Consider the following 71,277-nt stretch of genomic DNA (forward strand, 5'->3'; position numbering starts at 1 on the left):
AGTTGACGCCGAAGTGGGAAGGCCCTTACCGGGTGAAACGAGTCACTAGGCCTGGCGCTGTCCGCCTTGAGACCGAAGATAGCATTCCGGTGAGCAATTCCTGGAACATTGAGCATCTTCGTAAGTTTTACCCGTAAGGCGCGGTTGCCGGAACCTGTTCCGGCAACCACCTTTTGTACAAGTCTTGCCGCTGTTGCATGTAATCCTTTGTACAAAGCCGGGCGCAGACCCCGTGCATAAGTAAAGCTCATATGCTCCGCACATCTTGTCAATTTCATGCTTTCTATTTTTTGCATATGTGATCTGACACTTTGTGCAGCACCTACTCCCCGGTAAGCAATAACGAGCCGTAAGGCTCCATATCTTTATTTTCTCCTCTTCTCAAGGAAAGGAAGGTTCCCTCGCCCACAAGTTTGCCGGGGGGAAAGGAGAACATAATGGTATGGACCAGGCGTCGTTAAAGAAAGTTTCGCCTTACCGGGAAGCAAACAACAGAAAAGCTAAGTTGCTAAAGTTTGAGCAATTAGATTTTTTAAATTTTTAAGTTATCTCCCTTGAACGACCGCACTTTGTATGGAAAACCTGTGCGCGGAGGAACCAACTCGTAGCTAGTTGCGCCCTTACTTTGTTTCGAGTCCGCTCAACAACTTAAGTGAGCTGCGACTAGTTGCGATAAGGTTTCTTGTCGGTAGCGGCACCGCCAGCAGGCTGCTGACGTCCCGCACTCAGCGCTCGCGGCTAAGGTGCCTGCACCGGCAAGTTCCCTAAAAGCGTAGGGCAAAAACATACAAAGGGAGGAATCAAGTAAAGGGAATAACATTGCAATCATTACCCGAAATAGAGTTATATTACAAGGTAGCTTGTCGCAGCTCTAACAGATTGTTCTCATAACATGACCAGCAGCGACAAGAAAAGAAGAAAACGGGCGGCCTAGTCTACGCGATCGCCCTCAATCCTCTTGATCCCGCTCACCTTGTCCACAATGGGTGCGACAAGGGTCTTGAGCGCCTCCAGATCAGCATCCGGCGGCAGGGTCTTGAGGACGTTGGTGAGGTTGAGGCCCGGGTTGCGGAAGGCCACCTTCACCAACACCTTTTGAAGAGCTCCGCGCAGATCTTGCGTGACTCGTCGGCCAGCTGCTTTGGGATCTTCTCCCGGAGCCGCTGGAGGGCCGTCGCCACGCCTTTGAAGAACAAGGTGAGCTTGGCGCTGGGTTGGAGGTTCTCATCAGAGGGATACCCAAGATCCTCCACCCCCAGCTGCGCCAGCTCCCTGTCGATATCTGCGGCAGCTTTCACGAGACCTTCCGTCCAGTGCTCCACATTCTCCCTAAAAGCATTCTGGGCGGCGGCAGCACTCGCCAGCAGCGCCTTGTCGGCCTTGATCTCCTCCTTCAAGGCCACCTCCTGCTCCCTGGCGCCGTCCAGCGTCTTGGTCAAAGTGGTCAGCTTCAACTCAAGATCTGCGTTGGAGTCCTTGGCGGCGCTAAGCTCTTTGCCCTTCTCGGCGAGACGAACCTGCAGCTCTGAGTTGCTGTGGACGTCCTTCTCCCGCTCACGCTTGAGCGCGGCAAGCTCTTCACCACTCGCCTTGAGATCGGCCTCCAGCTGCGCCACCTTCGTCTCCAGCTCCTTCTTGGCGGCCTCGGCAACTGTGGCAGCATCGTCTGCTTGCTTAAGGGCTCCGCCGAATTTTTGCTCACGCGCGGCAAGCTCCTCCTCGTGGCTGTCGAGGTTAACTTTCCGCTGCACCAGCTCGCCCTCCTGCGCAGACAGCTTCTCAGCGGCAAGCCGGTGTTGCTCTTCAACTTTGGCCTTCTCGAGGAAGAAGGCCTTCTGCTCTTCGGCGAGTTGCTCCCGCTCCTCTGCCAAGGCCCAGAGAGCTTCCTGGTTGAGACCCCGGAGCTCCTCCGCGCGCTTCTCGATGTCCGCTCCCGCCTTCGTGACAAGCGCCTCGCGGGATTCCAGCTTGGCTTGCCGCGCGCGGTAGAGCGACAACAGCTTCCGCAGCAGCCGCTCCTCCTCAGGCTCGCCGCTGCTGCTGCTCGGTGCATCAACTAGCGTCAGCCCAGCGGAGGCGAGCACCTCTCCATCAAAGCTCTCTCCCTCGTCCGGCGCCCTGGAGCTTGACGCCCATGGGAGGTTGATGAAGACGCCATCGCCGGCCTTCAAGTAGACGCCTGGCTGGGGCTCTTCGGAGCCTGGCGCAGCGGCAGCGGCGGATGGGTCGGCGGTCGACGTAGCGCCTAGCGCTCCTGCGGCCTCAGGGCGGTCAGTACGATCGCCAGACCCCTCGCCAGCTGCTGCGGCGGCAGCTTTGGCGGCCTCGTCGCCGGCGGGATCATCAGCGCCGGCTGCTTCTTCAGTGGCAGCGGCATCGTCGGCAGCAACCTCGGTCTCCATCGGCTCCGCAGCAGATGGGTCTGATGGCCGGAAAAGTGAGAAAAGTCAAGCAAATACCCAAAAAGAAGAAGAACCCAAGGGAAGCTTTGAAGAGAAGATTACCTGTACTGGGTTCGGCAGTCGTAGTCTCCGCTGCCGGGGGGACGCTGGTGCTCTCCCTTGCCGGAGGACTCTCCCTTGGCATTTCGGGGGCGGCCTCCGGGCGCTCCTGGTGGGGCTGCTTTGCTCCTACACAAACCAACAGTCAGATGTCAGCAAAGAAAGAGTATTCATGCGCGCCTAACAGCGGAAAGCGAACCATATACTTATGCTGGGGGCTGCTCTGGAGAACAGTTGCCAGGTCCGGCAAGGTTGTCTCGGACGCACCCCCTGCTGTCGCGGTGGGTTCGTCCTCGATGACAATCACCGGAACCTTGGCTCTCTTCGCTGCTCTTTGGGCCAGAGTCCTAAAAAGGAATAAGTTCAGAGTAAAGCAAGTGAGATACAAGACAGAACAGCAAGAATTGAAGAACTACAAGTACAACAAGAGAATCTTACTCTTCTTCTTCCTCGTCGGAGCTGAACGCGGAGAAGTCGAAGTCCGGCTCACGTCCGGCGCAAGGAGGCGGAGGAGTAGTTTCCCTTGGCCGCTTGGCGGGAACAGTGGCGGTGGTCTGGGGCGACCCCGCTCCGGCTGCCGCCGCGGCGTGAGAAGCGGCAGGAGCAGAAGCGGTGGTCCGGGTGGACCCCGCTCCAGTTGCCGCAGCAGCGTGAGGTGCTCTCGCGGCAATAGTGCTTGCCGCGGTGGAGCGTGTCGCGCGGCGTGGCGACTGTTGACTCGCCCGCCGCCCTGCTATGTCCCCGGCCTTGCGGAGACGCCTTCTTGGTGGGGATGGAGGCTCTGCTTGCGGCGAGCTGCCTGAAGATGAGGAGGAAGAGGAGTTGATCTCCAGCGAGCCGCTCGTATCCTCGGCGGGCTCGCTCGACTCGATGTTATGCCCGGCAAGCTCTTTCTCGCCGACGAGCTCCTCTCGCTCAGCACGGCTTGCCGCCTCTGCTGCCTCTGCCTCCTCCACGGTGAATCCAAATTCGCCCGCGGCTGCGGCTGCCGCCGCCTCCTCCAGCCTAGTGGCGATGCGTTTCATCTCCGCATCGGTGGTGTCGCGGGTGAGGCTATTCTTTTCGTCGAAGCGGACCGGCACTTCTACCAAGCCGTCAAAGAACTCCTGCACGACGTCGTCTGCAGGCTCTTGCCAAGTTGGGACAATTCCATGCGAATCGCACAGCGGCATCATTGCACGGATGCGGTCGAGCGCGGAGTTGTTGCACAGCGGAACGACACCCCTCGGCAACCTGAACACTTCGGGATGTTGAGGGTCGTACTTGAACAGCTCCTGGAGCATCGCGTTAAGCTCCAGAACAGTGAAGTTGAAGTTGAGGCCCGGACGCAGCCTCATGATATCCGCCGCATTCTTGAATTCCCAGGCGGGTCTCCCCCGTTCCTGCAGGAGGGCGATGCGGCGGCGAAGAAAATCTGCACCAACAGCGCCTACAGTGAGCCCGGCAAGCCTGAGGCGTTGGATCCGGGTGACGGCAATCTTCAGCCTATCGTCTTCCGGGGCCATGTCACTCCAATCACTGCCGCGTGCTACTGGGGCTTGGCGTCGGCCGGTAAACGGCTGCGGGTTCTCCTCGACAATCCAGCACCAGTCTGCTCTCCATTCCTCCCACTTGCCGCGGAACTCTCCCTCCAGATAAGTGTCCTTCTTGCCGGCCCTCGAGATCCAGGCGATTCCGCCGGATAAAGGCTCTCCTCTCTCTAGTCGGGGCATAAAGAAGTGGCGAAAAAGGGCTACATTGGGATAGACTCCGACAAAGTTTCACAGAGATGTGCGAAAACTGCCATGGTCAGAACAGCATTGGGGGTGAAGTCAAGGAGGTGGAACCCGTAGGTGTTCATAATATCGCAGAAAAACTCATAGAAGGGCGGGCAGAGCCCGCAGTAGAAGAACAAGGCGAAGAAAGGATATCCGTTTGGGGCCATTTTCCAAGCGGCGGCTGGAAGTACCTCCGTGCGCGGATGCGCTCGCGTCTCCGTCGACCAGAAGAGGTAGTAATTCTCCCTCAACTCCCTCGCGGCGAGCTTGGGGGGAAGATTGCCCGCTCCTTTCGCAGCGCCGCAAGCCGCTGCGCCTCGGTCGACTTCATAACCTTCCCTTTGTCGGCTCTCGGAGCCATGGCAGAAGTGGTGGAGGAGGTCGACGGCGTTGGTGGTGCTGGTGGCGATGGGGGGCGGGGCGCTGCTCTCTTTCAGCTTTGGGAAGACGAGGGAGCGGCGGAGGTTTCCGAGATTGGAGTAGCAACCGGCGAATGGGCGAACAACCCCTGTTCCCCATGCTTATAAAGAGGGAGGGGCGGACGTTCCGCCTTTCCGAATAAAGAAACCACCCACGATCTCTCCCACGACGCCGCATTCAATGCGTGCCGTTCGGGGAGGGCGCGGTGGATACGGGGAGAGATACGGCGTAACCCAGGCCGCGCGTGCCCGTGCCCTGTTTTGGGCCTGGCCCAACAGCGCTCGGCACCGTGTATGGCCCAGGCCCGGGGGCTCCTGTCGGTGTACTAGAGTAGGGGTACCCTAGTATCCCGAACTTGTGCACGGGCAGTCGCAGCATCCCGCGGCAAGGCTTGCCGGGTGACCGCCAAGGTCCTCCGTGGTCCCTTTGGAGCCATTCAAGGACAAATTATCCAAGCCAAGGAGACAAGACCCCGGCAAGAGGAGCTTGCCAGGAAGGCCAACCAAGGCATCCCGGCAAGGCCCGATGAGCGACAAGCTCCCGGACGCAACAAGACAACGACCGCGGCAAGGCGCTTGCCGCGGCAAGCCACCACTCTGTGCCCGCGCTCCAGCACATCCACCAACGTGTCGCTCTAGGACCCTTCCAGGCGTACGTGGCGGGAGGCTGTGCAGCCAGCGGCGCGCGGTGGCAAGCGGCGCTGACAAGATTGCCATCGTGGCGAGCGGTGGCGTCCCTGACGGTCCCTTTTGCACTATTTAGGCGACGCAGACGGGCATTTAATGCTCTTGTCCTCTGCCGTCAGGGTTAGGTATGATACACTGTAGCAGGTAGCTGTACCAACCGCAACACCTTTCCATTTTTACCCTTGTCTACGTTGCCACCTGTCGGTGACCCCTTGAGCATATAAAAGGAGGCCCATGCGCAACGTAGGAAGGGAGGAGGAAGAGAACACTCACGCTCGGTCTCGTTAGCTGCTGGGGTGTACTGTAGCACTCCGCGCTCCCGAGCAAGAACTCAATACAAACCACAAAGCAGGAGTAGGGTTTTACGCATCCGTGCGGCCCGAACCTAGGTAAACTGCTCGTGTGCTTCGCCTTGATCTGCTCTTCGTGCGACCCTCGCCCCCGCCGAACCGAAAGGGACTCGGTCCGCCGGTCCCATAGGTGCTCGTGGATTAGTCCCCCGACAGGCTGTTAACGGGCTCGAACTGGCGATGGGCTGCACTGGTGTCAAATCGTTAACGGACCGTTGACGGGCCGAATTGGCACATCTCGTATGGACCGTGGACTTAAATGGACCTGACACAAGTAGGCCTTATATGGGCCGGCCTGCTAATTCTTACTGGGCAGGCCTTTTTCACCGGAATGGGCCACTATTGGGCCGTGCCACGTGTCGACCTATCATAGGCGCCTCCTGTCCAATGAGTGGATGACATCTGTCCCAACGGTGAGCCAACACGTGGTTCCTCCGGCCAATGAGAATTTTACACATGGAAAATCCCCATTGGTCCGGGCTATTAACGGGTTATCGGATCCAACGAACCCGATTGTTGGGGAACGTAGTAATTTCAAAAAAAATTCCTACGCACACGCAAGATCATGGTGATGCACAGCAACGAGAGGGGAGAGTGTTGTCTACGTACCCTCGTAGACCGGAAGCGGAAGCGTTATAACAACGCGGTTGATGTAGTCGTACGTCTTCACGGCCCGACCGATCAAGCACCGAAACTACGGCACCTCCGAGTTTTTGCACATGTTCAGCTCGATGACGATCCCCGGACTCTGATCCAGCAAAGTGTCGGGGATGAGTTCCGTCAGCACGACGGCGTGGTGACGATCTTGATGTTCTACCGTCGCAGGGCTTCGCCTAAGCACCGCTACAATATTATCGAGGATTATGGTGGAGGGGGGCACCGCACACGGCTAAGAGATCAATGATCAATTGTTGTGTCTTTGGGGTGCCCCCTACCCCCGTATATAAAGGAGAGGAGGAGGGGGCCGGCCAAGGAGGGTGGCGCGCCCAAGGGGGGGAGTCCAACTCCCACCGGGAGTAGGACTCCCCTTTTTCCTATTAGGAGTAGGAGAGGGAAGGAAGAGGAGGGAGGGAGGAAGGAAAGGGGGTGCCGGCCCCCCTCCCAATTCAGATTGGGCTTGGGGTGGCGCGCCCCCTCCCTTGCTCCTTTCCCCTCCTTTCCACTAAGGCCCAATAAGGCCCATATACCTCCCGGGGGGTTCCGATAACCTCCCGGTGATCCGGTATTGTCCCAATCTTACCCGGAACCTTTCCGGTGTCCAAATATAGTCGTCCAATATATCGATCTTTATGTCTCGACCATTTCGAGACTCCTCGTCAAGTCCGTGATCACATTCGGGACTCCGAACAACCTTCGGTACATCAAAATATATAAACTCATAATGAAACTGTCGTCGTAACGTTAAGCGTGCGGACCCTACGGGTTCGAGAACAATGTAGACATGACCGAGACACGTCTCCGGTCAATAACCAATAGCGGAACCTGGATGTTCATATTGGTTCCTACATATTCTACGAAGATCTTTATCGGTCAGATCGCATAACAACATACGTTGTTCCCTTTGTCATCGGTATGTTACTTGCCCGAGATTCGATCATCAGTATCTCAATACCTAGTTCAATCTCGTTACCGGCAAGTCTCTTTACTCGTTCCGTAATACATCATCTTGCAACTAACTTATTAGTTGCATTGCTTGCAAGGCTTAAGTGATGTGTATTACCGAGAGGGCCCAGAGATACCTCTCCGACAACCGGAGCGACAAATCCTAATCTCGAAATACGCCAACCCAACATGTACCTTTGGAGACACCTGTAGAGCACCTTTATAATCACCCAGTTACGTTGTGACGTTTGGTAGCACACAAAGTGTTCCTCTGATAAACGGGAGTTGCATAATCTCATAGTCATAGGAACATGTATAAGTCATGAAGAAAGCAATAGCAACATACTAAACGATCGGGTGCTAAGCTAATGGAATGGGTCATGTCAATCACATCATTCTCCTAATGATGTGATCCCGTTAATCAAATGACAACTCATGTCTATGGTTAGGAAACATAACCATCTTCGATTAACGAGCTAGTCAAGTAGAGGCATACTAGTGACACTTTGTCTATGTATTCACACAAGTATTACGTTTCCGGTTAATACAATTCTAGCATGAATAATAAACATTTATCATGATATAAGGAAATAAATAATAACTTTATTATTGCCTCTAGGGCATATTTCCTTCAGTCTCCCACTTGCACTAGAGTCAATAATCTAGATTACACAGTAATGATTCTAACACCCATGGAGCCTTGGTGCTGATCATGTTTTGCTCATGGAAGAGGCTTAGTCAATGGGTCTGCTACATTCAGATCCGTATGTATCTTGCAAATCTCTATGTCTCCCACCTGGACTAGATCCCGGATGGAATTGAAGCGTCTCTTGATGTGCTTGGTTCTCTTGTGAAATCTGGATTCCTTTGCCAAGGCAATTGCACCATTATTGTCACAAAAGATTTTCATTGGACTCGATGCACTAGGTATGACACCTAGATCGGATATGAACTCCTTCATCCAGACTCTTCGTTTGCTGCTTCCGAAGCAGCTATGTACTCCGCTTCACACGTAGATCCCGCCACAACGCTTTGTTTAGAACTGCACCAACTGACAGCTCCACCATTTAATGTAAATACGTATCCGGTTTGTGATTTAGAATCGTCCTGATCAGTGTCAAAGCTTGCATCAACGTAACCATTTACGATGAGCTCTTTGTCACCTCCATATACGAGAAACATGTCCTTAGTCCTTTTCAGGTATTTCAGGATGTTCTTGACCATTGTCCAGTGATCCACTCCTGGATTACTTTGGTACCTCCCTGCTAGACTTATAGCAAGGCACACATCAGGTCTGGCACATAGCATTGCATACATGATAGAGCCTATGGCTGAAGCATAGGGAACATCTTTCATTTTCTCTCTATCTTCTGTAGTGGTTGGGCATTGGGTCTTACTCAACTTCACACCTTGTAACACAGGCAAGAATCCTTTCTTTGCTTGATCCATTTTGAACTTCTTCAAAACTTTGTCAAGGTATGTGCTTTGTGAAAGTCCAATTAAGCGTCTTGATCTATCTCTATAGATCTTAATGCCCAATATGTAAGCAGCTTCACCGAGGTCTTTCATTGAAAAACTCTTATTCAAGTATCCCTTTATGCTATCCAGAAATTCTATATCATTTCCGATTAGCAATATGTCATCCACATATAATATCAGAAATGCTACAGAGCTCCCACTCACTTTCTTGTAAATACAGGCTTCTCCAAAAGTCTGTACAAAACCAAATGCTTTGATCACACTATCAAAGCGTTTATTCCAACTCCAAGATGCTTGCACCAGTCCATAAATGGATCGCTGGAGCTTGCACACTTTGTTAGCTCCTTTTGGATCGACAAAACCTTCCGGCTGCATCATATACAACTCTTCTTCCAAAAATCCATTCAGGAATGCAGTTTTGACATCCATCTGCCAAATTTCATAATCATAAAATGCGGCAATTGCTAACATGATTCGGACAGACTTAAGCATCGCTACGGGTGAGAATGTCTCATCGTAGTCAATTCCTTAAACTTGTCGAAAACCTTTTGCGACAAGTCGAGCTTTGTAGACAGTAACATTACCGTCAGCGTCAGTCTTCTTCTTGAAGATCAATTTATTTTCAATTGCTTGCCGATCATTGGGCAAGTCAACCAAAGTCCACACTTTGTTCTTATACATGGATCCCATCTCAGATTTCATGGCTTCATGCCATTTTGTGGAATCTGGGCTCACCATTGCTTCTTCATAGTTCGTAGGTTCATCATGATCTAGTAGCATGACTTCCAGAACAGGATTACCGTACCACTCTGGTGCAGATCTTACTCTGGTTGATCTACGAGGTTCAGTAGTAACTTGTTCTGAAGTTTCATGATCATCATCATTAGCTTCCTCACTAATTGGTGTAGGTGTCACAGAAACCGGTTTCTGTGATGTACTACTTTCTAATAAGGGAGCAGGTACAGTTACCTCATCAAGTTCTACTTTCCTCCCACTCACTTCTTTCGAGAGAAACTCCTTCTCTAGAAAGGATCCATTCTTAGCAACAAATGTCTTGCCTTCGGATCTGTGATAGAAGGTGTACCCAATAGTCTCCTTCGGGTATCCTATGAAGACACATTTCTCCGATTTGGGTTCGAGCTTATCAGGTTGAAGCTTTTTCACATAAGCATCGCAGCCCCAAACTTTCAGAAACGACAACTTTGGTTTCTTGCCAAACCATAGTTCATAAGGCGTCATCTCAACGGATTTTGATGGTGCCCTATATAACGTGAATGCGGCCGTCTCTAAAGCATAACCCCAAAACGATAGCGGTAAATCTATAAGAGACATCATAGATCGCACCATATCAAGTAAAGTACGATTACGATGTTCGGACACACCATTACGCTGTGGTGTTCCGGGTGGCGTGAGTTGTGAAACTATTCCGCATTGTTTCAAATGTAAACCAAACTCGTAACTCAAATATTCTCCTCCACGATCAGATCGTAGAAACTTTATTTTCTTGTTACGATGATTTTCAACTTCACTCTGAAATTCTTTGAACTTTTTCAAATGTTTCAGACTTATGTTTCATTAAGTAGATATACCCATATCTACTTAAATCATCTGTGAAGGTGAGAAAATAACGATATCCGCCACGAGCTTCGACATTCATTGGACCACATACATCTGTATGTATGATTTCCAACAAATCTGTTGCTCTCTCCATAGTACCGGAGAACGGCGTTTTAGTCATCTTGCCCATGAGGCACGGTTCGCAAGTACCAAGTGATTCATAATCAAGTGGTTCCAAAAGTCCATCAGTATGGAGTTTCTTCATGCGCTTTACACCGATATGACCTAAACGGCAGTGCCACAAATAAGTTGCACTATCATTATCAACTCTGCATCTTTTGGCTTCAATATTATGAATATGCGTATCACTACTATCGAGATTCATCAAAAATAGACCACTCTTCAAGGGTGCATGACCATAAAAGATATTACTCATATAAATAGAACAACCATTATTCTCTGATTTAAATGAATAACCGTCTCGCATCAAACAAGATCCAGATATAATGTTCATGCTCAACGCTGGCACCAAATAACAATTATTTAGGTCTAATACTAATCCCGATGGTAGATGTAGAGGTAGCGTGCCAACCGCGTTCACATCGACTTTGCAACCATTTCCCTCGCGCATCGTCACCTCGTCCTTCGCCAGTGTTCGCTTAATCCGTAGTCCCTGTTTCGAGTTGCAAATATTAGCAACAGAACCAGTATCAAATACCCAGGTGCTACTGCGAGCTCTAGTAAGGTACACATCAATAACATGTATATCACATATACCTTTGTTCACCTTGCCATCCTTCTTATCCGCCAAATACTTGGGGCAGTTCCGCTTCCAGTGATCAGTCTGCTTGCAGTAGAAGCACTCAGTTTCAGGCTTAGGTCCAGACTTGGGTTTCTTCTCCTAAGCAGCAACTTGCTTGCTGTTCTTATTGAAGTTCCCCTTCTTCTTTCCCTTGCCCTTTTTCTTGAAACTAGTGGTCTTGTTGACCATCAACACTTGATGCTCCTTCTTGATTTCTACCTCCGCAGCTTTTAGCATTGCGAAGAGCTCGGGAATTGTCTTATCCATCCCTTGCATATTATAGTTCATCACGAAGCTCTTGTAGCTAGGTGGAAGTGATTGGAGAATTCTATCAATGACGTAATCATCCGGAAGATTAACTTCCAGTTGAATCAAGTGATTATTATACCCAGACATTTTGAGTATATGCTCACTGACAGAACTGTTCTCCTCCATCTTGCAGCTATAGAACTTATTAGAGACTTCATATCTCTCAATCCGGGCATTTGCTTGAAATATTAGCTTCAACTCCTGGAACATCTCATATGCTCTATGACGTTCAAAACGTCGTTGAAGACCCGGTTCTAAGCCGTAAAGCATGGCACATTGAACTATCGAGTAGTCATCAGCTTTGCTCTGCCAGACATTCTTAACGTCGTCAGTTGCATCAGCAGCAGGCCTGGCACCCAGCGGTGCTTCCAGGACGTAATTCTTCTATGCAGCAATGAGGATAATCCTCAAGTTACGGACCCAGTCCGTATAATTGCTACCATCATCTTTCAACTTTGCTTTCTCAAGGAACGCATTAAAATTCAACGGAACAACAGCACGGGCCATCTATCTACAATCAAACATAAACAAGCAAGATACTATCAGGTACTAAGTTCATGATAAATTTAAGTTCAATTAATCATATTACTTAAAAACTCCCACTTAGAAAGACATCTCTCTAATCTTCTATGTGATCACGTGATCCAAATCAACTAAACCATAACCGATCATCACGTGAAATGGAGTAGTTTTCAATGGTGAACATCACTATGTTGATCATATCTACTATATGATTCACGCTCGACCTTTCGATCTCAGTGTTCCGAGGCCATATCTGCATATGCTAGGCTCGTCAAGTTTAACCTGAGTGTTCTGCGTGTGCAAAACTGGCTTGCACCCATTGTAGATGGATGTAGAGCTTATCACACCCGATCATCACGTGGTGTCTAAGCACGACGAACTTTGGCAACGGTGCATACTCAGGGAGAACACTTTTATCTTGAAATTTAGTGAGAGATCATCTTATAATGCTACCGTCAATCAAAGCAAGATAAGATGCATAAAAGATAAACATCACATGCAATCAATATAAGTTATATGGTATGGCCATCATCATCTTGTGCTTGTGATCTCCATCTCCGAAGCATCGTCATGATCACCATCGCGCCGGCGCGACACCTTGATCTCCATCGTAGCATCGTTGTCGTCTCGCCAATCTTATGCTTCTACGACTATCGCTACCACTTAGTGATAAAGTAAAGCATTACAGGGCGATTGCATTGCATACAATAAAGCGACAACCATATGGCTCCTGCCAGTTGCCGATAACTTGGTTACAAAACATGATCATCTCATACAATAAAATTTAGCATCATACCTTGACCATATCACATCACAACATGCCCTGCAAAAACAAGTTAGACGTCCTCTACTTTGTTTATTGTAAGTTTTTACGTGGCTGCTACGGGCTTAGCAAGAACCAATCTTACCTACGCATCAAAACCATAACGATATTTTGTCAAGTTGGTGCTGTTTTAACCTTCGCAAGGACCGGGCGTAGCCACACTCGGTTCAACTAAAGTTGGAGAAACTGACACCCGCCAGCCACCTGTGTGCAAAGCACGTCGGTAGAACCAGTCTCGCGTAAACGTACGCGTAATGTCGGTCCGGGCCGCTTCATCCAACAATACCGCCGAACCAAAGTATGACATGCTGGTAAGCAGTATGACTTATATCGCCCACAACTCACTTGTGTTCTACTCGTGCATACAACATCAACACATAAAACCTAGGCTCGGATGCCACTGTTGGGGAACGTAGTAATTTCAAAAAAAAATCCTACGCACACGCAAGATCATGGTGATGCACAGCAACGAGAGGGGAGAGTGTTGTCTACGTACCCTCGTAGACCGGAAGCGGAAGCGTTATAACAACGCGGTTGATGTAGTCGTACGTCTTCACGGCCCGACCGATCAAGCACCGAAACTACGGCACCTCCGAGTTTTTGCACACGTTCAGCTCGATGACGATCCCCGGACTCCGATCCAGCAAAGTGTCGGGGATGAGTTCCGTCAGCACGACGGCGTGGTGACGATCTTGATGTTCTACCGTCGCAGGGCTTCGCCTAAGCACCGCTACAATATTATCGAGGATTATGGTGGAGGGGGCACCGCACACGGCTAAGAGATCAATGATCAATTGTTGTGTCTCTGGGGTGCCCCCTGCCCCCATATATAAAGGAGTGGAGGAGGGGGGCGACCAAGGAGGGTGGCGCGCCCAAGGGGGGGGAGTCCAACTCCTACCGGGAGTAGGACTCCCCTTTTTCCTATTAGGAGTAGGAGAGGGAAGGAAGAGGAAGGAGGGAGGAAGGAAAGGGGGGGCGGCCCCCCTCCCAATTCGGATTGGGCTTGGGGGGGCGCGCCCCCTCCCTTGCTCCTTTCCCCTCCTTTCCACTAAGGCCCAATAAGGCCCATATACCTCCCGGGGGGTTCCGATAACCTCCCGGTGATCCGGTATTGTCCCAATCTTACCCGGAACCTTTCCGGTGTCCAAATATAGTCATCCAATATATCGATCTTTATGTCTCGACCATTTCGAGACTCCTCGTCAAGTCCGTGATCACATCCGGGACTCCGAACAACCTTCGGTACATCAAAATATATAAACTCATAATGAAACTGTCATCGTAACGTTAAGCGTGCGGACCCTACGGGTTCGAGAACAATGTAGACATGACCGAGACACGTCTTTGGTCAATAACCAATAGCGGAACCTGGATGTTCATATTGGTTCCTACATATTCTACGAAGATCTTTATCGGTCAGATCGCATAACAACATACGTTGTTCCCTTTGTCATCGGTATGTTACTTGCCCGAGATTCGATCGTCGGTATCTCAATACCTAGTTCAATCTCGTTACCGGCAAGTCTCTTTACTCGTTCCATAATACATCATCTTGCAACTAACTTATTAGCTGCATTGCTTGCAAGGCTTAAGTGATGTGTATTACCGAGAGGGCCTAGAGATACCTCTCCGACAATCGGAGCGACAAATCCTAATCTCGAAATACGCCAACCCAACATGTACCTTTGGAGACACCTGTAGAGCACCTTTATAATCACCCAGTTACGTTGTGACGTTTGGTAGCACACAAAGTGTTCCTCCGATAAACGGGAGTTGCATAATCTCATAGTCATAGGAACATGTATAAGTCATGAAGAAAGCAATAGCAACATACTAAACGATCGGGTGCTAAGCTAATGGAATGGGTCATGTCAATCACATCATTCTCCTAATGATGTGATCCCGTTAATCAAATGACAACTCATGTCTATGGTTAAGAAACATAACCATCTTCGATTAACGAGCTAGTCAAGTAGAGGCATACTAGTGACACTTTGTTTGTCTATGTATTCACACAAGTATTACATTTCTGGTTAATACAATTCTAGCATGAATAATAAACATTTATCATGATATAAGGAAATAAATAATAAATTTATTATTGTCTCTAGGGCATATTTGCTTCACTGATAGCTTAAGGCGACCCGTTACGGTGGATGTCACGTGTTGGTCACCCTTGACGAAAGCACTTCTATGACGTGCGATTTATCGTCATGGAAGTGGACACTTCCGTGATGATAATTTTAGTAATGTCATGGAACACTTCTACGACAGCACAGGGATGACTATCTTGATTCTGTCATAAAATCATCATGGATGTACATGCATGACAGAAAACGTGACCTACTGTGACAAACACGTATCATCACGGAAGTGTATTTTTTTGTAGTGACCGCTGCTGCCCGCGGTACTACCGCTTGCAGCTCTCCACCACTTCTCCAGCACGATAGATGGACAACTCCAAAGAGGCGGAAAGAGGCGATGTGTGCAATATGAGTGTGTACGTAATGGTTCCACCCAACCTTTCTGAAGCGGACCCCCTCTTGATAGTACAGTTATCCCTACGACTCAAGTCCACCGAAAAAGAAGCACAGGAAAGAAAACCATCTTCACTCGGAAACTCCGAGGGGCATGAATCGTCTTGTGCCATATACTTGATAGTCTGAAATGCTAAACGCACACGATTAGTCCGCGAACATATTGTCGTCAATCACCAAAACCACTTAGGAAGAAATATGCGCTAACACATGGAACAATAAAAAATTATAGATACGTTGGAGACGTATGAGAGACAATCGAAGACATTATTTTGCATCCAAAAGCGTTGGCAAAAAGTGTCGGCGAATAGGGCATCTGGGGCAAAGTAGTCGTCCATCAGCATCAAATGTATGCGCGCCTGGTTGCGGTTGAGCACTCGATGACCCTTGATCCATCCCTTGAAATTGAGAACATGTTTCTTCGCATGCTCCGTGTCTGCAATGACCGCCTGCGTCATCGTTGTCTCATCCGTGTAGTCCTCCTCGTCGGACGACTAAATCCTCTGACTAAACATAGTGCTCGTATATGTACTTCAAATCTGAATCCATTGCTTGAAAGAAGGGACAAAAAATGATCACGGGCATTTCACCGAACAATTGTCGGGCATGATGAGTGTCGTAGGGGCGGATGGTACCTGTGCGGCGGACGGAGGAGAGATGTGGAACGGTGGTGGTGGACAAGTGGGGTTGAGCCTGGGATGCAACGTTGGAGACAGATTCGTTGAGTTCTGGCAAGGGTGTGGCAGGGCAGTCGGGATGATGGAGCGGCGGCAGAGGCAAGAAAGAAAACGAATACAGAGATGGAAGGACGATGGAGGCCCCCAGATTATTTCAACTTTGCGGAAAATGTGTGTCCGGACCGATTGGTGGACCAATAAAGACCGCGTTGGATGATTAAAGACGCCCGGACCGCACAGTTCTTAATTAGTGAGTTGATGCCTTTCGGGATGATAATACGTACTAGGAACGATGGCGATCGACTTAATTAGAGCTTCTTTGGATTGATGAATCCATAACCGAAAAAAGCAACGGAATCCTAACCGACATACCGGATCGGTACTTGGATGGTACTAGTATAAATATACGACCAGTAGACAGCCGTGAAAGCAAGGCCACCAGCTGATCGCTTCCATTCCACCTCTCGCTCGCGTCTTGGGAATTCGCGTGCGTGCAACCGCAACTGCAACTGCAAAGATCTTGCCAAATCTTGGCCGCCGCCGGCCAGCCAGGATGCGGCGCCACCGGGTCGGCGGGGTCGGCGACGACCAGCTGCCAGGGGAGGCGGAGGCGGAGACGGCGACGCAGCTGGTGGATCTTCCCGTGGAGCGGGACGCGAGCCAGGTCGCCGTCGAGACCGTCGGCGGCCGCCGCGTCGCTCGCATCTCCGGCATCAGCGACATCAACTCCGTGTACCTGCTCGAGGACGAGGATCGCTTCGCCTCGGTCTCCCACTTCGCCGTGGTAGGCGTCCGCGTCAGAGACGCCCGCCGCGTGGTGACCCGCCTCCGCCAAATCAAGACGGCGGCGCCGATGTGGATTGGCAACTTGCCAGCGCTGCTCCAGGCGAGGGCTCTTCGGTCTCGTCTCGCCCGGGTCTGCAACGAGCTGCTGTACCTGCTCGAGGGGCTGCGACGGGACTCCGTCGTCTGGGAGCTCATCTTGGCGATCCGGGACATGCTGATGCAGCCCTTGAAGCACCATCTTCTGCCCGGGCCCCTCGGCATCGGCATCGACACGTTCTTGGCCGGCATTGGTGCCACCCTCGACGCGTTCCCACCCGAGCCGGCCGGCCGCCACGCCGGCCCACGACGGTGGTGTCCTCTCCTCTGGCCGACGCCGACGCCGCGCGGCTGCGGCAGCAAGTGGGAGACCGCCTGGACGAGATCGACGATCTGCTCGACATGGCCCTCCACTTCCCCGACGTGCCCGCACTTGAGTCGTTCGAGATCCGGGTGGTGGAGCGGTTGAAGGAGGAAGAAGACGAGAAGCTGCACGACTACGTCCGGGGCTTGGATCATCTACAGCTGCTACTGGCCATGAGCCCAAGGGGACCCCTTACGGAGCTGTGTGTGGCCCAGATGCACCTGGGTGATGCCGATGGCATGGTGGCCGCCCTACGAGACTGCTCCAGCCAGCACAAGTACGTCTTCGTCAACTCGGATCGAGTGGAGCGTGCTCCTCAGCTCAGGAACTCCGTCATCACCCTATCAGAGACCCTGCGTTCCATCGCCGATGGCCTGCGACAGGGCGTCATCAACTGGCCTCTCCTTGCCAAGGTGGAGCAAGTGGAGAGCAGCTTCACCGGCGAGGTTCTCGGGCAGAGTCGGAGCGGGGCGTTCCGGGAGGCCGCCCTTGACATCAACAGCCGCCTTCTTGGGCTCGTCGACCACCCCGATCTGCCTTCGCCTGGTGATGATTCTAGCCCTGATCCTGTCATACTCGCACGACTAATCTCTGTGGTGGACAACCTGGTGCACAAGGTGGATGCGCTCTGGGCCATTAGCATTGACTATCCTATCATCCACACCAAGTAGAGGAGCTGTCTGTTCTATTGGCATGCTGCAGCAGGTTATACTTGACGTACGTACGATGGAGTCTGTGCTTGTTTTTTGTGCTCAGCTTCCTTCTGTTCCAATATGTACTCGAATGATTGCTTAACTGTTTCATCATTTACTATTGTCTAGTGTAATGCAATGTGGGTTCAACACTTGTGTAGTATAGTAATATGCAATGCAATGTGGTTCTCTGTGAAAGTAATGCAATGCGGGTTGAACACTTGCCTGGTGTAATGCAATGGTTGTGGACTAGTGTACGTAGCTGACATGAGGGCTACGTTTGCTAGCCTTGGTTTGTTACTCTTCTGTATGTATATATGTCTCTGTTTCTCGCACAGATCAGAGAGGTTTTAGAGTTTCTTGTCAATGTTGAGTGTCGCTTGTTCCGGATCCCGATTCGCGACATCATTGTGTAGCCTTTCTTTCTAGTCACACACACACATTGACATGCAATATACTTACTCCATATATTCTGCTTCGCACAAGGACCTTCTATTTTTGTGATAGCCAACTTCTGCCGAAACAATCACCCACCCACCCCCTAATATACACGACGTGGTCACATTAAAGCTCGCATCTTCACAAACTTCTCTCGATATCGAAATTTTGTCACCCGCCCCTTTGACCAACCTTCCCTCCCTAGTGGATGCTTCCATGAAGCAACTCGACACACAAGTAGTCACACGTAGCAATAGCAATAGAATGCAAATTAAGCAGCCCATTTATATATAGAATAATAGAATGCAGCACAACATAATAATTATAATAAGAAGAAAAAGTAACATGCCATACGCAATTCATTCATTATACTACAAGCCAGCCAGCCAGCCAAGAATAATAAGTAGTAAAAAACAGAGTTTCAGTTTCAGGTGACAACTTCAACTTGATAAATACTAATAGCCTTCCTTCCTTCCGTTGAAGTTGCACGCATCTGTTTGGTGCCGTGCCGCCGCCTTGCCCGACAGCCCGAACCGCCCGATGGCCGCCCGCATCCGCTCCTCCTCGTTGCCCGGGTACTCGTTCAGCATGTACTGCAGCGCAGACAGGTCCAGGTCCAGCTTCTCCGCCAGGTGCTGGTGGAACTGCGCGATACGTAGGTGGTTGTGCCGCCGCACCATCCCGTCCAGCGGCACCAGCTCCCCCGTCATCAGCTTCAGCAGCGTGCTCTTACCCGCCCCGTTGGGACCCACCAGCGCCACCCGCGAGTCAAGGTCCACGCCAAAGTCCAGCTTCTTGTAGATCAGGTTGTCCGGCGTGTACCCGAACGTCACCTCCACAAACTGCAGCACCGGCGGCGGGAGCTTGCCCACATTCGCGAAGCGGAACGTCAGGATCCTGTCCCTCGCCACCTTCTCCGTCAGCCCGCCGCGCTCCATCTTGGCCAGCGTCTTCTCCTTGCTCTGCGCCTGCCGTGCCAGCTTGGCGGACCCGTGCCCGAAGCGCGCGATGTACTCCTTCATCGACGCGATCTGGTCCTGCTCCCACCTCTACTGCTTCATCTGGTTCTCCTCCAGCTCAGATCGGGTCTGGACATACTGGTCGAAATTCCCAGTGTACAGCTTCAGCTTCCTGTTCTGCATGTGGATGATGTTGGTACATACTCCATTCAGGAAGTCACAACAAGTGTACGGTCAAATTTCTTCAGCGTTTCTTCCAGCCACACGCATGCCTCAAGATCTGCAAATGTTGCCACAGAATCGCCAGCAATATTATTACTATTAATCCACAAAAGCTTATTTATTTATTTGGCTTCGGAAATATATAATTTTGTACTTGGTACTATATTATCTCAGTCAACCTCAACTCAAACAGCTAAGCAGTAGTCATGCTATTTTTACAAACATGATAAAACTGATTGTGTCAATGGAAGATGAGAAATGTAGGCCTGGAGTTATCAAAACAATCTACCAACACCATCTCACAATCAGCACAAGTAAATCTTGGGCAAAATAGGTCCACTAGAGAACTATAAGTGTAGCTTTTTAAGTTTCATCCTACCACCACCCAACAGAGTAAAGTCCAACAAAGTCAGGAATTAAAACCCAAATGTGCCGAGACATGTATAATCAAAACCTGTAACAACCTATATTCATGGTGATTTTGTGGTCAGCGGACCAACAGGTTCTCCAGTATGGCTGTTCCAACAGCCAGGCATTCCTACAGCAAGGCGCACATCATTGTTCATCGTAACAAAGGAAGCCATGGTAGAACCTTTTAACTTGGCAAAATTGAAAGGCATTTTTTAAAAACAATAAAAACGATTGACTCATTGACAACTATGAGCTCATCATTGTTCATTTTTCCTAGTTTCATTGATAATGGATCACCCTTCAAACAGGGATATTGTCTAGCATTTCGGCCTAAGCCAAACAAAATCTCAGCAGCACGCTTTTCAGCGGTGGATGCATCAATTGCTTCTAACCGCTCATATACGCGCTCCAAAGCTGCACCACCGCCATCATCCTAAATATGCCAGCACAGGTAGGTATTCGTCAGAACATCTTGAGAGATGAGTCGGTATCAGTAGTACAACAACAGAGCAGGAGCAGGCATTGCAAAAGGAAAGGTACAAGCTTGAAGAACAAGATGATGATGATAGCAGAAAAATTGATTGATGAGAAGAGAAACATACTTGAGCAGCCAAAACTTCAGCTTCCTTTTCGAGCTTGACCCTTTCTTCATCACAGCTAATGACGGCTCCAAGTGCAGACATGTCTGAAGCCTCGATCTCATGGCTGAGGTGGTATATATCCATGTGGTCAGGGATAGGAAGCTCCCTGCACCCTATTGCTTTGAGAAGGCAGGACTTGCCGCAGCCATTCAGACCAAGCAAACCATAGCGCCTGAGATGGAATAACAAACCCATTAAACATCCAAGATCACAAAGGCAAGAAGAGGTTGGGAAGAGCGTGATGGTCATCATGATGGCATATAATGTACGTACTAACCTGCCGTAGTTGAGCTCCAGGTCTGTGTCTACAAGTAGATCGTGGCCGTGGAATCTTAAAGTGAGAGACTCTATCTGCAAGTGACATTCATCAAGACAGACAGAAAACAGAGTTAGACCATTCATCATTATATCTTGTACTCCCTCTGTAAACAAATATAAGAGCGTTTAGATCACTAAAATAGTGATGTATATGCTCTTATATTTCTTTATTACAGAGGGAATATGTACCTTCCTTTAGTGGAAGAAAGGTAGCGTTGCAGTTGCAGAGAATGAAGGTAGTGCGCAATGTTATAAACCTACCAAACATGAAAGGTGTGTGTGTATGCATACTATTTCACCATCTAATCTAATCTAATCTAATCCATGATGTTTATATGATAGGAATTGCATATGGACCAGGAGTGAGTATGTAGTAGTGTATGATAAACAATTTAATTTGTACTGTAGTAGAATATTAGTATGCCTCCCCTCCAGTGATGTGATGTGATCTGATCTAGCATAGCAGTAGAGTAGAGAAGCATCTAGGCAATAGAAAAATTTCCATATTGTAATCTTGTGATATATTCCCTTTGTAAAGAAATATAAGAGCATTTAAATCACTACTTTAGTGATCTAAACGCACTTATATTTCTTTAATAATAATCAGAAGAGAGTGGGCAGGCGAGGTGCACACAAGTCATAATAATTATTATTATTATTAAATAATGAATCCAACCCATCCAGCAAGACAAAAAAAGTTGTGCTTGTTTTGTACTACTTATTTACTACTCCCTCCGTTTCAAAATAGATGACTCAACTTTATACTAACTTTAGTACAAAGTTAATACGAAGTTGGATCATCTATTTTAGAACTGAGGGAGTAGAAGACTTTTTTGTTGGGGATTAGATTAGATTAAATTAAATTAGATTAGGTGCTGATGTGCATCTGCAGCGCAGCGCAGCGCAGGCAATATATTTATTTGAAAGAAAGACGAACCATACATACATACATACATATATACATACATACATATAATCCCCTCCTCTCCTCTGCATAGATATAGAATAAAATAGATAGAAAGAGAGGAAGAGGAAGAGGGGTCTGATCTGCTCTGACAGAGGAGAGGAGAGGAGACGTACGTGGATGTCCCGGGAGAGCTGGTGGGAGGTGAGGACGGCGGTGCAGGTGCGGTCCGAGAGCTGGACGGCGGCGAGGGCGTCGGCAGCGGCCTTGGCCCCCGTCTTGTTGTTGGAGGCGGAAGACGATGCGGAGGAGGCGGGGACCTTGGCGCCCCTCTTGGCGGCTGCGGCGGCCTTCTTCTGCACCGCCTTCTTCTTGCTGGCGTCCGACACCATATCGTCTCCTCTCCGAGCTAGGTGTGGTCTGGTGTGGTGATGGCAGACGACGCCGGCCGGCGTGGATTTCGTAGGCAGGAGCAAAGCGGCACCTTTTGGCAGCAAGTGCATGAATAGTTTCACGCACGAAAGCATATTGCGCCCAACGACATGTACATCATTCAAGAACACAATGTGAGGTTCGTCAGCTGGAGGCAAGGTGGACACTGCACGTGACAGAGGAGGAGATCATAAGTTTTGCTTCTTCTTGATCAACTTGTTTAAATCATTCATTTACTCAATGTTGGTCTATAAATTATGTAGCTTGCATGTGCTGCCCTGGTCTATCACAGGACAGAGGGACGACCATTTACGTACATATATTATTGGATGAAGCTGAAGGAGGAGTGTGTGGGACGATATAATCCGTCAATGAAATCTTTTTTGGACATCCGGTTAATCTAGTCAAATTTAAGACATTGTTGTACTAGATTAATATTTTTTATCTAAACTTTGATGATATCAGCCGGTTTGCATGAATTTCATCCGGTCATTACAATTGCGAGTTGAAATGTATGCGGACAGCGGTAGATGGCAGCCTCCCGCATCCATGTCCGTGGATTGGTCCTCCCCTGCCCTTGGAACGAATGGGGGAGGAAATTTACCGTTGGAGATGCCCTTATACCTGAATATGACCACGTTCACGCAAAGCTATGAGAAAATTCGGTTAAAAGATGCCAAAAAGGAAGCGTTAGCCAGCAGGATTGTAGCATAACCGCTCCACGCTTTCCAAAATTAGTGTAAGAGGATTTGCATCTTTTAAGAAGAGAAAAAAGGAAGCGTACATTTAGGATTTGCAAAGAAAAGCTCCCATGAAGGCAGAACTCACCACTATTGAATCACAGCTTTTTAGGTTTCCTAGTTCGCACCAAATCAGTTTGACGAGCTAAATAAAAAATCCTAGCATTCAGATATTTATAGCATAAGCATGTGATTTATAATCTCTGTACCACACAAAAGACATTTGACAAATATTATTATACTACACACAATGCACTAAAAACATAAAGAAGCAACTTTAGAATAGAGTTCAACATCAGACGACAGAGCATAACTTAGAAGTTACTGTACATAGTTGGACGACATTTACAGTGGGTGCACAAATTGTTGACAGATTACATAACATACTCCAATAACCCACATACAAATCAGATCACATTTACAGTGGGTGCACAAATTGTTGACAGATTACATAACATACTCCAATAACCCACATACAAATCAGATCACATTTACAGTGGGTGCACAAATTGTTGACAGATTACATAACATACTCCAATAACCCCCATACGAATCAGATCATGGGATTGGTTGGTGTTCCTCGCCCAAATCTCTTAGGTCAATATTCAGACAAACCTCGTTCTAACACCAGCTCCCGCTTGATCGTAGCAACAAGGGACCAAGCAACAGTAATCACTACCTCGACATCATCAAGAAAACATTTATCCTGGCTTATACCGCAATATTTGGGCAAGAAACGGACATGACCTTGTGCAGTAGTGGTATCACCAGATCTGGAGTAGGCTTCCAGGGCAAGGTCCAACACTCCTTCAGCTTCTACAGAAACAACTTGCCTCGACAGAACTATGTAACCATGAAAACCTTTCGGCAGTGCTTTACCTTTTGACTCAAGCAGGACAATTTGGCTAGATGCTAAATTAATAATAGGAGTGACTCCACTATCAGTGCACACCATTTCCCCTTCTGATGGTGGGGAGCAAGTAACTCGGCCGCCATATTCAAAAGGCCATGAGCCATATTTGACTACCTGAACACCCAAGATAGTAGCCTGGACCGTTCGTCTAATTCGCTGCAAGCATAACTCCAGTGTGCAGAAGAATTTCTCAATGCATAAGGTAGATACACCAGGACTACATCCTCCATTATAATTGCACACATAACTGATCAATGCTTTATCTTCAGACTTTGTTGTACCTTTTACTTTTAGTTGGATTTCAAAGTCAACCATGTCCGTAAATACAATTGCACGAGACGGTCCAATCAAGTGCAAAAAGGGATCCTGCAGGCATCAACAATCACCTCATTAATTAACAAGAGAGGACGCAGGTAGTCGTGCAATCATGATCTCCAAAAGAAAATCAAGCATACGTACATCCTGTCTCAGTTCTTGGGCCTGGCTCATCCACGATGTCACGGGCGGCAACCACACCATACACAGACAATGGCCACGCAAGACCACCACCTATCTTTGCGAGTTTGACGGAAAAGATCTGCAAGGTTTCCGGGGTGGAGCCGACACGGTGGTATGACATGTTTCCGGGTGTGTAATGTGTAAACTGCATGGAACTCAGCGCCGCTGCATGAAGGACCCGAGGAAATGAAGCGCTCATCAGAAATGTTCTAATTAAAATGCACGAACTGCCACTAGATAATCAGCAAATTAAGTAAATCAATCCCTACACGAAGTTCCAATGAAAAAGATAACAGCTACCCTTTTATTTGTACACAGGCTATCTGACATGAAACACTAGTTAAACATGGGCTATTTGATAGTTGCTTACTGGTGTCTGTGAAGAAATTGCAGGTTTTGCTCCATGCAGATTCCCAGCAACGAATCTCTGAAGCAAATCTATATGCTTCGTGAGCCGCCGCCTCGGCGGCTTTGGCCTCCATGGATAACAGTGTGCCTGGTTTGCCCCTGTCCATCTCATCATGATCAGGATCCTGGACCGAGTACTGTTCTAATCTGGTGGGAATGAGATCTGCAGGATCTAATATCAACTTGTCTGATTTGACAATGGGCATCCCCTCATTGGTATCTGAACCCATCACTGACTCTGACTCTGCATCCGTCTCCGACTGGAATTCGTCAAACAATTTGGCGATGTCCATCTCATCCTTTTTGTCATCACCACCACAATCGAATATGTCAGGACAGGGACCTGCACGTCCAAGCATCGGCTTGCCTGATTCAACCACGGACTCACCACCACAAACCACTATGGCAGGACTGGGAGGTGCAGGTTCGACCATCGGCTTGTCTGATTCGACCACGGACTCGCCACCACAAACCACTATGGCAGGAGTGGGAGGTGCATGTTCGACCATCTGCTTGTCTGATACGACCATGGACTTGCCACTGGGAAATGCAGGTCCCAGTACAAGCTTGCCCGCTTCAACCTTCGCATCACCATCTGATTTTCCCCTGCCAAGCTCATCCTTTTTCTCATGACCACCACCATCAGCACCATCTGATTCCAATCTGTCGAATTTGCTGGCGCGATTGAGTTTCTCCTCAAGCCTGGGTTTGAGATCATTCAGGAACGTCAACCCCTCCATATAGGCATCAGGACCCTCCGGCAGCGCCTTGGGCTTTATGATCCCTTTCTTAACTAAATTGGGGTACCAGCCACTGATCATGTTCAACGAATCCATTGCAGGTGAAAAAACTTGCTTCCCCAATCTCGGAACGGCTTCTGAGCGGACAGTCTGCTTGCCGGAACTGCTGCCGGAGTTGGACATGTGATCCTCGGGCGTGTCCTTCGACTCATCCGGTGCTATATCCATCATCATGCCTTCCAATACTAAAAGCGCCTTGTGTATATTTACCAGCGTATCTGCACGCGTATGATTCTTCCTGCCACGGGACTCCATAGTCGTTTGGCCGGGAGGTAAAACGATAGACTGCAGCCCCGCGAGCTTCCCGGATGCCCCCTCCATCTCCGCCTCCGCCTTCAAAGCTTCCTCACTCGTCTTTTCCCCCGCCGCCACTATCCTCTTTTCTGTCGAGATCATTCTAACTGGGCGCCGCCGCCGACTGGTGCTTAGATTAGGGTTTCTCTTCTACCAGAGAGGCGACCGAGCGAGGTAGGACGGTTGGGCTGGGCTGGGCCGGCCAGAGAACAGACTTGGATCGCGGTGGTTTCAGGCCCACCGTATCTGGTTTTCCTAGATAGGTCCGGTGGGGCTCCTTTTATTTTATATTAGGAAAAAAAAGGGTGGTGAGGAATTGGACAATTAAAGGGTACCTGCATTCTTTTTGTCTTTGGCTAGAAAGCACACCCTTTTTTTTTGAGATACCTAATAACAAAGGTAAAATAGGAATTGCACAAAACAATCTACCATCAGCAGAGGACGAAGCTATATGAATTTTTGGGTTGCTAACCACATGTCCCGTGCGGTAGCAGAGGACGAAGCTCGCGAGGCACTTCCGCAATCCAAGTCTGGTCTTTCCTGTTGTCTAGCTCTAGCCCCTAGCTCGTGAGCCAAAGTGTTTCCTTTTCTGTCGATTCCTTTTTTTTTAAATGGGGACAAAAGGCTTGCCTAGTATATTAATCAAGGGAGAAGAATAGTTTGGTTTGGTTATGTTACAACTAAACACCCCTTATCTCTACTATTAAAGGAATTACTCTCCCGACATGATGGTCCTTAGTTTCTTTGCTCCCGCGGCCACCCAAAGCAAGGCCTCCTTCTTGATGTTTTCTAGTAAGATCGACGGTGGCACTCCATTGTTGTGGAAAACAAGTGTGTTTATCTCATTTCCATGTAAACCATGAGATGAGCATGGTTGAGGATGCCATGGCCTTGCTATTTGGTAGGGGGGCTTCGGAAAGACCGATCCACCATTTTTTTAGGGCACGTCTCAACTGTCAAGTGGAAGTATCCAAGTGGTGAAGTTTTAGCCAATACTTGATAATTTACCAAATCCCAAGGGCGTATCGACACTTGAAAAGGTGGTCTGTTGATTCTCATCCTTTTTGCAAAGCGGACAATTACCACTACTGGGCCACCCTTGCTTGGCGGTCCGTTTTCTGCCGCTAGTGGAGATGTTGTATGAAGCAAAGGTTGACAACGCATATTTTATATCACCGGTGAGAGGAAACATCGCAGAGTGGTTTGACGTGCCATGTTTCAGCTCATCTATAGTATTAAAGTATAGTTGGCACGTCGTCATTTCACACGCAGACATTAATGCAAAAATAATTTGAGAACCAAACACTGGGTTAGTTTGGAAATCAAGTCATTAATGCATTTAATTAACTAGACAATTAATTACGCGTGCAATTAATTAGATTTGTTTGCAAACTAAGGCTGGTCATAATGGGCAGGAACATAAGCTAGTAACCTACACACTTCCCTAGACTATGTTACTACCTCCATAGTGGGTAGGAACATGTATGTAGTGTCATGCAACGATGTATTTATTAGGTCATAGACTCATTGTTTCTTGGAGTATGTGATGTTCCGGTAATTTAGCTAGTTACCACAAGAAGCTCTCTCTTCATTAAATATGTGCCACATAAGCAAAATTGCATTGGAGTGTGTGATGTTACTCCTAAGTTCCTGCCCATTGTGACCAGCCTAAGGCATAGCCTAGTGGTGGGAAGGGGTTGATGCCTTCTCACCCACCCAGGTTCAAAGCATGATACTTGTAATTTGAGTTTGTTGCACCAATTATGCTGTAGGGGGTCCCTTACAGTCTTTCTGTCAAAAAAAAAGGTTTCTTTAAATAGGGATTTTTTTGCACCAAATCGATTTAAGAACTGAGCCATTAATACATTTAATTAACTAGTCAAGCAGAATTAGTACAAGCAGGGTTTATTTCCAAACTTATTTACCCTAATAGTAGAGATTTTTTTTCTGAAACATTCTTAATCTACCGCTTCGGATGCACCCAAAATAATTAGGACCGACTTCGTCACAACACAGTCAACGCCACCGCATCCAAGAAGAATATGTTAGATCACGCAATGCATTAGAGTCATCACAAAGAAGAATTGCAGTTAAAGCTATGATCAACTCAACGAACCAATTATTTCCCTGGTCGTCACTATCCACAGTCGATCTAAGTTTTCATGTGCCACAACTAACATAATCCATGAGAGGGAGAGGGAGAGGATTGATGGCGAAATAGTGGAGAAAATCAACTTATCATCGGTGCCTAAAATCCTGACTAAAATGAGGCAAAAGAAAAAAAAACTTTCAGAACAATTTCCTCTTTGTACTCCCTCCATATCCTTAGACTTCGCACATTAGGTTTACCTGAAGTCAAGTATTTTTTAAGTTGGCCAAGTTTTATAGGTAAACAAAAGCATTCCCAACACCAAATCAATATCATTAGATCCATCATGAAATACATTTGTGTATTGTAGATATTGATAATTTTTAATGTAGATTTGGTCAAACTTTATAAAATTACGCAGTGATCTAAGCGCTCTTATATTTCTTTACGGAGGGAGTAATTCGAATACCGAAGAGAAATAAAAAAAAGACAGGAAGTGTGCACTGTCAAAAAAACAAAAACAGGGAGTGTGCGCTGTCGGAAGAAAAAACACGAAGTGTGGCCTCCTGGGCTGGGCCCGTCGGGCCCGGCCTTTTGCTTCCATTTACCCACCTACAGTACGTGTTTCTTTCCTTTCCCTAAAATAATTGTGTTTCTTTCTTACTGCAACGAGGAAATCAAGTCTGCGCTTTTCCAAATGGGCCCGACGAAAGCTCCAGGACCGGACGGGTTTCCGGCTCTCTTCTATCAGACCCACTGGAGTTTTCTTGAGGAGGATATCTGTCAGGCTGTTCGTGGTTACCTTGAGAGCAGGCCGATCCCGGAGGGTTTTTGTGACTCAGTTATTGTTCTTATCCCCAAGACTACGAGACCGAAGCATCTTAAGAATTTCAGGCCCATCAGTCTCTGTAACGTGCTTTACAAAATTGCTTCGAAGGTGCTAGCCAACCGTCTGAAGGTGCTACTACCTGTTGTGGTCTCTGAATGCCAGAGTGCTTTTGTTCCAGGCCGATTAATCACGGGCAACACACTCATTGCCTATGAATGCATGCATACCATTCGAAAGCAGAGAGTGAAAGAACCCTTCTTTGCCCTTAAGATCGACATGATGAAGGCCTACGATCGTGTTGAATGGAGCTACCTTCATGCTTGCGTGACTAAGATGGGTTTCGCACCGGCTTGGATTGATTCTGTGATGACGTGTGTTACTACGGTTCGTTATGCTGTCAGGGTCAATGGTGAGCTTACTCAGCCTGTGGTTCCTTCCCGGGGCATCCGGCAAGGGGATCCAATTAGCCCCTACATGTTTCTTCTGTGCACTGAAGGTTTGTCTAGTCTGCTCTTCCAGAAGGAGTGTTGTGGCGAGCTACATGGAATCAAAAACGGCCGTCAAGGCCCTCCTATCTCACACCTCCTATTCGCGGACGATAGCATCTTCTTTGCTAAGAGTGACCAGCGTAGTGTGGACTCTTTGGACTCAGCGCTACAGATGTATTGTGGTGGGTCTGGCCAGGCCATAAATAAGGAGAAATCATCTATCTATTTTGGTCGGAATTGTTCGGACAACATTAAGAACAGGGTGAAGTCCAGACTCGGTGTTTATAATGAAACCTTTCATGACTTCTATCTTGGCATGCCTACCGAGGTTGGTAATTCTCCCACTAGTACGTTCAAATTCTTGACTGACAGAGCCTGGCAGAACATCTTCGGGTGGAGTGACCGGCCATTGTCTAGGGCGGGGAATGAGGCTCTGCTGAAGTCTATCACTCAGGCCATTCCTACTTCCGTCTCCAGCTGTTTTCGCCTTCCGGTTGCCACTTGTGAAAAGTTCAGAAAAATTGTGGCCGATCAGTGGTGGGGAAAGGAGGATGGTAGGAAGAAGCTTCATTGGAGGTCTTGGGCCTGGCTTTCGACACCCAAGTCTCTCGGTGGCATGGGTTTTCGGGATATGACCCTCTTCAACCAAGCAATGCTGGGTAAGCAAGGGTGGAGACTTCTAACTGAACCTGATTCATTATGTGCTAGAGTTTTGAAGGGTGGATACTACCCCAATTGCAGCTTCTGGAATGCCTCGGTGCCACGGACGGCTTCGGCCACGTGGCGTGGTATTATTCATGGACGAGATCTTCTCAAGCGGGGTGTGTAGTGGGGGATCGGAGACGGGCGACAGATAAATATCCTTGCTGATCATTGGATCCCGTCTACTCCACCAAGTGTGCTGCAGCCCACCTCGCCCATTCCTGCTACTGCCACAGTTCACTGCCTTATTGATGCTGACAGGAAGGCTTGGGACGAGGAGACTGTCCGGACTTTCTTTTCTCCTGGTGTGGCCGGGGAAATTCTTCAAGTCCTAGTTGATAGGAATGGTGGAACAGATTTTGTGCGATGGCCTTTCACAAGGTTTGGTGACTATTCCGTCAAGTCTGCGTACAACTTTGCAAGAACAAGTCGGTTTCTCCAAGACCGAAGCAACAATGGTTTGGGCCAAAGTTCAGGTTGTCCAGCGGAGGAGAAGCTTTGGAAGGCCCTTTGGCGGGTCAAGGTTCCTAATAAGATGAAGATTGTACTCTGGCACCTTGCTCATGATTGCTTACCTTCAGGTGACCAGCTCAGTCTTCGCCAAGTCCCTACCAGGACGGACTGCCCTTTTTGCGGTAGAATGGAGCGAGTGGAGCATGCACTGCTCTTCTGCCCTCATGCTTGCGCTGTGTGGGATGACACCAAAGGCTTCTTCCACATCAAGCTCCGGCGCGCACATTTTTCCTCCCCCAAGCAATGGCTCTTCGACTTCTTGTCCAGGTGCTCGGACCGAGAGGCAACTGTTCTTACGGTTGCCATTTGGCATATCTGGGAAGCACGGAATTTGGCGAGGAATGAATCTGCGGCGCCCCAGCCGAAACATACCGCTGCCAGGGCAAAGGCCTACATCGACCTGATCTTTCGACATTTATATGACCACGCTCCTGCTCCTAGGCGTGAGACCTCCCTTTCTGCTCGTCTTTGGTCTCCGCCGCCGCAGGGTTCGGTGGTGGCTTTCTCTGATGCTGCGGTGTCGCAAGAGCTGGGCAAGTCTGCATTGGGTGTGGTGGTGCTCGATCATGCGGGGCACTGTGTAGCAGCCTGTTCTGAACCTCTTCTGGGCGCTCGGGCCCCTGAGTTGGCTGAGGCCATGGCGCTCCGGCGTGCTGTCGCCTTGGCCCAAGAGGAGGGTTTCTCCGAAGTTATTTTCAACACTGATTGCATCTCGGTGGTGCAGCGCCTCTCATCTCCCTCGAGGGATCGCTCGGAGGTGGGTTCTATTCTTTCAGAGATTAAACTCTTGGCGGGCGGCCTCTCTTCAACTTGTTTTCAGCATGTTCGTCGGCATTGTAATGTTCTAGCTCATATGCTAGCTAGATCTAGTTTGAACTCTTCTAGTCTTTGTATTTTTTATTCCGTTCCGGATTGCATCCGGGAGACTTTGTGTAAGTTTGTTGCTTACTTAATAAAGGCAGACGTTCTCTCTCTCAAAAAAAAAAAGCCCCAGGAAGAAGAAGAGCCAGACACGCGCACGGCCACCGCGCGGCCGCCGTCGACACATAAAATCCGCCCGCCCACGGCGCGCAGACGAAAGACGGCAGCGGCGCTCCTCGGTTCCGTCCGTCCAGGCAAGTAACGTCTCCTCCCTTCGATCCCCGCATACATCTATCTCTGTTTAGTCGCCGCGGTTGGGCGTACTTGTGGTGTGGGCTCTGCAAAGAGCAGCGTGAATCGACGGCTGATCCGATGCTGTTGTGCGCGTTTAGGATTAAATTAGTCTGTTTTCGTGGTTATCCTTGCTCATTCGAGCAGTGGAGCAAGATTTTCTCCATGATTTGGGCCTTCAGGAAAAGAAATTCAGGTAGCCGACTGCTCTGTCATAGATTTCTCATAGTTGTCATCAAGATCTGACTTTTAATCTTGCCGGTGCACAATTGAACCTTGGCTTACATGAGATCAGGCTATCTCATATCCCTGTTTCATCTCGCGCAATTCCTATTGCTGCACCGAAATGATCAAAAAAATTTTTGCGGGAAAACCTATCTGTTTTTGTTCGTCAGTAAGTTCAGAGAACACTGCGGTGTTCCAATATCCGCTTGTCCTGTTATCCACTACTACTCGAGTAGATTGTAATCAAAGAACGACATAATTTTTGGTTATTCCCGTTGAATGTGCAGATATATCATGATCAACGGAGACTGAAGTGAATTTCTCTTTTCCCCGCCCCCCGTTTTGCAGATCATACCCGAGTTGCTGCTGCTGAAATGGGCAGCACGGAATCCCCAACGCCCGTGCATGCTCCTGTGTGCTCGATTGTGCCCAGCAGCTCCTGCCACTGACCCGAAGCCGAAGAAGAAGATATGCTGCGCTTGCCCTGACACCAAGAGGCTCAGAGATGAGTGCATCGTCGAGTACGGGGAGTCTGCGTGCACCAAATGGATCGAAGCTCACAGGCAATGCCTCCGTGCCGAGGGGTTCAAGGTCTGATTCTTCTCTACTCCCCTCAGGATGTTGCATTTGCTTTCATGGATTTTGCAGATCATGCTATTTTAGATTCAGTTAGAGTAGTCGCCTTGTTTTGCAATGTTGTTCCTGTACGGTTAGCGAGCTCGATATGGATTTCCATGGGAGATAAATTACTGATAGTGCGACTTTATGGGTCATTTGAGAAATGTTCTTGGTGTTTATTTTGTTGTCCCTCTCTGCTTTGTTTGGCATGGTAGATGCAACATACTCCTATTTGATATGGAAATTTCATAGTGAAAACTGATAGTAAGACAACATCAAGAATAGAGCCTTCAAGTTTATTTGCTCGTTCCTGCAAATGCCCATGGTTTCCATGGCACAATCACCCTTATTCTCTTCTCATCCTTTTCCCCAGACCAAATCAATCACTCGTCACCTATGAACTACGTACTAGTTATTTTCTACTACTTGCAAGCACTCTACATCACTCTCTCCATCCATCTCACACAGTTTCAGACCACCTTTCGCTAGGCATCACGCTGCACATCATCGGTTCATGTTCATGGCAGGCATGAGCCTTCAGGATTTGGGCAATGGCTTCCCAGCCAGGAATGACACGAACATCCTGAATGCCCTCCTTGGCTGGAACAGTGGCACCTCGTGCCCCGCGCCTCTCACCGACGCAAATGTCAGCCCTTCATACACCTCAGACCACCCTCCTACCTGCAAATGCAAAGTGGTTACAGTGCCGCTTTGTTGTATATACTGCAAGTGAAGAGCAGCAATGGCATCATGAGTACCTGACCGGCTGAGTACCATGGGTACCAGCGGATCTTAGTCTTGAGACCAAGGTGGCTGAGTGAAAACCTCGTCGCTGTCACCGGGACAACCGAGTCCGTGTCGCCGCTGCATTCACCATTCAAAATAGGTTACATCCACTGAAACAATTTGTACTGCAGTGAAGGAAAACTTTGCCTGTTTCAGACTCTTGAGCTTACCTGAACACCCATATCCTAATCCCAGCCTTGATCAGCATCCTGTACGTGGGCAGCATCGACAACTCGGAGTCGTTCCATGTCTTGATGAGCACATCACTGTCAATGTCAAAGCACCCCCTGCTTGTTAATCTTCAATTCCATGACCCAGCCATAACAAGAACAGAGAAGAAAGTTTGTCTGAAGCTGAACCTGCAGGCGGTCCATCTGTAGGGGATCCTTGTAATGTTTGCGTGCATGGCCCTCTGCACGTCGAGCCGGTTGTAGTACTTCTCGGCGTAGGTTTCCGTGCAGGGGTCGTAGCTGTTGGACCTCCGGCGGATGAGGGTGTCCTTGAACCTGAGCACTGCACGGCGGTGCCTGCGCGGTGCAGTGGAGTTGCCGGATGCCGCCGACGAATCGGAGGTGGCGTGGCAGGAGGGCGTGTAGATGCTGTACTGGTCGATGTCCCCGAACTCGTGGTTCATGGCGTAGCTCATGGCGCGGTTGCAGGCATTCGAGACGTTGGCGCTGCTGAAGTTGCAGAGCTTGAGGATGGCCCTGTAGGTGCCGTCGGAGATCATGGCGTGCGTCCACCAGTAGGTCACCGTGCCGATGTTGTCGTAGTAGTTGTCGGTCACCGCGTTCCCCACCTGGGTACATCATCACGATCAACAAAAAAATGGAAGATTCAGTGCGATCGATCCACCACTGGTGGAATGCTGTAGGTACTTTTGAGTGAGTGTGGTGCTCACAAGGATTCCCTTTAGGTTGATGAAGGGGTTGGGCGAAGCCTTGTTGTACTCGACGATCTTCCTCGCCAACTGGGGCACGTAGTGGCCTGGAGATAAAAGGAATTGATCCCAAGAGTGAGTGTAAGTACTTTTCAGGTGGGTCATTATTCCTATCATAGTGCTAGTGTGGCAGTTATCATAGAATTTTCCTCCCGGTGCTCTGAAAGCCAGAGAACTACGGAAAGAAGGCTACCCCACTGAGATCACAAGTAACTTACCGGCGTAGCTTTCTCCGGCGATGTAGAAATCCCGGTGCCGGTACTGCGGGAACCGCGACATCCAGCTGATCAAGAACTGCAGCGAGTCTTGAGCTGCATCACATCCACAGGAACATCAAAATCACTAGTAGGTTTGAACAGTGGAAATTCTACCTGACCCAAACTTGTTATACGATGGAGGATTACCGGTCCTCTCGTCGCCGGAGGTCTTGAGATCGGAGGAGGTGTTGGAGTAGGAGAAGCCGACGCCGGCCGGCGACTCGAGGAAGAGAAGGTTCGCCTCTGCATGCAGCAACAAAGTTCAGTTAGTTCAGTCAACAAAATTCAGTCAGTTCAGCGAGTAGCCTGTGCCGAACACATCTGCAGGCATAACAACAGGAGTGGTACCAGTGACTCACCTCTGTTCCACGAGTACTTGTTGAGGTAGAGCCCCGTCCCGTTGGGCTTGATCCGGAACGGGCCGATCTCCTCGGACGCGCCGTAAGCCACGGAGGAGCACCCAGGGCCTGAGAAGCGAAATTATTCAGAGAAAGAGAACCCCACTGGCGGAAGTGCAAAAAACAATAATAATACAGTACAAGGTTTGCACTCCCATTTGAAGATTCATCTTGCGTTGCCATGGAAGTAAGTAAAGGAGGTTCTCATGATGATGCAGCAAGTGAAATGTGCGCGTCAAGTAGGGCCACGCACACTGTGGTTGACAGAGCATGAAGGCAAAAGCTAGGGCCAGACAGACAGACGGCATGGCAGAGATTCAGAGCAGCCCACAATCATGATCGATCGGCGCCGACGGGCGACGGGTGAACGAGCCAAAGTGACACTGGCAGTTCAACACCAGTAATGGTCTAGTGCAGTAGTGCTTACGGTGAACACTTGTCATTTAAAAACTGCATCTACCACGGATAAGATATGCTTCTTCTTCTTCAGACAAGCAAAGCGTATCCTAATCGCAAGGGAGAAGAAAAAGGGGCGCAGCCAGCGGCAGAGGCGTGCACCGGCCGTTTCTGCCTGCCTGCCCCCAATTCCCGAGGCAGCGGGCAGCCGCAGGTCAAAGCAAAAACAAACCACGGCCGGCGGCAGCGCATCATCGATCGCTCTCGCAGTCTCGCTCCGCGCCAACGCCATGCCATGCGCCTGCGTGCAAGAAGGAAAAGGCCACCGCGCACAGAGTCACCATCTCCATGCACGCGACGCGGATGGATGCAGGCAAGGCAGATGCGCACAGCATGAACACGCAGATCTGCCGGCGCCGATGCAGATCGATCGCAGTGGCCCAACTGCATACTACACAGTGCACAAGCGCAATGACCACACGACGGCACATCCTTGTGCCTTTGTAATGTTTGGTGGTATGCGGCAGTGTGGGGCGGGGGTTTGGGTTTGGTGTGTAGCCCCTGGACGCGCCCGATCCGGCGCGTGAGTGACAATGACCAGAGATGGAGCAAAGGGAATATCAAGGGGGTACACGCTAGTGCCCATCGCCTGTGGCATTAGCAACAAAAGATTACTGCTAGCATGCAGCGAAAAATCACAAGGAAAGGTGGTGGCCTGCCTGCGGCTCGCCGTCGCAGCCTTTTTTTCCTTTGCGGTGGTCACGCACGCACGAACCAAACACATATCTGCCGGCTGGCAGCACGACGCCTACCACAACGTAGCTCATCATTTCGTCCATGGCCCTGGCTGGCCCCCTCCCTGGCTCGCAGCACAAGCACGCAGCGGTCACATACACTCACATGAGGAAGCAGCCAGCCCTGTGGCTAAGATTTCCCGGATCTCCAAGGACGGGGTTCATGCATTCATCAGGCTCCCGCCAGATCGAGCTCTGGACGGCTCTGCATCGGCGACGGCTGGCCGGCTGGGGCTGGCCACTGCGTCATCGAGGACGACGCCGCGCTGTCGCGCAGGTGTGGTGTAGTGTAGTGTGGTACTCCATTCAGCAGCGCAGGACGGCCGGATCAGGTGCATAGGAATTTGGGGTGGCGCTACATTTGCAAGGCAGAGGCATGCATGCAGGCACGCAGCCGTCTGGAGAGCCATTGGGATTTTGTAGACAGCGGTGGCAGTGTGATTAGGAGAGGCTAAACACCATCTCCTTGCGTGCAGGTGCATAAGACAATTCTCTGCGCTAACATGTGCAGAGAGTGGGTACTTATACTTATGAAAGACTTGTTGTCTATGACTAGTAACTGAACGTGCATGTCATGTGACCTAGACACTCAAGACCACATTCAGAGATGACAGTAACCTAGTACTATCTATCGACCAAGGTGGGCTTATTTATTGCTTCATTCTCTACGGCGAAAACCTCCAAGAATGGAGTTTAATTACAGCCATTGTCAGTCTGCCTGGATTATGTTTCTTCTCTCCCCCCCCCCCCCCCCCCCCCCATGAAGTTTCATGCCAAAAAAGCTAAGCAAAACGTACGGTGGAACCTTTTTTTTTTTTGCGAAAAACGTACGATAGAACTTGTCATGCATGTTGCACGGGCAAGGCCAAGCTGGCACTCTGCAGCTGCGATCCATGCTCGTGTTTCAGGCATCCGTCATGTCCTCGCTCGCACATTTACTCCCGCCTGCGCGCGCATTCACTACCACGTACTCCCTCCGTGCCATCCCCATCATACGGATATACAGCCGCCCCAAACTCCCAAAACGAAAAAAATCACCAGTACGTTGTCCTTCACCAAGGAAGGAATGGGCCAAGCTAGCCTGGAATTATGTCAAGTTTCAGTTCGTACACTCGTGGCCGTTGGATCTTGGTTACATTCATCTCTCTCTCTCTGTGTGTGTGTGTGTGTGTGTGTGTGTGTGTGTGTGCAACTGTGCATTATGGTTGGACTTGGAGTAGTAATATTGTTTGTTTGAGGGACAGAGGAGGGCAACGAGTTTGAACAACTTTGAAGTTCGTGTCCAAAGCCCCGGAAAGTTTCATCCTTTTAAAAACTCCAAAAGGTGGCGAAAGTAAGCGTAGGAGGCTCATCATGATCGGGAGACCGCAGGAACGGTTTCGGTCAACACCATCAGTGAGACTCTGAAGTCTGAACCGACCGTGAGAGTGAGTGAAGAAAGAATTAACTAATCTAAACAAGCACAGAGTGTGATTTCCAGACAAGCATACGAAGAAATTAAGGAATGCACGGTGCTTGCTTTCCTTACCGCCGTTGAGCCAGAGGACGAGGGGCTTCCTGGCCGGGTCGCCGCCGGCGGCTTCGGTGAGCCAGTAGAAGAGCGCGCGGCCGTGGCGCTCGCTCACCGTCACGTACCCGGAGTACTGAGCGAAGGCCACCGCCGGCTGCCCCGGCAGCGCCTCCACCCGGTCCCGCGCCCGCTCCTCCGCGCCAGGGTCGGCGGCGACCAGGCCGGCCGCGCCTCCAGCCGCCAGCCACAGCACCAGGACGCTCGCCACGGCGCCCACAACGCCGCCGCCGCCCGCCCCTCCACACCGGGTCGCCATTGACACGAGGACACCTCTTGTCGGAATGTCGTGGTAGTACCACCGGACGGAGCGCGCACAGCACAACAAGCTGGCCGCGGCCGCGGGGCGCAGTGGTATTTATCGTCGACCAGAGTCGCGCGAGCTCAGCTCTGAGAGAGGTGGCTGGTGGGGGTGGTGGCGCGCATGCAGATGCAATAATGCGGCATCGGATCGGGCGAGAGCGACGGGCGGGCGGGCATGGGCGGCTCTGCGGAGCATTTAAGCCCGGGAGCTCAGCAGCAGCAGCTCGGTGTGAGCGTTCATGGCGTGGGCAGGGGGAGAGGACGGAGGGCAGGTGAGGTGAGGTGAGGGTGAGCTACGCTGCTGCGCTGCGGGCGGTAGCTGAGGGGTGCCTACGCCGCCATTAATACCCCTTCCGTCCCGTCGACGACCTTGGGTATGGCTCGGCTGGCCTACGTACGTACGCCGCTTGAGTTGAGACGGGGCACGGTGGGCTGGCTAGAGATTGACCACGGGAGGGCATTAATGCGGTGGCTTGCACACTCCAGCTCAACTGCTCCAGCTACCACTGCGCGCTGCACTGGTGCACTGCGGGCTCTCGGTCGCTTTCCACGGCGCCGGGCGATTCCTCACTGTTGATGAGTGCTTCTTGCATGCTCCATGCGCTATGGAACAGAGCAAAAGCGGCCCGGCTGCAGATGGGATTTACCAGTGGAAAGTTTTTACGAGCTTTCCGTGTGGGACAAGCGAAATAAAAGTCACTGTGTCTGTGTGCTGCAGTGACACACTAACCCTTGTCTTACTAGTAGGACGAGTGCACACAGCATTACGAGTTCCCTTGATGAGTGGTGGGTACGTGGCGTTGGGTGGTTGGCCGGTCAGTAATGCTAGAGCTACAAAAACCTACAAAGGTTTACTTAACCTTTCAACGTAATTTTCTCTCTCCTCTGATTTTAAGTAGGGATGAGCCCCTCACCTCCCTATTGCCAATCACAATACTCCACATTCATTTACACCGCGTTTGGATGTCTCCATTGCAGCCCAGGAAATCGAATTGGTAATCATCTAGCCTCGATACAGATGTTTGGTAGTACATCGAATTCGTACTGGAAACAGCAGGCCAATTCATAATTGTTTTGCCTCCCACGTAAAGCTCCCTCCCACGATTCGAAGGGCTCCCGCTTCGTTTTCCTTTGAATTGCCCATTCCCCGCAAAACATACCCCTTCGATCCCAGCGACCAGAAAAGAAAAGAAGAAAAGAAGGGAGAGGAGAGGGGATCTCGGGGCGACCTAGCTACCAGAGCGGCGGTGACAAACCGCGGCGCTCGGCAGCGGCGCAGATCTGTTCATCCCCCGTCTCCCCCTCTCCTTCCCATCCCCTGTCCCGATTGCTCCGTCCCGTACCGCACCCCTTCGCTCCTGGTCTCCGTCTCCAGCGGCGACCGCCATGGAGACCGGTCTCCATCCCCACCCCGGCCGGAAGGTGGGCGAGAGGAAGCCTGGCGGCGTCCACCATCCTGTCCGACGATGGTGGCGACCATCATAACAACCCGTCCCCATCCCCATATGAAGCAAGAAGATAGGGGGACAGGTGCAACGGGTGATAACCGGCGGTGACCGTGGCAGGTTGCCCATTATCTATACATGGTGAACTATCAAATGGACCGAACTGCAGTTAGTGCAGATAGGTGATTTGAGGGCTTGAATACTTGCTGCCTTTTTTTTTACTGAAGCTTAGGTGTACCATGAAATTGAGTCATTATCTTTCATGCTGAATGAACATTGCATGTCAAATAGGTGAACTGGTACAGTGCTTGTGTATGACAGTATGAGTAATTTGAGGGATATCAAACTGCATGCTAGCAAAGCTCATGTGTACCTGAAATATTCAGTGATTGCCTTTCTTACTGAATGAAAATTTCATGTTAGATAGGTAAAGTAATACAGATAGAATATTTTTTATTTTTTTACTGCTATATATTAATTTAATTATAGTCACATGTGAGAAGATTTCAGTTTGAATTCATGTAGAACAAGGTACAATCTTCACTGTAATGTAAGCAATTCCAAAGTTTGTCATCCAAACATGATTTGGTATTGGAAGCTCTGAGGCATTTCAATGGCTAATTCAATGAACAACCAAACCGTCGAATTCATATTCATCCCATTTCAGTTTCCTCACAGAATTGGAATTTAGGCCAATTCAATACTGAACTCTTGAATACAGACATCCAAACAAGCTAACATTTGTAGATGTACCGTTACTCGTTGGCCAGGTGGCCGGTACGTACACAGGACAAATGAAGACAGCAGCGGTACGTACGTGGCAAGCAACATGCTAACACTGACAGCACGAGGACAGCAGGGAAGCGTGTACCAGATGGGTTCGATCAATCGCCTTGGTAAGGAGCAAGCTAGCGCTAGAGTCGTCGAGGTTCTGACTGGGTTGGGTCTCGCCCTGCTCGACCGTATACTGTGTATTATTATTGCACCTGTAAATCAGCCGATCATTGCTTCCGCCGTGCATTGTGCCGACGCATACGGACGGACCGATCGATGAGAACCAAGGAGCCCATACCATGCCATGCCCGCGTACTCCACGTCGTCCCGCTCACATGCATATATTTTGGTCCGTCGAATTTTTTTGGAAGATACCAAAAGGCTCACATGCACGCGGGACGGCGATGGCGATGGCGTGCGTAGCCGGATTTGCAGTGACGACGACACACGGAGGACACGATCGAGCTCCGAGCTCGAATCTTCCCATTCCTGTGACTCCAACCACTGATTTGTCCACACTGCTCGTAGCTAGACAAACACTACGACTCTAACGTCGACCCTGCTCATTATTCAAAAAATCACAACCCGTCAAATTTCTTCGTCAATGGCGCTTTACAGGTAGCGTAGCGGCCGGAGCGCGCAAAGGATCGGGCGGAGGTTTGACACGTACGGCGCGCTGCATGCCTGCGCGCGGGAAATATTTAATTTCGCGTCACGTACGTGCAGCTCAGGGGAATCAGGGGCAGCAGCGGCAGCTAGCCATGATCTGACGCTTTGACAATTTTGACCGCCCGATCGATTAAACAAAGTTTATTTCGTGCGTACCGCGGCCATGAGGGCCCAATAATTTCGGCTGGCCGGATCATTTCGCCTGTCCCCTCGCGAGAGGCAGCCGGGAATGATGCCCGTCACGTCCCGCTCTCCGTGAACGTACGAAATCATTTGTTAAGCTCTCACGCTGTACTAACCCATAAATGGCAAGAAAAGCTCCCGTGCTGTACTGGTGTAATTATTTACCATTGCCCCGCATGCATGATTCCTCCTGAAAAGAGAGCACAGTGGTATTGATACTAGTACTATTTTATCTCGCATGATTTCAGCTCAAAAGAGACCATAATTATTGGAGTTGATAACGAATGAGCCGCACTAGCTTTGTAAGAGGATGATGGCCTCCTAGCACTTGGGATTCAGGTCAGGTCCATCTCCTATTGATGAAGTGTTTTCAGCTTCCTTTCCTCTGGCGAAACCCTAGGAGGTAGGGCAGCAGCGCTGATATACCTCCGCTCCCGATAAGATCAGGGGGTCTCTCTTGGAGGGGGCGAGGACATTGCTGTTTCAAATCAGTGTTGGTAGTGTGATGGTTTTAGATTTGGTTTTGGTTCTCCGTTGTCGGTGGTGAACCAGTGATATGGCCGTCTTCATGTAATAGTTCTCCCTTCCTCGTACTCGTTGAGATGATGCTTTTGTAGGCTTGCCTCGTTCACACCGTCTTGTGAAGCAGACGGTGCAAATATGCGTCCAATTTCGACCAACGAAGGCTGAACAGTTTCAATCTCGTAATGGATTATGTGAGAGTTATGTTCTTTGGCTCCGTCTGGCCTCACATGAGATGTTATACATGCCTTTTCTCCTAATGTTTTCTTATCCGCGGAGGTGATTTGTAATCGACAATTTTCAGTCATGGATTCTGCAAGCTCCTGGAAGAAGGCTCGGAGACGTCAAAGAACTTTGCTCACGGCATGAGACCAATTACAGGAGGCAGAAGACTTCTTTACTCCAAATAATTTAAATTTGTTTTCAAATTTTTGTACTCCCTCGGTTCACTTTTTTTTGCAGGGTACCCTCGTTTCACTTTTTTAAGGCTTTATAGACGTTTTAGACATTGTGCAAACACAACTCAGTTTCACTTATTTGAAACAACTTATCAAAGTGAGCGGAGGGAGCGAGTGTTTTTCTGAGGGTATACCGTATATGCATTTCGACGTTTTTGGCTCACGGATGCTGCCGTTGTAAATTTTATTACCTAGACTAAACAGCCGTTGCGTGGAAGTACTCACCTAGTAGGCGCGCGGCATCTCTGTTCTGTTTCGGAGTCTTGTCGGGATGCATGGCCGGCTACTTTACGCATGCATGCATGCTTGATTAACCGCGCCTGCCTGGCTACAAACGGAGCAGTCCCCGCCCCAAGATGACCCCCCTACACTTTTATTGCACCTAGTATATCTCCTCGCTAGTGTAGAGGATTACTCCTATCTCCGAATTGATCACACCTTTTCCTTGAAGCAAGCAAGCAAGCAATGGGCCCTCTATGCATGCAGATCCGGGCCTCTCTCTCACTGCCGCACGGCTCCAAGAAGCCTCTGGCCCTGGCCCCGTTGCCATGTTTGTGTTGCGTTGCTCTCTGTAAACAGTGGTGCTGCGCGGGCGTGTCTGCATTCGCAAGCAACAGAGATCGGGAAAGCATATAGTTATAGCCAGCAGTGTCACCTTCCTCCCTTCCTTGATATACACGCCGGTGCCTGGCCTGGCCTCACTCGCCGCACTTGGAAATTCTGTCCCTGCCATTTCCATGATCCACAGAAGCAGAAGATACCCCTGCGCGCTGCTACTGCACCGTCCACCGGGTATGGTGCATTATTTCTATAATAGCGCAGAGCCAAAACTAGCAATCCCGAGTTAGTATAGCAAGCTAGGTAATCAAAGGTGCTCAGCTCTTGTGGGTGCGACAAATTAGCACAACAGGGCCGGCAATGGTGTCAGGCTGATAAGACGGATCGCTGTAGGAAGGCCCTAATAATAGTTTATCAGCCGTGAGCTACTGTGGTAGCTAGAGTGATACCTACTCGTAGCACGTAGCTGCCCGGCGGAATTGAAGCCGTTGCATGGCAATGGGGAATTGATGGTTTGTGTGATCCCGACCTGTGAAGGAGAATGACCGAGCAGCCGCTGCGGCTTGGCCTAGCTAGCTAGGATAGGACCCTGCGGTACAGAGGCGATATCGCGCTGAAACTTTTCCGATTAGCTGAGACCTTTTGTGGTAGGCTTTCCGGTTGGGAGGGCCGAGGGAGCAGTAATGGCGGTTCCATTTCCGGCCGTATGAACCAATTGGCAGACGTTTGGCGCACGGATTCAATGCCGGTTTATTACTGCTCTGCCAACATTTTCCCTCTGATGATGGCAAGCGGATGCAGCTTGTGAGGAATTGGTATAGCTGACACGAGGACCATTCTATAACTTGCGTTGAGGCCCACCTGTCAACTGGTATGGGTATAGCCGACAAGTGGGGCCGGGTGATCTGCTGTACCTCTGAATTGAGCGGCTAGAACCGTGGGATAATAATTCAAAAAATCTCAACCATGTTACATGAAACTCTAGTCGGTGGGCATGCGTTGCATTCTATAATGTGGACTTACGGATTTTGGTTTGTTGTTGTCAATATTTTGACCCGTCTCTTTGTTTATTTTATTGCTTGCATTGGAGGTGGACGCCTGAAAGACCGTCATAGAGACGGAGAACCAGGGTGTGATGCAAGATTTGTCGAGGTCAGAGCTGGTAAGATCCCGACATGGCCCTCTCTCATCGAAGAGATCAAAGAGCTGCTTGCCTCTCAGGAGGATTTTTGCGTGGTTTGGGGTAGACACTCCGCCAACCGTGCGACGCATAATCTAGCAGATATGGCTGCCTTACTAAATTATGTAAGACTTGGAGCAAAGTTGGTTTGGTCCGAAAAATTAACATTGCCAATGTTTGGCATTGTGTCAAATATTGTCTACTAATTGGTTGGTTACCGAGTTGTTTTATCTATCTCATATAAAGTTGCCAATATTTAACAAGTCTTGGTATTGCCAACATTTGATTTTTTGAATACTTCCTTCGTCCGAAAAAGCTTGTCCATCAAATGGATGTATCTAACACCAAGTTAGTGGTAGATACATCTATTTGAGGAACAAGTTTAGGACAAGTTTTTTCGGACGGAGCGAGTACCACGCAAACCTGCTTTTTAGAAATGCGATCTACGTGACGAGTACCCACGAGGCCCCACATATAACCCCCCCCCCCCCCCCCCCCCAAAAAAAAACCTAGCGCATGCCGGAGCCCTGATATAATGAACAACACTGTTTGCGATCTATGCATCTTGCACGAGACGCCCATATTTCCCATGATCCATGATCATTGATCATTGGATGACATAAACGAAAGAGAGGGGCCGAGGATGGGTGGTTGACATAAGTAGATCGGGGCATGCATGAAGTTGGAAATATAGGTTTGATTAGCACTGCCACGCCGAAGCCTCAATCTTCAGCCGTACGTCCTATACCAACCATGCGTGAAGTTTCATCTATGAGCATTTATCAAGAAAAAGACGACATGGCCACGGAACGGAAGTACGCATGGTGTACGTACCACTGCCGTTGAAAATCAAGCGGGCCAGCAGGTGTGTGGCACGCGCGTTCGACAGGATGCACGCACCGGGCGCACAGGAGCGCGCGCCCCAGCTAATAAGCAGTGCGTCCGTGCCCACAAACACACATGGCTCAGATCGACAGGACCATCCACATGACATGCGACTGTGGAAGCAGAGCACGCACCCGGGCTAGCCAGATCCTGAAAAAGAGGCTTTCTCCGAGTATGCCAACGGAACTCGCCGGTGAATAATGGCCGTGTGGTGACCATGTCGATGTCGGAGGTGCTAGGGACTGTTGAAGTACTTGGTTTGTTCGGATGCGACATCATTTCGGACGCGAAACGGGACGGAACTCGGCTCCAAGTTGCATTGATCGGCCGGTCGTGAGGTTCACACGCGAGCACGCGGGCATGCATGCACGGCGGGCAACAAGTTGCGCTGTTGGGGTGTTGGGGGGTGACGGGGACGGGACGGCCACCCGATGATCGATTAGTGGTGCTGGTCTCTGTCGACGATCGATTCAGCATGTACACATGCCCGACGAGCGGCTGGTGGAACTTATTCTCGCACGTTGCCAACTTGCCAAGCACCGGATCGAGCGGTGGACGTACGTACGGCATGGGTGAACGAACGGTACTGCCTGACATGTCGTCGCGTATGGACGGCCGCCAAGGACTCACGGAGAAGAAGCAATGATGGCGAGGGCCAGCGGCGAGGCCGGCCGTGTGCGCCCCTCGCTGGCTCGCACCGCCACCAGTGTCTTTCTGCTCTGTCCAGCACGCCGCGACCATGCAAAAGCACGTACTGTACGTTTCAAATCAAAATCAAAAGTCTCGAACCCTCTCGTCGTCCTGTCCCAACGTAGCAAAAGGCCGGCCGGCACCGTTCGTGGTGCCTGCATGCCTGGATCTGGATGCCATTTTGGAGATAAAAGATACGTCTTCTTCTTTTTTAGATAGCGAACCGCTCGTGCCATGCGGGTAAAGATATCGTGTTCCTACCTCCGCAAAAAAAAGATATCGTGTTCGTGGTGCGCATCCGTTCAATGACACTTTGCCGCCATTCCAATTTCGATGACGACAATGCGACTAACCGATGGCGCGAGAAGGTCTTCTCTCCTTTTTTTCGCGTCATAACACGGTGCATGCCGTAGCTGCTGCTCATGCTTGCTTCTCCAGTGCCAGTCGCAACTTGCAGGCAGTATAAGGAGATGTGAATCGACGTAGGTCTAGAACGGTAAGGGCATCTCTAATGGCGATCCACAAATTTCCTCGCGCAGTTGTCCGTGGACAGGATGAGACCAGTCCACGGAGATGAATGCAAGAAGCCGGTATCCAATGCTGGTCGCTTACATTTTAACCCACATTTAAACTAAAACAACAAAATTTATGCAAACCGACCTATATTCATCGAAGTTTGAATCGAAAGTAGCACAAATCTTTCATACATAGCATGCAAACTAAGTCTAATACAATAGTGCCTCAAATTTGACAAGATTAACCGGATGTTCAACAAGTTTTTCATTAACGGATCATGCCCTTCCACACATACTTCTCTTTCAGCTTCATTCAACAGTGTGTCTACGTAAATGGTAGGGCCGGTCCTGAGATTTTGGGGGCCCGGGGCGAAACCAAAACTCGGAGCCCCTTAGTATAACTGTAATATAACAATAAGTAGCTGTGTGTCCCGCGCATTTGCGCGGGCTAGCCTTAAATAATTTTGTAAACTAAAGAGTTCTTGTTCTTCGTAAATCTCATATGGTTGATTACTAACATTTTAGGATTTGCGTGATACTAATAGACCATGGCATTATACCGATAAAAAAGAGAGCTCAAAATACTGCATGATTTAAAACTCCACAAAATCAAATTGCGGAACCTTAGTTTGCACACGCTTTCAGTACTCATTTTCAAGTGTGTTCTGTAATTACGCTCCTTAACCACCTTAACCACCGGGAATCTTCTACAACAACCGACGAAATGTTGCTAATAACCTATCATCAGTAGCCATGTTTATTCGGGAAGTGCTCCGACAGGAAGAAATATGGTTAAAACAACGCTCGAGAGTGTTGTGGCTACGTGTAGGTGACCGGAATACAGAGTATTTCCAAGCACAAGCTGCCCATCGGAAGAGACTTAACCGCATTGATCAGTTGCAAAGAGCGGATGGGGCCACGTGCGTGGATCCATTAGACGTGAAAAATGAAATAAGTAGCTTCTATCAAGCACTATATCAAACAAAGGGCTTCAGGCCCATGCATGAGCTACTTGACTGTGTTGTTCCAAAAGTTACAGAAACCATGAATGAGCATCTAGAGAAAGAGTATGTAGCTGAGGAAGTTAAACGGGCGCTGTTTGACATGGCACCATCGAAAGCACCAGGTGTTGATGGTTTCACTGCCGGGTTTTACCGACGACACTGGGACATTCTCGGTGTAGATATTACACAAGCTATACTGGATTTTCTTAATGGTGGCGAGTTACCTGAGGGCCTAAATGACACGGCCATTACACTCATACCCAAGGTAAGGCACCCACAGAAGATTTCGCAGTACAGACCTATTGCTTTCTGCCCTGTTTCTGGATGAGGTTATTGGGGAGGAACAAAGTGCTTTTGTCCCCGGACGCCTCATTACCGATAATGTTCTTGTAGCGTATGAAAGTGTACATACTATCACACTACAAAAAAAAGACACATCCGTGACATTTTGGGCCAAACAAATTTTTTGTCATACTTATGACACTTCTATGACAATAATTGTGACAAACACGGTATTATCATAGATGTGGTGGGGTCCTACTTCTATGACAAAAAATCATGACAGAAAATGGGCTTTTCGTCCTGGGCGGGCCGGAGACGCAACTGCATGACATTCTTTGGGCCGTCCATGACGGAAAAAACTGTGGTAGAAGCGAGGGCGAGAAAAATATCAGGGTGTTCCCGGTTACGGTGGGTGGTCGGGGCCGAGCGATGCGCGTTTCTCTCATACACGCACGCATGTGGGTGCGAGGCGTTGGGCTCTAACTGAATCCGAGCGATTGCACTGCAGGCTACGCGTTACTGAACCCGATCGTTCGATCGATGACTGTTAACTGAACCCGATCGAGCGATTCCTTCGCTACTGCTGCTAACTGAAGTCGATCGATGCTACCTCTGGATGAACAGTGAGCGTTGCTGGGGGGTTGGATGAACAGTTCCCGGTGAGGTGGATGAACAGGACCCCGTGGTGTTGCCTCTGGATGAACAGAACCCCGATCGATCGAGCCGGTTGGGGCTGGATGAACAGGACCTCGTGGAGGGCTGGATGAAAAGGACCACCCCGTGAAGGGCAAGATGAACAGTAGATGGTGGAGGACTGGATGAACAGTAGCACGTGGAGGGGTGGTTGAACAGGAGCCCGTGGAGAGGGCTGGTTGAACAGTAGCCGGTGAAGTAGCGCGCGGTGGAAGCTGGATGAACAGTCGAAGTGGAGGCTGAAGGAGGTCGACGGTGGATGAACAGTAGCCCATGGAGGCTGGGGGGGTTCGACGGTAGAGATGAAAAGTATCTTGTGGAGTCCCGTTTTGCGGTACGCCACACCCCTCCCGATGAACAGGACCCCCGTTTCAACCGTAGCACTCCAACACAAGTCCGTTTTCTCCGTTTTGCGGTACGCCATACCCCTCCCAATCAACATGACCCCCGTTTCGACCGTAGGAGGTCCGTTCCCTCCGTTTTGCGGTACGCCAGACCCCTCCCGATGAACAGGATCCCGTTTCTACCGTGGCCGGTCGAACACAAGGCCGTTTCCTCCGTTCTGCGGTACGCTAGGCCTCGTTTCCATCGGCTGTTCCGTCCAAGCCCTCCCGATGAACACGACGACGCATTCCATTCCGACCTAGCCGGTTGGCTTCCCATAAACACGACGACGACGCTGTTTCTCCGTTCCGATCCAGCCATGTACACGAGTCCTGACCGTACATACGCGCGAGTAGGCGTTCGAGACCCCGCCCGTATGTACGTACGTGGCCGTACTTACTTTTTTGCACCCTGGCCGCTGTACGTACGTGTACATGCTACGTGCGCGCCTCTACTACGACACGTGCGCACCTCTACATCGACCAGTATGTACGTACACGTTCGCGACCAGAATGACAACGCTACGTACGCTTCGACCAGGTGGGTCCCGACTGTCAGGCACTTCCTTACGTGCGAAGATGTAGCTGGTGGGTCCCAGCAGTCAGGGGGAGAATCGTTTTTTTTGCCCGGACGCACTTCTTTGCGTGCGAAGATGTAGCTGGTGGGTCCCAGCAGTCAGAGGGAAATGTTTTTTCGCAAAATACGGTGGCCCGTCCGGTGGGTCCCCGCTGTCAGGTGGAGGAATAATTATTTTGCGCGTAATAAGGAGGCACTTCCTTGCTGTGGCCGTGGACCCAGCAGTCAGCCTCTCCACGTATAGTCCAGGTCGGATGGAAGCCGTTCCTTAACCACGTTGACCACGGCGCGCCGAGAGCACCAGGGCGGTGGACGACGGCAAGGCCTAGGAAGGGGACGACACGGAGCCGGGAAAGATGCGGCAGCGGAAGCCCGCGCGAAGAGGAGTACGAGGGTTCACTGGTTCGACTGTGGTGTGAGGCTGCCGTCGCCGCAAGGCCTGGCCAGCAGTGGGAATAGTAGGGGGCGGTGAGGCCTCCGTGGCAGCACAACCGGCCACGGGAGGCAGGAGCATGCGGCACGACCGGCGCTGCTTTGGGCGGCTGGAGCAAGAAGACCAGAGGTTGAAGAAGCACTACGACCGTTGGATGGACATCGTACGGTCACTGGAGCTAGAATCGTTCATATTGATTAAGTTGACAAAGCACTCCGTCCCCGTCAACTTAGCAGGCCCACAAGTCAGCCACCCACCAAGGTGTGTCCCAACTAGCAGGGGGAGTATTCATTTTTTTTTGTGCGTAATAGGGAGGCACTTCAGGTGGGTCCGAGCTGACAGCGGGGGAACATTTTTTTCGCGAAATACAGTGGCCCGTATGGTGGGTCCCAGCAGTCAGGGGGAAATGTTTTTTTCGCCAAATATGATGGCCCGTCCGGTGGGTCCCTGCTGTCAGGTGGAGGAATAATTATTTTCTACATAATAAGGAGGCACTTCCTTGCGGCTGCCGTGGACCCAGTTGTCAGCCTCTTCACAAACAGTACTCTTCCGATGGAAGTCATTCCTGGACCGTGTTGACCACGCCGCGCCGAGAGCACCAGGGCGGTGGACGATGGCGAGGCCTAGGAAGGGGACGACGTGGAGTCGGGGAAGATGTGGCAGTGGATGCCCATGCGTAAACGAGTATGAGGGTTCGCTTGTTTGCTACTGTGTGAGGCTGCCACCGCCGTAGAATAACAGGGGGTGTGGGTGAGTAAAGAGATGGCCTGGCCAGCGGTGGGAGTAGTAGGGGGCGGTGAGGCCTCCACGGCATCGCGGCCGGCCACAGGAGGCAGGAGCACGAGGCACGACCGACACTGCTTTGGGCGGCTGGAGCAAGAAGACCAGAGGTTGAAGAAGCACTACAGCCGTTGGATGGACATCGTACAGTCACTGGAGCTAAAATCGTTCATATTGACTAAGTTGACAAAGCCCTCCGTCCCCGTCCACTTAATTGGCCCACAAGTCAGCCTCCCACTATTGTGGGTCCCAGCTAGCAGGGGTATTCATTTTTTGTGTGTAATAAGGAGGCACTTCCTTGCGTGCGAAGATATATCTGGTGGGTCCGACCTATCAGTGATGAGAACGTTTTTCGCGAAATACATAGGCCCTTCCGGTGGGTCCCAGCTGTCAGGTGGAGGAATTATTATTTTGAGCATAATAAGGAGGCATTTCCTTGCGTGCGGTCGTGGACCCAACTGTCAGTCTCTCCATGCACAGTCTATTTTCGATGGTGTCGTTCGTTGACCACATTGACCAGTGCGTGCTGAGCGCATCCAAGGTGGAGGACGACGGCGAGGCCCGGACAGCACCGAGCCGGAGATGGGAAAACGCGGGAGTAGAGTCACATACGAAGATGTGTACAAGGGTTAACTGGTTCTGGTGCTGTGTGGTTCGGCAGTCGGTGAGAAAGAACAGGAGGTGTGAAAGGGTGGAGGCGGGAGCATGTGGTCCCGGCGACAGTGGAGGAAGAAGACGAGAGATTGAATATGGATGCCGGTCGTTGGATGTAAATCCAACGGCTAACAATGTTAGAATCATTTGTTGACTAAGTTGACAGCGACTTGCATTGGCTTCGATCTATTGGCTCACATTTCAGCCTCCAAAAATGTGGCACGTATTCAACCCATTTTTCAGAATTTATAGTCTTTTTTGCGGGTAGAATTTACAATCCATTTGATCTTTTTTTTGAATTACAGTCTATTAGTTGGGCTGGGTGAATAAATAATGTACTGTCCATGCGGCCTATTTATAAAACATTACAGGCTATTTACACTTTCTCAAAATACACAATTTTACCGAGCTTATTATAATTATAATGTTAGGATGGGCGCAACAATGTTATCAGAAAATAAACAGGGGCTGAGCATTTTGTTATATATTTATATATTTATTTATTTAAATAATAAGTGATTTATTATTACAATGGTCCTTTAATCTTACCAAGCTTTTGTACACAATTCCCATGATTTTTGTTGCCAAAAAAATACTGAATTTTTTTGTTAAGAAATTATTTTTATAAGTTAATAAGATGTGGGATATTGTTTTCTTACATATGTAAGTATCTGTTAAATATATGATGACAATAACAATAATATATAATAATATATAAAATAATTTAAATATATATAATATAGTTAGAAGGAAAATATAAGTTGGATTAGGCGTTCCTATTCTTATATAAAAAAAGAACAGATCTCTGTGTTTTTTCCAAAAAAAACATAAATTGGGTTGTCGATGTTTCAGGAAAAATAAAACCTCGGATGGGAGGTCCATAGGCCAAACAAGTCTGGACCTCCCATCCAAGGTCGTGGACTGCACATGTTAAGAAAGAAAGCCTATACGGGGTAGCCCAAAACCCAGCTGATACTTGCTGCCCAGTGATAATAAATGATACCTGCGAGCTCCCCGGCTTCGTTGTGAATTTATCTTCTATAGTAACTACGTTGAAGCACCTAAAAAAATGTAACTATGTTGACAAACCCGTGAGCCTCAACGTTAGTATAGCATTAGCAGGAAGTATTTTTTTGATGAGGCACTTGCTTGCGTACAACCATAGACCTGGTGGGTCCCGACTGTCCGCCTCTCCACGTACAGTCCTCTCCAAATTCCTCTCGTTTGTTCAACATGTTCACAAGACAGACAGCGACGTCGCGGCGAGCGCACAAAGGCGTAGGAGAAGATCCGACCACCTGAGGAAGTGACTTATTAGTAACGAAACAACTGAACTAGCCTAGTGGCCGAGTGACATTGCCTGACAGCTGTTCCGCCTGGGTTCGATTCCGCCTGTGCAGAGAAAATATCTCCAAATTTTTGCCTCTGCCTTTATTGACATGTGGGTCCCAATTGTCATCTACGCACACCACGTCCAACACTTGCCAAAACTTCGTCCCTCGTTTTCTCTGTTTTTCGCACACTTGACATTGTGTGGGCATCTTGAAAATATCATATCTTTTTGACTGTGCATCATATGAAGATGTGCTATGCATGAATGTTGATCAACATGATGTTAGCTGGCTGGTAGTTCCTGTTTCGACCATGAATAAAACTTCCAGCATGAAGTTAACACTGTTTGAAAAGGCCGTGTTAATATAAATGCTCTGCCTCCAAAAGTTGCAGTTTCTTATCTGAAACTGAACTTGGAGTTTCTTATCTGAAACTGAAACTTGCAGTTTCTTCTCTGAGAATCACCTGTCAGCGGCCGAAAGGAAGGGGAACCTCTCCTCTCCATCATCTCCATTCCAAAACCACCGTCTCGCCTCTCCCTCTTCTCCATTTCAAAACCACCCCCTCTCCTCTGCATCATCTCCATTCCAAAACCACTGTCTCGCCTCTCCCTCTTCTCTATTGCAAGACCACCGTCTCTCCTCCCATCTTCCAAAGCTAGCACCGGACCACTCAAAAGGACATCTATGAAGCAGATACAGCAGCGAATCAGGCAGATCGCCGGCAGCGACCAGTCAAAGTTAGCCAGGTTGAAAGAGATCCTTACTTGGTTTGAAAATGAGTGGGAGATTTCGAGGACGGTGAGGGCCATTGATGTCTACTACACAACCTACTTCTTGTAGACGTTGTTGGGCCTCCAAGTGCAGAGGTTTGTAGGACAGTAGTAAATTTTCTTCAAGTGGATGAACTAAGGTTTATCAATCCGTAGGAGGCGTAGGATGAAGATGGTCTCTCTCAAGCAACCCTGCAACCAAATAACAAAGAGTCTCTTGTGTCCCCAACACACCCAATACAATGGTATATTGTATATGTGCACTAGTTCGGCGAAGAGATGGTGATACAAGTGGTATATGGATTGTAGATAAAGGTTTTTGTAATCTGAAAATATAAAAACAACAAGGTAACTAATGATAAAAGTGAGCACAAACGGTATTGTAATGCGTTGAAATAAGGCCTAGGGTTCATACTTTCACTAGTGCAAGTTCCCTCAACAATAATAACATAATTGGATCATATAACTATCCCTCAACATGCAACAAAGAGTCACTCCAAAGTCACTAATAGCGGAGAACAAACGAAGAGATTATTGTAGGGTACGAAACCACCTCAAAGTTATCCTTTCTGATCGATCTATTCAAGAGTCCGTAGTAAAATAACAAGAAGCTATTCTTTCCGTTCAATCTATCATAGAGTTCGTAATAGAATAACACCTTAAGACACAAATCAACCAAAACCCTAATGTCACCTAGATACTTCAATGTCACCTCAAGTATCCGTGGGTATGAATATACAATATGCATCACACAATTTCAGATTCATCTATTCAACCAACACTAAGTACTTCAAAGAGTGCCCCAAAGTTTCTACCGGAGAGTCAAGACGAAAGCGTGTGCCAACCCCTATGCATAGGTTCATGGACGGAACCCGCAAGTTGATCACCAAAATATACATCAAGTGGATCAATAGAATACCCCATTGTCACCACGGGTATCCCACGCAAGACATACATCAAGTGTTCTCAAATCCTTAAATACTCAATCCGATAAGATAACTTCAAAGGGAAAACTCAATCCATTACAAGAGAGTAGAGGGGGAGAAACATCATAAGATCCAACTATAATAGCAAAGCTCGCGATACATCAAGATCGTACCACCTCAAGAACACGAGAGACACAGAGAGAGAGAGATCAAACACATAGCTACTGGTACATACCCTCAGCCCCGAGGGTGAACTACTCCCTCCTCATCATGGAGAGCGTCGGGATGATGAAGATAGCCACCGGAGAAGGATTCCCCCCCTCCGGCAGGGTGCCGGAACGGGTCTAGATTGGTTTTCGGTGGCTACAGAGACTTATGGCGGCGGAACTCCCGATCTATTCTGCTCCTCAATGGTTTTAGGGTATATTGGTATATATAGGAGGAAGAAATACGTCAGGGGGCCACGAGGGTGGAGGGCGTGCCTAGGGGGGTGGGCGCGCCCCCTGCCTCGTGCCTTCTGCGTTGCTTCCCTTACATACACCCCAAGTCCTCTGGATTGCTTCCGTTCCAAAAATAAGTTCCGTGAAGTTTCATGTCAATTGGACTCCGTTTGATTTTCCTTTTCTGCGATACTCTAAAACAAGGAAAAAACAGAAACTGGCACTGGGCTCTAGGTTAATAGGTTAGTCCCAAAAATCATATAAAATAGCATATTAATGCATATAAAACATCCAAGGTTGATAATATAATAGCATGGAACAATCAAATATTATAGATACGTTGGAGACGTATCAGCATCCCCAAGCTTAATTCCTGCTCGTCCTCGAGTAGGTAAATGATAAAAACAGAATTTTTGATGTGGAATGCTACCTAGCATATTTATCCATGTAGTTCTCTTTATTGTGGCAAGAATATTCAGATCCATAAGATTCAAGAAAAAAGTTTAATATTGACATAAAAATAATAATACTTCAAGCATACTAACAAAGCAATCATGTCTTCTCAAAATAACATGGCCAAATAAAGTTATCCCTACAAAATCATATAATCTGGCTATGCTCCATCTTCACCACACAATGTATTTAAATCATGCACAACCCCGATGACAAGCCAATCAATTGTTTCATACTTTTGATGTTCTCAAACCTTTTCAATCTTCACGCAATATATGAACGTGAGCCATGGATATATCACTATAGGTGGAATAGAATGGTGGTTGTGGAGAAGACAAAAAGGAGAAGATAGTCTCACATCAACTAGGCGTATCAATGGGCTATGGAGATATCCATCAATAGATATCAATGTGAGTGAGTAGGGATTGCCATGCAACGGATGCACTAGAGCTATAAGTATATGAAAGCTCAACAAAATAAACTAGTGGGTGTGCATCCAACTCGCTTGCTCACGAAGACCTAGGGCGTTTTGAGGAAGCCCATCATTGTAATATACAAGCCAAGTTCTATAATGAAAGATTCCCACTAGTATATGAAAGTGACAACATAGGAGACTCTCTATCATGAAGATCATGGTGCTACTTTGAAGCACAAGTGTGGTAAAAGGATAGTATCATTGCCCCTTCTCTCTTTTTCTCTCATTTTTTTATTTGGGCATTTTCTCTTTTTTTATGGCCTCTTTTTTTATTTGGGCGTTTTCTCTTTTTTATGGCCTCTTTTTTTTAGTCCGGAGTCTCATCCCGACTTGTGGGGGAATCATAGTCTCCATCATCCTTTCCTCACTGGGACAATGCTCTAATAATGATGATCATCACACTTTTATTTACTTACAACTCAAGAATTACAACTCAATACTTAGAACAATATATGACTCTATATGAATGCCTCCGGTGGTGTACCAGGATGTGCAATGACTCATGAGTGACATGTATGAAAGAATTATGAACGGTGGCTTTGCCACAAATACGATGTCAACTACATGATCATGCATAGCAATATGACAATGATGGAGCGTGTCATAATAAACGAAACGGTGGAGAGTTGCATAGCAATATATCTCGGAATGGCTATGGAAATGCCATAATAGGTAGGTATGGTGGCTGTTTTGAGGAAGGTATATGGTGGGTTTATGGTACCGGCGAAAGTTGCGCGGTACTAGAGAGGCTAGCAATGGTGGAAGGGTGAGAGTGCGTATAATCCATGGACTCAACATTAGTCATAAAGTACTCACATACTTATTGCAAAAATCTATTAGTTATCGAAACAAAGTACTACGCGCATGCTCCTAGGGGGATAAATTGGTAGGAAAAGACCATCGCTCGTCCCCGACCGCCACTCATAAGGAAGATAATTAATAAATAAATCATGCTCCGACTTCATCACATAACGGTTCACCATACGTGCATGCTATGGGAATCACAAACTTTAACACAAGTATCTCTCAAATTCACAACTACTCACTAGCATGACTCTAATATTACCATCCTCATATCTCAAAACAGTCATCAAGTATCAAACTTCTCATAGTATTCAATGCACTTATATGGAAGTTTTTATTATATTCCTCTTGGATGCCCATCATATTAGGACTAAATTCATAACCAAAGCAAATTGCCATGCTTTTCTAAAAGACTCTCAAAATAATATAAGTGAAGCCCGAGAGTTCATCTATTTCTTCAAAATAAAACCACCACCGTGCTCTAAAAAGATATAAGTGAAGCACTAGAGCAAATGACAAACTACTCCGAAAGATATAAGTGAAGATCAATGAGTAGTCGAATAATTGTGCAACTATGTGAAGACTCACTAACATTTAATAATTTCAGATATTGGTATTTTATTCAAACAGCAAGCAAAACAAAATAAAATAAAATGACGCTCCAAGCAAAACACATATCATGTGGCGAATAAAAATATAGCTCCAAGTAAAGTTACCGATGAACGAAGACGAAAGAGGGGATGCCATCCGGGGCATCCCCAAGCTTAGGCTCTTGGTTGTCCTTAAATATTACCTTGGGGTGCCTTGGGAATCCCCAAGATTATGCTCTTGCCAATCCTTATTCCATAGTCCATCGAATCTTTACCCAAAACTTGAAAACTTCACAATACAAAACTTAACAGAAAACTTGTGAGCTCCGTTAGCAAAAGAAAACAAACCACCACGTCAAGGTACTGTAATGAACTCATTATTTATCTATATTGGTGTTAAACCTACTGTATTCCAACTTCTCTATGGTTTATAAACTATTTTACTAGCCATTGATTCATCAAAATAAGTAAACAACACATGAAAAACAGAATCTGTCAAAAACAGAAAAGTCTGTAGTAATCTGTAACTAACACAAACTTCTGGAACCCCAAAAATTCTAAAATAAATTTCTGGATGTGAGGAATTTATCTATTAATCATCTTCAAAAATAATTAACTAAATAGCACTCTCCAATAAAAAATGGCAGCAATTCTCGTGAGCGCTAAAGTTTCTGTTTTTTTACAGCAAGATCAACAAGACTTTCCCCAAGTCTTCCCAACGGTTCTACTTGGCACAAACACTAAATTAAACATAAAAACTCAATCATAACAGAGGCTAGATAAATTATTTATTACTAAACAGGAACAAAAAGCAAGGAACAAAAATAAAATTGGGTTGCCTACCAACAAGCGCTATCGTTTAACGCCCCTAGCTAGGCATGATGATTTCAATGATGCTCACATAAAGGATAAGAATTGAAACATAAAGAGAGCATCATGAAGAATATGAATATAACATTTAATTCTAACCCACTTCATATTCATAGGGATTTTGTGAGCAAACAACTTATGGGAACAAGAATCAACTTGCATAGGAAGGTAAAACAATCATAGCTTCAAAACTTTAAGCACATAGAGAGGAAACTTGATTTTATTGCAATTCCTACAAGCATAAGTTCCTCCCTCATAATAATTTTCAGTAGCATCATGAATGAATTCAACAATATAACCAGCACCTAAAGCATTCTTTTCATGATCTACAAGCATAGAAATTTTATTACTCTCCACATAAGCAAATTTCTTCTCTTGAATAGTAGTGGGAGCAAACTCAACAAAATAACTATCATGTGAGGCATAATCTAATTGAAAACTAAAATCATGATGACAAGTTTCATGGATATCATTATTCTTTATAGCATACAAGTCATCACAATAATCATCATAGATAGCAACTTTGTTCTCATAATCAATTGGAACCTCTTCCGAAATAGTGGATTCATCTCTAAATAAAGTCAGGACCTCTCCAAATCCACTTTCATCAATATAATCATCATAAATAGGAGGCATGCTTTCATTATAATAAATTTGCTCATCAAATCTTGGGGGACAAAAAATATCATCTTCATCAAACATAGCTTCCCCAAGCTTGTGGCTTTGCATATCATTAGCATCATGGATATTCAAGGAATTCATACTAACAATAGTGCAATCATGCTCATCATTCAAATATTTAGTGCCAAACATTTTAATGAATTCTTATTCTAACACTTTGGTACAATTTTCCTTTCCATCGTACTCACGAAAGATATTAAAAAGATGAAGCGTATGAGGCAAACTCAATTCCATATTTTTTAGTTTTCTTTTATAAACTAAACTAGTGCTAAAACAAGAAACAAAAAGATTCAATTGCAAGATCTAAAGATATACCTTCAAGCGCTAACCTCCCCGGCAACGGCGCCTGAAAAGAGCTTGATGTCTACTACACAACCTTCTTCTTGTAGCCGTTGTTGGGCCTCCAAGTGCAGAGGTTTGTAGGACAGTAGCAAATTTCCCTCAAGTGGATGACCTAAGGTTTATCAATCCGTAGGAGGCGTAGGATGAAGATGGTCTCTCTCAAGCAACCCTGCAACCAAATAACAAAGAGTCTCTTGTGTCCCCAACACACCCAATACAATGGTAAATTGTATAGGTGCACTAGTTCGGCGAAGAGATGGTGATACAAATGGTATATGGATTGTAGATAAAGGTTTTGTAATCTGAAAATATAAAAACAGCAAGGTAACTAATGATAAAAGTGAGCACAAACGGTATTGCAATGCGTTGAAACTAGGCCTAGGGTTCATACTTTCACTAGTGCAAGTTCCCTCAACAATAATAACATAATTGGATCATATAACTATCCCTCAACATGCAACAAAGAGTCACTCCAAAGTCACTAATAGCGGAGAACAAACAAAGAGATTATTGTAGGGTACGAAACCACCTCAAAGTTATCCTTTCTGATCGATCTATTCAAGAGTCCGTAGTAAAATAACAAGAAGCTATTCTTTCTGTTCAATCTATCATAGAGTTCGTACTAGAATAACACCTTAAGACACAAATCAACCAAAACCCTAATGTCACCTAGATACTCCAATGTCGCCTCAAGTATCAGTGGGTATGATTATATGATATGCATCACACAATCTCAGATTCATCTATTCAACCAACACAAAGTACTTCAAAGAGTGCCCCAAAGTTCCTACCGGAGAGTCAAGACGAAAACGTGTGCCAACCTCTATGCATAGGTTTATGGACGAAACCCGCAAGTTGATCACCAAAACATACATCAAGTAGATCAATAGAATACCCCATTGTCACCACGGGTATCCCACACAAGACATACATCAAGTGTTCTCAAATCCTTAAAGACTCAATCCGATAAGATAACTTCAAAGGGAAAACTCAATCCATTACAAGAGAGTAGAGGGGGAGAAACATCATAAGATCCAACTATAATAGCAAAGCTCGCGATACATCAAGATCGTACCACCTCAAGAACACAAGAGAGAGAGAGAGATCAAACACATAGCTACTGGTACATACCCTCAGCCCCGAGGGTGAACTACTCCCTCCTTGTCGTGGAGAGCACCGGGATGATGAAGATAGCCACCGGAGAAGGATTCCCCTCTCTGGCAGGGTGCCGGAACGGGTCTAGATTGGTTTTCGGTGGCTACGGAGGCTTCTGGCGACGGAACTCTTGATCTATTCTGCTCCTCGATGGTTTTAGGGTATATTGGTATATATAGGAGGAAGAAATACGTCAGGGGGCCCACGAGGGTGGAGGGCGCGGGGTGGGCGCGCCCCCTGCCTCGTGCCTTCCTTGTTGCTTCCCTTACGTACACCCCAAGTCTTCTGGATTGCTTCCGTTCCAAAATTAAGTTCCGTGAAGTTTCAGGTCAATTGGACTCCGTTTGATTTTCCTTTTCTGCGATACTCTAAAACAAGGAAAAAACAGAAACTGGCATTGGGATCTAGGTTAATAGGTTAGTCCCAAAAATCATATAAAATAGCATATTAATGCATATAAAACATCCAAGGTTGATAATATGATAGCATGGAACAATCTTCCCCCACCCCCACCCCCTTTCTTCCTTGTTTGAACCAAGTAATACTAGATTCAAGTGCATGAACTAGTTTTACCTCTTAACAGTAAAAAATCAGGTGGTTTTCGAACAGCTGATCGATCCTATCTACACGAGGGGGGCTGAGAAATAGTAAAAGATACAAATGCAGCGACGTGAGGAGCTCGGGAAGTAGAGCAAGGCCGGTTTCGAAGGAAGTTATACCTGAGGGTCGCCGGGATGTCGCTAGAGCGAGGAAGAAGGGGTGGGAGGCCCTCCCTCGCCAGCGATGCTTGGGAGAGAATGACAAGGCACGCTGATCGGGACGCGCTGACAGTGGGTAAGAGCCGTCGCCGAGGACGACCGCGTGAACGTTGCACCTTCTCACCTTCCCCGGCGGAGAGGATCCTGCTGGATCTGTGACCAGCGATGAGTAGAGAGAGAGAGAGAGTGTGGCCACCGCTGCCGTGTTTAAATCTGGAGAGGACGAGACAGTGTGAAGAGAGAAACACTAGCAAGCAAGCGTGGAGGCTCCTGCCTATATAGTGGAGTACTAGTTTTCTTTTGTCTACCGGTCGGAGCCGGCTTGACCTCGGCAATGACTGTCGAGAAGTCTTCATGCACGTGCCCTGGAGGCACGGTTGTCGTCATTTTGATCTGAAGCACCGGATTATAACATATAACACGAAAAAATGCCACATGACAAGAAATCATAACCTCACTGCCCAAAGGAGACAAGATGAATCCCGACGGACAAACTAGACGAGGATCAAAGCTCAAATTAAAGATAAACTCATAGAAAAGGGGTCCATCAATAGATGTCCTAATTAACATAGTCGGCTTGACCTAGATGGAAGCCTAGTAGTCTTCGTGCATGTGCCCCCTGTCGGTGTCAAAATCGGCGGATCTCGGGTAGGGGGTCCCAAATTGTGCGTCTAGGCCGGATGGTAACAGGGGGCAAGGGACACGAAGTTTTACCCAGGTTCGGGCCCTCTTGATGGAGGTAAAACCCTACGTCCTGCTTGATTAATATTGATGATATGGGTAGTACAAGAGTAGATCTACCACGAGATCGGAGAGGCTAAACCCTAGAAGCTAGCCTATGGTATGATTGTTGTTCTGTATATTGTCCTACGGACTAAAACCCTCCGGTTTATATAGACACCGGAGAGGGTTAGGGTTACACAAAGTCGGTTACAATGGTAGGAGATCCACATATCCGTATCGCCAAGCTTGCCTTCCACGCCAAGGAAAGTCCCTCCCGGACACGGGACGAAGTCTTCAATATTGTATCTTCATAGTCCAGGAGTCCGGCTGAAGGTATAGTTCGGCTATCCGGACACCCCCTAATCCAGGACTCCCTCATTAGCCCCTGAACCAGGCTTCAATGATGACGAGTCCGGCGCGCAGATTGTTGTAAATACGCCCTAGAGGCAATAATAAAAGGATTATTATTATATTTCCTTGTTCATGATAATTGTCTTTTATTCATGCTATAATTGTGTTATCCGGAAATCGTAATACATGTGTGAATACTTAGACACCAACATGTCCCTAGTAAGCCTCTAGTTAACTAGCTCGTTGATCAACAGATAGTCATGGTTTCCTGACTATGGACATTGGATGTCATTGATAACGAGATCACATCATTAGGAGAATGATGTGATGGACAAGACCCAATCCTAAACATAGCACAAGATCGTATAGTTCGTTTGCTAGAGTTTTTCCAATGTCAAGTATCTTTTCCTTAGACCATGAGATCGTTTAACTCCCGGATACCGTAGGAGTGCTTTGGGTGTACCAAACGTCACAACGTAACTGGGTGACTATAAAGGTATACTACGGGTATCTCCGAAAGTGTCTGTTGGGTTGACACGGATCAAGACTGGGATTTGTCACTCCGTATGACGGAGAGGTATCTCTGGGCCCACTCGGTCATCATCATAATGAGCTCAAAGTGACCAAGTGTCTGGTCACGGGATCATGCATTACGGTACGAGTAAAGTGACTTGCCGGTAACGAGATTGAACGAGGTATTGGGATACCGACGATCGAATCTCGGGCAAGTAACATACCGATTGACAAAGGGAATTGTATACGGGGTTGCTTGAATCCTCGACATCGTGGTTCATCCGATGAGATCATCGAGGAGCATGTGGGAGCCAACATGGGTATCCAGATCCCGCTGTTGGTTATTGACCGGAGAGCCATCTCGGTCATGTCTACATGTCTCCCGAACCCGTAAGGTCTACACACTTAAGGTTCGGTGACGCTAGGGTTGTAGAGATATGAATATGCAGTAACCCGAAAGTTGTTCGGAGTCCCGAATGAGATCCCGGACGTCACGAGGAGTTCCAGAATGGTCCGGAGGTGAAGAATTATATATAGGAAGTGCAGTTTTGGCCATCGGGAGAGTTTTGGGGGTCACCGGTATTGTACCGGGACCACCGGAAGGGTCCCGGGGGTCCACCGGGTGGGGCCACCCATCCCGGAGGGCCCCATGGGCTGAAGTGGGGAGGGGGAACCAGCCCATAGTGGGCTGGTGCACCCCCCTTGGCCCACCCCCTGTGCCTAGGGTTGGAAACCCTAGGGTGGGGGGCGCCCCACTTGCCTTGGGGGCCACCCCATCTCCTAGGGCCGCCGCCCCCCTAGGGGAGCCTATATAAAGGGGGGGAGGGAGGGGCAGCCGCACCCTTGAGTCTTGGCGCCTCCCTCTCCCCTGCTACACCTCTCCCTCTCGCAGTAGAACGGCGAAGCCCTGCTGCGGTGACCCCTGCATCCACCACCACGTCGTCGTGCTGCTGGATCTTCATCAACCTCTCCTTTCCCCTTGCTGGATCAAGAAGGAGGAGACGTCACGCTGACCGTACGTGTGTTGAACACGGAGGTGCCGTCCGTTCGGCGCTAGGATCTTCGGTGATTTGGATCACGTCGAGTACGACTTCCTCATCCCCGTTCTTTGAACGCTTTCGCGCGTGATCTACAAAGGTATGTAGATGCAATCCGATCACTCGTTGCTAGATGAACTCATAGATGGATCTTGGTGAAACCGTAGGAAATTTTTTGTTTTCTGCAACGTTCCCCAACACAGATTGTCTTCGGCATTGCAAGGCGGGTTCCTCCTCCAAGTACTTCATAAAAGATTTTGAACACAAAGATAGTGTCCGGCTCTGCAAAATAAGTTTCCACATATTGCCATAGAGAGAATAATATTTACACAAATCTAATCTGCTGACGTATTCCGTAGTGTGACATGGCACCACGTCCAAGCCTTTATTCAAATCGTTTTATTGTCCCACCTCAGCGTGTCATGCGAGGCGGTTTCCTTGGCACGTCTCGTCGAAGCAGAGATCGTGTCCCCTTATTCCGGGATTCTCATCAATACAGGCGTGGGTAACCCAACCGCTTCTAGGACTCCTAGACTATAGGCAAGCCCAAACGGCCACGGAGAGGATGCTTGATATTCACCCTCCCTATAAAGGGACAAGGCTTTTATTTTTTCCCTCCCGTGCTCAATCGAATCCTTCCCCCACCTCAAGCTCAAACACCCAAAGTTCAGGTCAGGAGCTCCGAACCTTCAGTCATGCCCGGATCTAGCCTTCAAGGCCGATGGATGCCTTCCTCCATCACGGAAGAAGACATCAAAAAGTTGAGGGAGGCCAGATATCTGACCGCCGAGGTTTCGCATCGGCTGCCTGCCCAAGGGCAGGCCGTCCCCTCCCCCGAACCCAACGAGAACGTTGTGTTCGTCTCCCACTTCCTCCGAGGTCTAGGCCTTGCTCTGGATCCTTTCGTCAGGGGTTTGATGTTTTATTACGGGCTAGATTTCCATGATCTAGCTCTGGACTCCTTTCTTCATATCACGACATTTATTGTCGTGTGTGAGGCCTTCCTCCGGGTTACCCCTCACTTTGGCCTGTGGCTCAAGACCTTTGAAGTAAAGCCGAAGATGATCGAGGGGCAACATGCAGCGTGCGGAGGTGCCTCAATATGCAAGATGATGGGAGCTCCATGGCCCAAAGGTTCCATTCCAGAGGTGTCTGAATTATGGCAACAGGAGTGGTTCTACATCACGGCTCCTAGAAGTGCCAAGTGGGCAGCCGCCCCTGCTTTCCGCTCGGGCCCTCCACCATAACTGATGTCATGGATCAGCAGAGGTCTGAGATGGGGTCCAGCCAAGGACGTGCCTATACTGCAAAGCCGCATTCAAGATCTCTTCAATGGTGATTTTGGTTTGGTTGCGGTAATACAAGTTATGCTGGTTCGTCAAGTCCAGCCTTGCAAATGCCGGCCCCTTCACTTGTGGGAGTTCAATCCCGAGGGACCGCGTGTCATTCAAAATTTCCACGGCCTGACGCACGAGGAGATGTACAAGTCATTCTTCGGACCTCAGGTAGAGTGTCCGGAAATCACCGAGGACGTGGGCCTGAGTAGTAACCGCGCCGCCGAACAGGTAAGGAATCTTCCGGCCGAACATACTATCTCTCGTTTATTTTTGAGAGTTTGCTTTTTGACCAGGACTGGCTAACAAAGGCGAAGTTGATTCGGTGTTCGGCCCCCCTCCCTGAGGGTTTGGACAATCCAGTATTGGAAAAGATGCTCCAGGTCGCACCTTGCCTGGAGCCCTTGAAGGAAGATACTGGGGAGGATAATACAGGCGGACGCGGGCCCCCAATGCTGCCCATTCTAACCGAGGGAGCGAGCGTCTCCATGAAGGAAGATGACCGGAGGAGGAAAAGGACTGCGCCTGGGGATTCGGAAGCCGAAGCTTCCAAACGGGAGAAGAAGTCCCCCACAGAGGGTCCTACCTTGGGGGGTGCTTTCGCCGCACAAAGTCTGCGGGGGGATCAATTCTCCAGCGATTTGTAAGTGACCCGAAACACTTTACTAGTACAGGTATGCCATCTTTTTCTTCTGAGAAAATAACCACCGCATATATCTTTGCAGTTCGGGCCTTAGCCCCTCTCAAATGAGCTCATCTTCGGGGGATCTTCTTCCAGAGATGATGGAGAGCGAAACGCCTCCTCCGGACTCCTCCGCTCCGGAAGCGGGCGACCCCGAAGTGTCGTCGCGGAGGGCCTCTCCGAGTCCGGTGAGGCCAGAAGATAATCCCATTGACCCCCGAAGCTCCCAGTGTCCGGCTCTCGAAGAGAGCAGACAAAAGAGTCTGGCACCGTTTGGTGTGCGATCGGATGTTCTGAGGGAGTTGGTGGGGCGAGCGACCATCTCAGATGAACACCATATGCTGATGAATACGGTGATGGAGAGAATCTTGTCCGTCGAAAGCGGATTGCATGAAGCTTTTATGAGTCTACTGACAGGCTTTGAGGTACGTAAAATAATGTATGATAGTCCTACACATGCTAGGTGTGCCCTGTGTAGATAGTAGCCCCTGAGACTCTGGTTGTCGTCGGAAACGACGACGAATAGAGGATCATATTCCCAGGTAATAACCATACTGCCTCTATGTGCAGGTGATGGAAGCTCTGGTGGCTAGCCGGACTAGCGAGTTTTCCCATTTAAAATGGCAGTTGGATGCGGCAGACGCCGACATCGAGCTTGTTAACAAAAGGCTTGACGAGGCACAGGGTAAGTGTCATTATCTGGTAAACGCCACATAGTAAGAGCAGCATGATGCCAGTATCTTTAATATGTTGTGACTGCAGATGGATCTGCCACTATTGAAGCCTTGCGGGCAGAACTTGCCTGAGCCAAGGAACAAGCGAGGTTTGGTAATGCGGCTGCTTTGAAGACGGCCGAAGAGTTGAAGGCCGAGCAGGCCGCACATGGCGAGAGCCGAGATAAGATGGCCAAGATGGCCATAGAATTAAGAGCCGCCACCGACCGTTGCCGGGTTCTTGAAAAGGAAAACCTAGCGAAGGCATCGGACCTTGAGAAGGCTGCTGCGAGAGAAAAGACATCCGCTCTGCTATGAGGGCGAAGAAGGAGGAGCTGCGGGAAGCCGGGGATATTGTAGCTGGGAAATCCTTTATGTTGCGGAGGAAGTTCGGAGATCCACGGTATGCCCCTCTGGATCAGCTGTGGAGTTCGGAGGATGTGTATATGGATTTGGCGGCGAGCGCTGCCGATGCGGCCAAGTACTTCCAGGGTCAGACGGACCGTGAAGTGGACCAGCTGTTTTGGACACAATTCCATTCTCCCGAGCATCCACTTTCATTGACTGACCAATTAGCCGAATGGGCCGAACTGAATAGGTTTTCCGGACTCGCCATGAGGTCTGTTGTGGATCAGCTATGGCCGGAAAGGCCAAAACCGAACAGCTATTTTAGCTTGGTGCAACAGTTCCTTGACGTGGTGCCACGCATTAATGCGATGAAGAGGTCGATGTGCATAGAGGGCTCATGGATGGCCTTTGCCCGTGTTAAAGCATACTGGGCGGAGATGGATGCTACCACTGTTGCAGCGCGGGATTCGGCCATAGGCCGAATGGCTGCTGAGCACTACTTTGAAGAAGTTCTTGAGGGTGCTCGTTTGATAGAGACCCAGTGCTCAAAAAATATTATGTTTTAGTGATATGTAATCTCATTGTAAGCGAAATGCTTTTATAAGGCTATTTTTGTACTTTTGCCTGAAAGTAATATGATGCCTCCTGGGCGGCCGTTTATGTATACATGTGTATAACCTGAAAGATTGCAGCCGTCGGCTTCAACCCCCACGCATATAATGTGGAGGTGCTAGCAAAAAACATGCATTCACACTTAACCCAACGTCTTGGTCCTATTAAGGAGGTGATAGCGGAGCGAGCGAGGCAACCGGACTATAATGCTTTAGCACTTTCACTTAGCCATAGGAGTTTGACAGTGGGGCTACTAGATAGCCCCTGGTGGCTCCGCACTCTCCCGATCCCGGGGTGCGTACATGCCTGGCCGGAAAACGGCCCTTCGTTAAGGCGGAGGAATTCTAACATTCCAACAGGTCATCGAGTGGTTGACCAGTCTCACGCTATATCATGACAGTCAGTTTTCGGCTTTCTCTACTGAGGTGCTCGTCCGGATGAACCAGGGCACAATCGCAGTAGTTCTCCTGGTGCTACCTTAGCCGGTAAAGCGGAACGTAAGGCACCAAAACACAGGAGCCGGGCAAACCCAACATTTGACCAAAGACAATGATTCGGAGCAGATGCATATAGGGCCAAACTCGCGACGCCAAACACTCCCTAAGGTATTCGGTCTTTGTGGTATAAACCGGGCCTAAGTAATGGCCTTTGTAAGAAGCCCCTTGTGTCCAGGTATGTGCATTGTTCTGGCGTGGCCACATGCCAAGACGCCAGCATCCTTCTCAACGGTGGATGTGTATCAACAAGAGACAGTAAAAAAGGTTTACGCAGGGTCTTAATCTAAAAAGAATCCTTGGAGCGGGACCCTGTTGCACGTCTACGCCTGTGTCTCCGTTGTGCCGTATCCTGGACGGGTGTAGCACGATGATCGTCTGTAAAAGAGAGAATTTAGGTGAAAAAGGTTGTCGTGCAAAAAGATAGTTTTTTAAAGAAACCATGTATAATTCAAGATGAGAAGAAATTGCCATTTGTCTGCGCGCGTTGAGCCCCTTGTATTGACAAAGAGGGGTGTGACCATTTATTCGGTATAAGTAGCGGCGCCGGACTCGATTAGTTGTGTCTGAGGTCTTGACGACCTATTGGATGCTTTCGCTAGTCCGGGCGCTTTTAGTGTGCGGCTGCCAAGGCAGCCTCACTCTTTTCTGTGCAGAGATTGCTTGATATTTCCGTGCACTGAAATGATGCCACATGGACCGGGCATCTTGAGTGTGAGGGAGGCGTAGTGTGGTATTGCATTAAAGCGAGCGAAAGCTTCGCGTTCGAGCAGTGCTTGATAGCCACTTTTTAACGGAGCGATGTGGAAGGTTAAATGCTTGCGACGGAAGTTATTGGGGGAGCCGAATATAACTTGTAGTAGGAGGGAGCCCGTACAACGAGCCCCTGGGCCTGGCGTTACTCCTTTAAAGGTAGTATTGCTATGGCGAATTTTTGTTGGGTCTAACCCCATCCCGCGGATTGAATCCTGATATATTAGGTTTAGATTGCTGCCACCGTCCATCAAGACTCGTGTGAAGTGATATCCGCCAATTACTGGGTCTAATACCAGGGCAGCCCATCCCGCGTGTCGGATACTTGCTGAGTAATCGCGATGGTCGAAAGTGATCGGCTGAGACGACCAATGGCAGGACTTCGCGGTGACAGGCACTTGGGTATATTTTCCTAGGAGTGCCGCGTTGTGTTTTCCCTTGATCACGTGTAACACATTTACTGTTTTGACTTCTGGTGGAAATTTCTTTTGTTCCCCCGTGTCTTGCTTGGGAGGCTCGTCCTCGTCTTCACTTGGTGTATCCTCCCCCTTGTGTACGGCGTTGAGCTTGCCGGACTGCTTGAAGACCCAACATTCTCTGTGGGTATGATTAGCGGGTTTACCAGGGGTACTATGGATCTGACATACTTGGTCCAGAATTTTGTTGAGGCTGGACAGTTCATCCCTAGTGCCTTTAGAGGGCAGCTTTTGCTGACCTGGCCGAGAGCTTTTGAATCGGGCGTTTACTGCCGTGCCCTTCGTGCTGTCTTCTTTATTCCGGCGTTTGTTATTGCTGTTGCACCGTGAATTCCCGTTTCCATCTCTAACTTCAGATGTACTAGGGTCACTGGTGCTGCATCTGGCTAGCCAGCTGTCCTCACCCGCGCAAAAGCGGGTCATGAGGCTTGTTAATGCAACCATCGTTCTCGGCTTATTTTGACCGAGGTGTCTGGCGAGCCATTCGTCACAGACGCTATGCTTAAAAGCTGCCAAGGCTTCGGCGTCCAGACAGTCGACAACCTGGTTCTTTTTAGTAAGAAACATGTTCCAATGCTTTCGGGCTGACTCTCCGGGCTGTTGGGTTATATGACTCAAACCGTCCGCATCCGGAGGTCGGACATAAGTCCCTTGAAAATTTTCCCGAAAGGCGTCTTCGAGCTCTTCCCAAATTCCAATGGAGCTTTCGGGGAGGCCTTTAAGCCAGTGACGAGCTGGCCCTTTGAGCTTGAGGGGTAAGTACTTGATGGCGTGGAGATCATCTCCTCGAGCCATATGAATATGAAGGATGTAGTCCTCAATCCAGACCCCAGGGTCTGTTGTTCCGTCGTATGTCTCTATGTTTACGGGTTTGAATCCCTCTGGAAATTCATGGTCCAGCACCTCAGCGGTGAAACATAGGGGGTGTGCGGCACCCCTGTATCTGGGTGTACCGCGTTGTTCGGATGTTTCTTGTGTCGCATTGTATGCTGGGGCGCGCTTGCGTGGTCCATAGATGGATCTTGTTGCGCCGTCCTTTGGGTGCGAGCCCTCGCATGGGTCGCGTGTTGTATTGTGAGTGGCGTTGTATGCCGCTTTGTGTTGGTAGAGGGTCGTCTATCCGGCCAGGTGGCTTCTTTGATGTTTGGTTGTGGGGGGTCTGAGGCCTCCTCATCGAATTCAGGTAGCAGCTTCTGCTTTGGGTAGCTCTTGGAGGGGCGATTGTCGCCGTACCTCGCTGCTGTGTTGAGTATTTTACTCCATCTGATTTGGAGTGTGTCTTGCGCAGCCTTGAGCCTTTGCTTCTGCTTTTTAAGACTCCTCACGGTGGCAACAAGCCTTTCACGGGCATTCTGCTGCTCCGGGTGCCTGTCCGGCGTTACGTCGTCCAGACTATTATCCGGGCGGCAGCGGTTCGCCCTTCTCCAGCGCTGGGTCTGTGTGATCGTTATTTCTGTCGAGGCGGGATTTGGGGCGGTGCTTGCGTCGCCGCTTTGACTGCTTCTCGAGGGAACAATCCTTCGGTTCGTCCTTCCGCTCCTCGTCGTCATCTTTTGGTGCGTCCACTATGTATATGTCATATGATGAGGTGGGCGTCCAGCGCCCTGTGGGCGGTGGTTCTTCTTCGCCTCCCTCATCGTCGTCCATACCGTCGATGTTTTCAGAGTCGAAGTTGAGCATGTCGGTTAAATCGTCGACAGTGGCTACAAAGTGGGTGGTGGGTGGGCGTCGAATTTCTTCATCTTCCGCATCCCAATCCTGCTGGCCATGATCCAGGCAGGGCTCTCTTGACAAAGAGAGAGACTTTAGTGATTTCATAATATCGCTGAATGGCGAGTGCTGAAAGATGTCCGCGGTGGTAAACACCATGATCGGCGCCCAATCGGATTCGATCGGCAGGGGCGTGGAAGGTTCGGAGTCTGGGGAGGAGTCCGGCTCCTTGGAGTCACGAGTCTCGCGGAGTGCGGGGTTGGTGTTCGGCTCGATCGTCATTGGGATCGCAGCCCCCGAGGTGGCGTCCAACCACCCATCCTCGATCGGCGCAGTTGGCTCCGAATTAAGGGTCGAAGCCGACGCGGGTGCGGCTTCCAGGGCACTGTTCGGCGGCAGAGCTAGATCATGCCCATCGTGACAGTGCGGCGCGCTCGGCAGTGGCTCGATTCTGTCGAAGATCAAGTCCCCGCGGATGTCAGCCGTGTAGTTTAAACTTCCAAACCTGACCTGACGGCCAGGGGCGTAGCTTTCGATCTGCTCCAGATGGCCAAGCAAATTAGCCCGCAGTGCAAAGCCGCCGAAGACAGAGATCTGTCCGGGGAGACAAGTTTCACCCTGGACCGCATCACTATTGATGATAGTAGGAGCCATCAAGCCTGACGGCGACGACACAGAGGAACTCTCAGTGAAAGCACCAATGTCGGTGTCAAAACCGACGGATCTCGGGTAGGGGGTCCCGAACTGTGCGTCTAGGCCGGATGGTAACAGGAGGCAAGGGACACGAAGTTTTACCCAGGTTCGGGCCCTCTTGATGGAGGTAAAACCCTACGTCCTGCTTGATTAATATTGATGATATGGGTAGTACAAGAGTAGATCTACCACGAGATCGGAGAGGCTAAACCCTAGAAGCTAGCCTATGGTATGATTGTTGTTCTGTATGTTGTCCTACGGACTAAAACCCTGCGGTTTATATAGACACCAAAGAGGGTTAGGGTTACACAAAGTCGGTTACAATGGTAGGAGATCCACATATCCGTATCGCCAAGCTTGCCTTCCACACCAAGGAAAGTCCCTCCCAGACACGGGACGAAGTCTTCAATCTTGTATCTTCATAGTCCAGGAGTCCGGCTGAAGGTATAGTCCGGCCATCCGGACACCCCCTAATCCAGGACTCCCTCACCCCCAATGACTAGCCCAACTCAGTTGTCGCTGTTTAACCCTCGCAGTGATCCGAAGCACATGACACCTAATTTTGTGAGATGACAAGAAACCTTTTTCAGTTTTCTCACTAGAACTGCAGCCATGTACAA

The 71,277-nt window shown here is 48.8% G+C and overlaps 2 protein-coding genes, 1 non-coding gene and 2 pseudogenes across 5 annotated transcripts; 1 reads left to right on the forward strand and 4 right to left on the reverse strand.

Moving 5' to 3' along the window:
* Positions 1 to 18,776: 18,776 nt before the first annotated feature.
* LOC147966380 (ABC transporter F family member 1 pseudogene) lies at positions 18,777 to 19,360 on the reverse strand (annotated as a pseudogene).
* A 20-nt stretch (positions 19,361 to 19,380) lies between these two features.
* On the reverse strand, positions 19,381 to 22,358 carry LOC125515089 (ABC transporter F family member 1-like). Of its 3 annotated transcripts, none has more exons than XR_015608900.1 (5): positions 21,970 to 22,358; positions 20,849 to 20,922; positions 20,533 to 20,743; positions 19,984 to 20,363; positions 19,381 to 19,577 (listed from the first exon to the last, which is right to left on the reverse strand). XR_015608900.1 is itself a non-coding variant. In XM_087528866.1 (5 exons), the coding sequence occupies exons 1-5, from the start codon at positions 22,318 to 22,320 to the stop codon at positions 19,571 to 19,573; spliced, it is 684 nt and encodes a 227-aa protein (XP_087384992.1). In that variant the 5' UTR covers positions 22,321 to 22,358; the 3' UTR covers positions 19,440 to 19,570. The 3 variants fall into 3 exon arrangements, 2 of the variants coding, with proteins under 2 accessions (XP_087384993.1, XP_087384992.1); XM_087528866.1 differs by having other exon boundaries at positions 19,440 to 19,577; positions 20,323 to 20,363; XM_087528867.1 differs by lacking the exon at positions 19,984 to 20,363 and having other exon boundaries at positions 19,438 to 19,577; positions 21,970 to 22,357.
* Positions 22,359 to 23,233: 875 nt separating this feature from the next.
* LOC125515090 (uncharacterized) lies at positions 23,234 to 26,025 on the reverse strand. The gene is made up of 3 exons (XR_015608901.1): positions 24,747 to 26,025; positions 24,338 to 24,541; positions 23,234 to 24,244 (listed from the first exon to the last, which is right to left on the reverse strand). It is a non-coding gene; the product is annotated as an uncharacterized LOC125515090 (transcript).
* A 6,225-nt stretch (positions 26,026 to 32,250) lies between these two features.
* LOC125515092 (cytochrome c oxidase copper chaperone 2-like) lies at positions 32,251 to 32,673 on the forward strand (annotated as a pseudogene).
* Positions 32,674 to 32,759: 86 nt separating this feature from the next.
* Positions 32,760 to 37,978, reverse strand: BRS1 (alpha/beta-Hydrolases superfamily protein). The gene is made up of 9 exons (XM_048680509.2): positions 37,594 to 37,978; positions 34,837 to 34,944; positions 34,625 to 34,720; positions 34,439 to 34,531; positions 34,182 to 34,267; positions 33,640 to 34,079; positions 33,451 to 33,546; positions 33,253 to 33,358; positions 32,760 to 33,175 (listed from the first exon to the last, which is right to left on the reverse strand). Exons 1-9 carry the CDS (start codon positions 37,889 to 37,891, stop codon positions 33,032 to 33,034), a joined length of 1,467 nt encoding a protein of 488 aa, XP_048536466.2. The 5' UTR covers positions 37,892 to 37,978; the 3' UTR covers positions 32,760 to 33,031.
* Positions 37,979 to 71,277: the final 33,299 nt, after the last annotated feature.

The sequence above is a fragment of the Triticum urartu genome, chromosome 6A, assembly GCF_056163025.1.
Source record: "Triticum urartu cultivar PI428250 chromosome 6A, HENAU_Tu73, whole genome shotgun sequence".
Taxonomy (NCBI): domain Eukaryota; kingdom Viridiplantae; phylum Streptophyta; class Magnoliopsida; order Poales; family Poaceae; genus Triticum; species Triticum urartu.

Excerpts from the sequence above, each read along its gene's own strand:
- LOC125515089 (XM_087528866.1), bottom strand. The coding sequence starts at position 22,320 with ATGCTTTCGTGCGTGAAACTATTCATGCACTTGCTGCCAAAAGGTGCC. Across the intron at positions 20,744-20,848 it reads CTGGAGCTCAACTACGGCAG|GCGCTATGGTTTGCTTGGTC; the intron begins GTTAGTACGTAC and ends ATTCCATCTCAG. Across the intron at positions 20,364-20,532 it reads CTGAAGTTTTGGCTGCTCAA|GATGATGGCGGTGGTGCAGC; the intron begins GTATGTTTCTCT and ends TGGCATATTTAG.
- BRS1 (XM_048680509.2), bottom strand. The coding sequence starts at position 37,891 with ATGGCGACCCGGTGTGGAGGGGCGGGCGGCGGCGGCGTTGTGGGCGCC. Across the intron at positions 34,945-37,593 it reads CGTCCTCTGGCTCAACGGCG|GCCCTGGGTGCTCCTCCGTG; the intron begins GTAAGGAAAGCA and ends TTCGCTTCTCAG. Across the intron at positions 34,721-34,836 it reads CAAGTACTCGTGGAACAGAG|AGGCGAACCTTCTCTTCCTC; the intron begins GTGAGTCACTGG and ends TGCTGCATGCAG.